The sequence below is a fragment of the Ovis aries genome, chromosome 1 (genome assembly GCF_016772045.2).
Source record: "Ovis aries strain OAR_USU_Benz2616 breed Rambouillet chromosome 1, ARS-UI_Ramb_v3.0, whole genome shotgun sequence".
Classification (NCBI taxonomy): domain Eukaryota; kingdom Metazoa; phylum Chordata; class Mammalia; order Artiodactyla; family Bovidae; genus Ovis; species Ovis aries.
In genome coordinates, this window is record NC_056054.1 from 234,446,716 (window position 1) to 234,518,804 (window position 72,089).

The 72,089-nt window shown below is 38.8% G+C and overlaps 1 pseudogene; it reads right to left on the bottom strand.

Moving 5' to 3' along the window:
- Window positions 1–6,882: 6,882 nt before the first annotated feature.
- LOC101121566 (gamma-secretase subunit APH-1B-like) lies at window positions 6,883–19,329 on the bottom strand (annotated as a pseudogene).
- Between the last annotated feature and the right edge of the window lie 52,760 nt (window positions 19,330–72,089).

The following is a 72,089-nucleotide window of genomic DNA, read 5'->3' on the forward strand; positions in this document are numbered from 1 at the left end:
GCCCATAAGCACTTGAAAAGATGCTCAACATCTCTAATTATTAGAGAAATGCAAATTAAAACTACAATGAGGTACCATCTCATACACCATTCTCACAATCAGAATGGCCATCATTAAAAAGTTTACAAATAAAAAAATGCTGGAGAGTGTGTAGAGAAAAGAGAACTCTCCTACATGTGGTGGGAATGTAAATTGGTGCAGTCACTATGGAAAACAGTATAGAGGCTCCTTAAAAAAAATCTAAAAACAGTTACCATATGATTCAACAATCCCACTCTTGGGCATATATCTGGATAATCATAATTTGAAAAGACATAGGCCTCCCAATGTTCACTGCAGCACTATTTACAATAGCTAGTACATGGAAGCAACCTAGATGTCCATCAACAGAGAAATGGATAAAGAAGTTGTGGTACACACACACACACACACACACACACACACAGTGGAATATTACTCAACCACAAAGAGGAATAAAATAATGCCATTTGCAGCAACATGGAAGGACCTAGAGCTGTTTTACTGAGTAAAGTAAGTCAGACAAAGAAAGACGAATATCATATGATATTGCTTATATCATAAATATGATCACAAGTGAACTTATCTGTGAAACAAAACCAGACTCTCAGACATAGAGAATACACCTGAGGTTGCCAAAGGGGAGGGGATGGTGCACAAGGGGTGGACTGAGCGTTTGGGACTGGTAGATGCAAACCATTACATAAAGGACAGATAAACAACTGGCCCTAATTGCACAGCACAGGGAACTGTCCTCAATATCCTATAATAAACCATAGTGGAAGGTGGCAGTCACTAAGTCAAAACTCAACAGACGAAAACCAAAGAAGCCGCCTCACACGACAGAAAACAAATATTGATGAGATATCAAAAAGAACTACAGCTGAGCAAGTCTTTACATTTATTGATCATTTGAATTTCTTCTTTTGTATGTCAGGCTTCTTCATTTTTCGGTTGTGGCGAGTGAAATCTTTAACTGTGGAATGTGAACTCTCGGTTGCGGCGTGCGGGATCTAGTTCCCTGACCAGGGACAGAGCCTAGGCCTCCTGCATTGAGAGGGCAGATTCTTAGCCACTAGACTACCAGAGCAGTGCTTGTACATTAGCTGTTTATACTCTTTGCTCATTTTTCTCCTGGGTATTAATTCTTTTTCATGGATCTGTATATTATGGATATATATCTTTTATCTCTACATAGGCTCCAAATATTTCCCCCATCCCCTACTTGTTTCCTAACTTGATGTTGTCATTTTTTTTAACCTAAAAGTTTTATTTTTTTCATGTGGTCCAGTTTGTTAGTCTTTCACTTTATGGAAAGACTTTAAAAACTATTAAAAACTAGTTTAAAAACTTTAAAAACTATTTTCTCAGTATACCTTTCTTCTACATAAAAAACTATTTTTCTTGTCTAAGTGGCCCTAAGAGGGCCTCTAGGCCCTCTAGAATGATGGAAAAGAATGGCAGTGATAACAAACATTATTGTCTTATTCCTATCTTTGACTAGAACGTTTCTAAAGTTTCACCAAAAATTAAATATTTACTGGAGGACAGATTTGTTTTGAGTATCAAATGACTTCATCAGCTCATAAGCTATGAAAAATAGCTATTATTTATTATTTGTCAAACCATTTAAATTCTTTACTCCGAATCTCCTTACTTATAAATAAAAAAATTGGACCTGGAAAATCTCTAAGCTTCTTTCCAGCACAGTCTTAAAATTCCATGATTAATTTTGAAAAGGTCATAAGTCATTTCATTAACCTAAATAAACAGCAATCCTACCTGTGGAATAAAACACATAAGCCCAAAGAACAGAGAAGCCCCTCCATCATCTGAGTAATTCATATTTAGCTTTGTAAAGTAGCCTGAGGCCAAAAAAAATGATCTTAACTTTGGTATGTTTCCAGTTACTTTATAAAGCTGTTTGGCAACTTTTACTAAAGGAAAAAATATGAAGTTGAGAGGAAATGAAAGTTGAACAATGATTGGAAAATCATTGGTGAATATGGCAATACCCCAGTTTCAAAAGCCAGTTGCAATCTGGTCAGTTTGGCATGAAAGCAAGTTTATTATTATTATAATTTCCCACTCCAGTGGGTGGAGACTCAGTATCTGGGACGTAGAAGTTAGGAGAAGAACCAAACTGGAAATAAAACCACAATTCCCCATGACCTATAGAGATATAAGAAGCAACGGGAGTAAGAATATATGCTCATGGGAAAGCGATTAAAATTCCCAAAGGCAGAATGGAGAAGCCGCCAGAAAAGATGCTGAGCGGAGGAGCAGACAAAGATCGAGAAATTGGCAGGGAGTCAGGAGAGAGACAAAGCCAGAAAGGAACACACAGGGACTGAAATGAGTCAGACTCTATAAAAGGAGTTCCAGTGAAGGAGCACGAAAGCGTGCGTGTGGGCGCCTGGGACAGAGGAGGTTGAGAAGAGTAAGGCAAGGGTCAAAACGCAGCAGCTTCAAAGATAAAAGCTCCTTGGAGAAGTTGCCTAGAGACGAAGATCTGCTTTGCAGACTTTTCTGAGAACAGACCGGGAATGCCCAATACACTGGAATACATATCATCTAAACTCTGCAAGGCAGAGGAAACGTAGTTGAGGTATAAAGGGGCTGAGAGCAGTGCCCCCTGCACTGAACCAGATTAGGCAAAGGCTATATATAGTGGTAAAGAACATAGCAGACAATGCAGGAGACGCAGGAGATGTGGGTTAAATCCCTGGAATCCCCCGAGGGCTAAGATCCCCTGGAGGAGGGCATGGCAACCCACTCTAGTATTTTTGCCTAGAGAATCCCATGGACAGAGGAGCCTGGCAGGCTACAGTCCATAGGGTTGCATAGAGCTGGACACAACTGAAGTGACTTAGTGCATACATATGATGGCAGGTGGGATTGGGTGAGCAGTCAGTGAAATCACTTTCCCCTTGTTTTATATGTGGGAACTGGGCTCTGAGATCAAATGGAAGCCCATGTACCAAATGCATAGGTATTTTAAAAGTTGCAAATCAAATTATTAAACTGTTAATGAAAGTGTTCTATCTGCCTACCTTGACAAAATACCTTCATAAAGATACAGAAAGGCCAGGTTCACATTTAGGATTCTTGGACTTCCTGGGGTTAGCCAGAAGATGGCAGTATTTGGAGAGCAGACCAAAGGCCCAGGGCCTTGATCTATATCTTTCTCACCCAGACATCCATCCTTCTCTCCCATCCTTTGTTTTGTCCTGTACCATAAGGGCCTTGGTTGCAACTCCAAACCCCAATCCCCATCATCATCTCAAAGCATCATGTAAAACAACTACATTTTGCTTGTTCCTGAGGCCTAGGTGTTTCTGAGGAAGAAACAATAGACTTGTGGAAAGGATAACATCATCCTTAGATGTGTATTTGGGCTGCTTGGCAAGGAATTCCAGGTACTGACCATCTAGAGCATGGCCTGAGGGCAGGTAGGCAGGCCTGGCTCTGTTGCCTCCCTCATCCATCAGAGCGGGGAGGGCCAGAGACAGGTTCCTGACATCCCCAGAATGTGAGGATCAGAAGAGGTGCCCTCTTGCCCAGGTCTAAGCTACTTCTCTTTCTGAACCTTGTAAAATTAAGCCAGGAGTTCTTATCCCTGAGATGGGGAAAACAGTTCCTATTAGAGCAAATCTCCTCTGTGAGCTAGCAGAATGCCTGGAAATGTGTTAGAGAGGCAAATTCTTGGTGCCCATCCAAGACCTAACTAATCAGAAACTTTGTGTTTGGTGCTCAGCAATAACAAGTCTTCCATGTGATTCTGATGCATGCTGAAGTTTGAGAAGTACAGATTTATGAAAACTTGTTCTCAGCTGAGGCTGCAAAACACTACTTTGAGGTTTGTTTTTTTTTTTTAGGGTTTTTAAAATTGTTAGGAAAACAATGGAAAACAAATTTAGGTACCAAGAATTTAACCTTGCTAGTATTCTCTCTGCAATTTAACCCATCTTATTCTCCGTTAGTTCATCTCTTATTTGATATTGCATTTGTTGATTCAAGTTTTCCGGCCATCTTTAGCTTACATTGGGTTCCAAAGGCTCTCTTGGTTTCCATCTGCTGACCATCAGTCAAATGTTTGTCATCTACAGTGATGAGATGGAACCAAGCATTGACAAGTCGACCAGTCTTTTGAAAGAGGAAATTGTCTGCATTTAGCTGCATATGGAGCTTAAGTTGCAGCACACATTAGTATAGTACAAAGATATACGTTATATAACTGAATATTTTGTTATTTTCACCAGGCAAATACTGATTAATTTCCATTAAGACTTTGTGGCTCCAATTCGTTCTCACCTCTCTTCCATCCCTGAGGATATCGTCTGAGTGCTTCTCAGCTCAGGCCTGGTTGATACTGGGGCTTCTGAACACTGCACAGCATGGGAATTATGTCAGTGTACTGACTGTGAATGCCAAGCTGACAAAACAGGGGGGTGGGGAGGGCAGACACACTCACATGCTTATTCTTCAGCAACCATATTGTGAAATGTCACATTCCACCTTATGTCTGAGAGTAAAGAGCATTATTTAAATTCTCTGACAAGCTATGGGCATGTGTGTCTTCCTGAGTCAAGAACTGGATGCAACTGAGTACACACTCATATTCCTCTTACTTATTCATTTTTTAACATAAAGAAATGAAAACTCAGAGAAGTTAAGTAACTTATCCAAGCTCACACAGATATTGTGCAATTGAGACTTGAACTTTCTAAAGTATTACCTCAGATTTTATACTCTTGATGTTATTTTTGACTCCGACTCCTCTGCGTATTCTTAATAGGCAGCGTTATTGTTATTATTTAGTCACTAATAGGCAGAGTTTGGAGAAGGCAGTGGCACCCCACTCCAGTACTCTTGCCTGGAAAATCCCATGGATGGAGGAGCCTGGTTGGCTGCAGTCCTTGGGGTGGCTAAGAGTCGGACACGACTGAGCAACTTCAATTTGACTTTTCACTTTTATGCATTGGAGAAGGAAATGGCAACCCATTCCAGTGTTCTTGCCTGGAGAATCCCAGGGATGGGGGAGCCTGGTGGGCTGCCGTCTATGGGGTTGCACAGAGTCGGACACGACTGAAGTGACTTAGCAGCAGCAGCAGGCAGAATTAGCTCTGGGACATTTTTTGAAAGAGCCAAAATTTTGTCTTGTTTCTGTGCTGCCTTTACCCTTTCTCCTTGTAATCTCCTTCCCAGAAACCCAAATATCCAGTGTTCTTGGTGTATCCAAGCATGAACATCTAGTTGTGCACGTGTTAACCATTCCGGGGCTGTTTCTGTTAACTGGAAAGATGGCTGATACTCCAGACCGTGTTACAGGGGCTCTACTTGGTGGTGATGCTGGGAGTGACAGAAAGTGCACGTATCAGCTCTGAAGACTTCTTTGTGAGTCCCAAAGACTGGAGGTTGGAGAGTCTTACCATTTGCCTGGCCGGGAAGATAAAATTATCTTGAATTTTCTAGAAACTTCCAGATGAGACCAAACAAAAGAAAGTAGCAAGGAGCCAAAACAGTGCTTCCTTGGTTCCTTTACATTTTTTCTTTTATTCCCCTCTTCAACCCTGTGCTGTCGTCAGAGACTAAGGGAGACCCAGCTGCCTGGTTTTCTTTGGCAGGTTCTTGAAGCAGCTTTTTAGTCTGTCTTGTTCTCTCTCTCCCCAGCTGACCCCAGAAATGTTTAATTTGACTATGTGAAAGTCATGCTAATTTTAGTCATTTATGCAATCATTTGCCATTTATGCCAAATTGCTGGGTAATACTACAGTGATTGTGCATATCATTAAATATGTGTCACATGAGCCTGGTGGTGGCTTTTATTTGATTATAACACTAAACCATGCCCAGGATTCTTAGACTTCATGGTCTGTTGCTTTTACAATACTGTCATGAAATCTTAAAAATTTGAAAGTTGCCACTAAGGGGAACTTTGATGGAACATATTTCTTCTCCTTCCAGACTCAATAATGTAATGTCCAAATTGACAGCATGTCCATCATTGCCATTTTGGGGGTTTCTAAATCTACCTTTTTGCCCTCACAATGTTAACTGACTCCACAAATTCATCCTTTTGAAATATTTCAAAAATAATCTCTAAAATTACACTTTAAAAAAACAAGGCTTATTTAGTTTTCCTATTGGATCTGATTTTTCTAAGTTCACCATAAGTATTTACCCAAATATGCATAATATTAATACATACAAAATAACAATTTTTCTCCTCGGAATATAAATAATTACTTTTATCATAGGAATTATACCTTAAAAGATTTATACTAAATATTAATAGTGCTTATCTTTAACTCTCATATTATGGCTATCTTTTACCTTCTTTAATATTTTTGGGTACTATAATTTTTAACAACAAGCATGTTGTACAATTTATCTTCAGAAAGTAAACATTCATTTAACATTGGAATGTTTCTTGGGTATATGTTAAGCTGTAATTTTCTAATTGATTTGTTTTAGTATTAATTATGTACTTGAAGATTATCTTTAGCAAACAAGTGATATTTTAACCCTTAGGTCATTTTACTTTGGGGGTACAACCATATGCTTAATATCTTATAACTTATGTATTAAAAAGCAACCAAATTCTCATCCTCTATGTCCAATAAATTTTAATTCAATTCAGCAAATTTTGTCTCTATTCCATGCCCAGACATATCATGGGCCCAGATTTAGTCCACCATTGGATTCTTCATCTTTTTTTAATACTTGATTTTACTTATCCTTTTAAATTTATTCTAACATACTTCACATTATTTTGGGAAGTGCAAATGTATGGGAAACAGCAAGATTTTGCCTCAATATACCAGTTCTTGCAAGAAAAAGGCCACTGTTGTTCTGAATGCTTTATGGCGAATTAGGAGCCAATAGCTGCTGCTCTTCATTTTTTCCACATGGTGTCCTGTTCATATTCTGCAGTGCTGTGGAAACAACTGTCAAAGGCAGGACACCCCAGCTGCCAGGGGGCAGTTCATCTGCCATAAGAAGAATGACAAGATTCTGACTTACAGTTCAATTCCAGATTTTTCTTAAAGGCAGGAGAGGGGAGAATGGGGGGAAACAAAGAACAGTGAAGCTAAAACCAGGCTACGGTGTATACTTATGTTTTGAAAAAAGTTATCTACCAAACACAATTTCACAAATAAAAATCCTTTCCTTTTAAGCTAAATTACTGAGCTGGATTTTGCACCTGTCTCTCTTAACTGCTGAAAAAGTCCCAAATGGAGATGACATGACTGATGGCTTTTATCTATTGCATCTCCTGAGTTGGGACAAAAGAGCCACCTCCTGTCAAAGTCGTTGGCCAAGTTTTAGACAGATTATTTAAAAAGGTCTGACTTGAATCCTGTTTTTGACTTTGACTGCAATGATCACATTGGCCACTAGACAGAGCTGTTTGTCTTAATTTTGAACATTACAGAGTTTAGAATTTTCAAGAGAAGTAGAAGCAATGAAAAGAGAAAACTATAAATAATAATATGTTTTATGAGACAGGTACTCAAGTACACACTTAGTGCCCTTTTCTCTGCTGGTAGTACATAATTTCCAGATTGTTCTTCATTATCATTCAGGAGGCCGCAACTCAGTTTTCAGACTTCCACTCATCACCAGGAAGATTTCAATAGCTAATAAAGAATAATCAGCATGTATTATGCAATGTGTTCCCTCTTCTATAGTACAGTGGCTAAAGTCACAGTGACATCCTAAATCCTGAACTTTTTCTGGAAACTTCTTGGTAATTTATTCTCTGCTCTTTTCTATGAAGACTGTTTATTATTTTATAAGCATACATTTTGGAATTTTAATGGTTCGTATTATTGTATATATTATAGATTTTACTCGCATAAAATACATTGAAGAATTGAAAATCACTGCCATTCACAAAGCACTGAGCCCAATTCACAAAGCACTGAATTCTGGGGTTTGGTTAGAATTACAGCATCAAAGGGTTCTGCTGAGGAAGGCCCTAAACAGAGAACCCAGAAGCAGGCCCTTAACCTGTATGTGTGTGTGTGTTAGTTGCTCGGTCTTGTCTGACTCTTTGCCACCCCATGGACTGTAGCCAGCCAGGCTTCTCTGTCCATGGAATTCTCCAGGCAAGAATACTGAAGTAGATTGCCATTCCCTACTCCACTTAATCTGTATACATGTCAGTACTTTTTACTTTGTGAAGTATACAACCCCATGTGACCCCAAACAAAAGTTCTCAAATGTGATCTCTGGCACAAGTAGCATTTGTTAGAAATGCAGATTCTCTAGCCCCATCTCAGCCCTACTGAATCAAACATTCTAGGGAAGAGACCTTGTAGTCTATGTTTTAATAAGACTTTCAGGTGATTCTGATGTAAGTTAATATTTGAGATCTGTTGATATAGAGAAATAGCTTTCAAATGAAAGAGAGAAATCCAATTATTAAAAAATTAGTTTGGTGAAAAAGAAATAATATATGAAGCAGCAAAAAACACCCAAGAAGCTGTAATAAATGATCTCAAGATATAAGAGGATGCTCCGAAAGGTAGCTTCTAGAAATTAAATACATGATAAATATTTAATACAAATAATTAAATTTATTAAAATAGATTATATACAAAATAAAATAAAGTTTAATTAAAATAAAAATTCAAAGAAGGCTCTGAAGATAAAGTTGCAAAAAGTATCTATAAAGCTTTAAAAAATAAGAGATGAAAAATTGGAAGGAGTAGATAAAGAATTGAAAGGATAATAAAAGACCCTCAGAATCTACATAATAGGAGTTCTGCAGACACATACAGAAAATTTCTCAGAGTTGAAATGTGTGAGTTCCTCAATTGAAATAGCCCACGTGGTGTGCAGCCCATGAGAAAAACCCACAATAAGGCACATTAATGTGAAAGTTTATAACACCTGGTGAAAAAGAAGACCCTAAGAGTTTGAGAGAAAAGTCAAAAGTCACACAGAAAGAAAAAGAAAATCAGAATAGCATCTGAATTTGCACAAGCAACACTGGAGCTAGAAAACTAAATAGAGCAAAATCTTAAAAAGTTGAAATGAAAATAAATTTTAGTCAAAATACTGTACCCATCTAGTTAAGAATGTACAAATTTGCAGGCTGTGACAGCTGACAAAATTAATCTCACCCTGTTTTCTTTCTTATGATGCAGCTGAACTAAATGCTCCAAAAAAAGTAAGCAAATAAATCAAGAAATAGGAAAATATGGGATTAGGAAATAGTGGATCCAACAGGAAAATGACTAAGGATATTCTAGGATAATAACTATGCAGCCAGCCTGGAAAAGGACCTATCAGATTAGAACAGGAAGTTGGAGTGGGGTTTCTAAGGAGAGAAAAAAATTGTATTATTTGATCATCTGGAAAATATCAAGAAGCATTGGAAAGATCTATCACATTAGTGATAGATCATAGAAAACTAAGCAGATTAAAAATGAGGCTATTACTAACTTTAGGAGAAAACAGGAAGTTAATATAAGAGAGAAAACATAATGCACGTGGTATTGTGGTTAGCTCAGGAATTAACAATATTTGTTTCATCATATACATGTAAATGCTTACTTCCATCTAAACCACAAATTACCAAAAAAAGAGAAGAAAAAAGAAACTGACAGACTATATGATGAAAAACGTTAGAATTAAATGAAATTAAATAAATAGAGGTTTAAAAAATAATTTGCATTAATTTTATATCATTCTGTGGTTCCATATTCAGATATTGAACTCAACCAACTTCAGTTGGGAGTCAGTAAAGAACCCAGCTGAAATGGGCAAAAAGGTCTCAAATAGGCCCAGGATTACAGTGACTCTCAAAGTGTGGTCCCTGCACCAGAAGCACTTACACCATCTGGAAGCTTGTTAGAGATGCAAATTTTGGGGCCCATTCAAGATCTACTGAATCAGAACTTCCAGGCTTGGGTGCCCAGGAATAAAAAGTCTTCTAGGGGATTCTGAAACATGCTAAAGTTTGAAAAATACAGACTTGTGAAAACTCATTCTCATCTGGGGCTGCAAAACACTGTTTAGAGTTGATCAGGGTTTCTAAATTGTTAAGGAAACAAAAGAAAACAAATTTAGGTACCAAGAACTTGACTGCACTTTACTAGCGTTTTCTCTGCAAGTTAGCTCATCTTATTCTCCATTAGTTTCTTATTTGATATCTGATTTATAATTTGGGGAGTAAATATTAACCTTTACTAGGTGAAAAATTGAGTACATTGCCTCGACATTATCTAATGATTATTTGTCAATCCTTTGTCTAGATATACAAGATATACAAGACCTCAAACAGAATCCCTAATGTAATTATTCTGAGTATCCACACCACTATATGACTTACACCTCTTGGAACAGTCCAGGGTTGCTGACCTCTTCTTGATGTATATTGATTGACCGTCTTATTGGCTGACTCGCAGGGAACCAGGGCACATGCCTCATCAGTGAGAACAGGTTTGGAATTCTGTAGGTTGTTCTCTTACAGAAGAGTTTGGCTCCTGTTTTTCTAAGAAAGTTGAAATTTTGCTAACAGTTTTGACTTATCTAATAATATCATGCTCTTAATATTATGGTTGTGGTACTGAGCAAATGATCCCAAACTGAATTCATAAGCTTTTCTGTGCAAACCTTCCCCATTTCTCATACTTTCAGATTAGTGATTAGAGCCACCATCTGACTGGTTGGTCAGGCTACAGACATGGGGACTGCCCACTAATTCATTCAATAAAAATTGAGTGCTTACTACATCCTGGGTATTCTAGGAACTGGGGATACAATAATGAACAAAACAAGACAAAAACTCCTTCCTTCACAGAGCTTACATTCTAAGTGATAACCAAAATATTATTTCTAATAACAAAAAATAAGTAAATTACTCTATACCATAAATCAAAAAGTGATGGGTAATAAGAAGAAAACTTAAGATACTGTCACAGAGGTTGGAATGTTTAGTAGGATGACGATGAGAAGCCTCACTGAAAAGGTGATATTTAAAAAAAGACTTGAAGAAGGCACGGGTATGAACCATACTGGTATCTGGGCAGAACAAAAACAAAAATTGTAAGGTAAGCTCATGCCTGGAATGTTTGAGAAGAGCAGGATATTGGAGTGGGTGAGGTAGAGTGAGCTGGCAGGAAGGCAGGAGAGGGGAATCCACTGAGGCAACAGGGCTAGGGTAGGGATGTGTTGTACAGACTTTTTCATCCTTGTGGCCCACTGTGAAGATTTTAGCTTTCATTCTGCGTGAGATGGAAGCCACTGCAGGGTTCTGAGCTGAGGAGTGACATGACCTGACTCATCTGATGAGAGGGATGAATTCCCATCTCTCTCACTGCCCCAGCCAATTGCCATTGACAATCAAGTCTATTTCCTCTCTATTTCTCAAATCTGTCCTATCTTTTTTCCCCCCATCATCACTGTCAGCACACTAGTCCAGGAAGCCTTAATTTCCTACTGGAGTCATCTCAATAGCTTCTTAGTAGATTTCCTGCCTCTGTTTTCTTCCCTCAAATTCATTCTCCACAATGTATCCAAAGTAACCTCTCTGAAAATTTCATTGATTTGCACCTGTTGTTAAAGCTATCAATAGCCTTGTTTCTCCTGTAAATAAATCCTAAACTCAACATGACTTTCCATGGTCTGTTTCCCAATCTCTAGCTTCATGTCTCCTTCATAGGATACACTCTGCCCATATAAACTCATATAAACTTTGTTCCATGAGAACATGATGTTTTCCTGTTTCTGAAACTTCACAGATCGTTATTACACAGAGACTTCCCTGATGTTAAAATTTGGATTGGTTTACCTTGGCTTTTTGCTCTTATATCACCCTCTACTTTCCTTCCACTGAATCTGCCGTTCCATATTCCCATTGTTTCATTATCTCTTTCCCCATTCTGCCCTTTGGCTTGGTGAAGACTGTCTGTCTTGCTCATTTTATCTCCAGTGCACTGTTTGTGACACATAGAAAATCAGGGGTGAATGGAGAATCGATGCCCAAACTTCCTGATGGATGAGAACATTTTAAGGCCATTAATAAACTCCTTTTTGTTATAGCCAGGAGACACTCAAATATTTGTTGTATTCATGAAAGAAGGAATCAATGAATGAAAGATTTTTCTCGATCCTTTGTGTTCTGCTTATTTTCCGCATTGTCCAAATGCGCCTCAGTAATACGTTGTGTGGGCTCCCACTGGTCATATACATATATGGAGCAGGTAATGGCTTACACAGTGTAACCTGGTGGTTTTGCAAACATTCCTCACCAGGAATCCATCCCTGGAGGCACTGATATGAGCAGCACTGATTCCAGCCACCCTTGGACACATGATCAACTTCAGAAGACTCAAACAGCAATGACCTAAGTGGTGGGCAGCAGAAACAGTGACTTTAGGGGAGGTCGATAGTTTCCACACACAAAGAAGAAGCTTGATAATGGGTTCCAACTGTAGTGCCATTTCATTTTTTTTTTTTTAAGTCTGAATTCAGCAGAAGCCTCAGCATTGAGTGGATACTGAGATTTGTTCATGAGTACATCTAGAAGACCCTTAGATCTTCTAGCAATAGGTGGGCAGTTTTGGGGAACTTGAGATTCCTCAGTTATTACTAGATGGGCATGCATGATTTCTGTCTTTGCCATTAACTTGTCGGAACTCGAACGTTTTATTCTCAGCCTGCTGTGACCTAGAGAAACATAAGTTACTATCTTATAGGTAGTACCATTGGACTCCCCAGCAAATCATCAACCTATGAAAAAAGGAAAGCTAAATGTATTAAAACTTGCTTTAGCAAGGGAGACCACCACCTTACCAATCCCAGCAGTGTCTCAGAATATGGAAGTCAGAAGTTGTCTAATTTTAGGGCTTTGGGGTCTGAGCTCAAAGTAGTTTTGAGGTAGGTCTTTCAAGACGAAGACCTGATCTGGACTGGGCAACATTTATAATGTACTAGTTTGGAGTTAGTAGACCCTATGACACAAGGGTCTTGAAACAAGCCTTCACGAGGAAACTTGGTATGATAAGCAAGCATTTGCCAAGGTGAGAAGACTCTTGTTTCCATTAAGTATCTGTGGGAAATTTCCTGAAGCAAACAGTGAATTTTTTAAAAATTGGTTTATAGCTTCATCTTTCCCAGGTAAAGTTTCCTGGAACAAATAACTAATTCATGTTGACAGAGCTGATCTATATTCTTCTTTTTTTTGGTGACAGTCTTTTTATTGTTTGCTGGAAAATACTATTGAATGCACTGATTTGTGCAAGCTATATATGACATAAGAGTATAACTTAAATGAAATGATGAATATTGCACATAAAGACAGTGCCCACTCCTCTGAACACTATATTTAATGGAATGAAGTCTCTTATTAAATGAGAATTTAAAAGCTACAATCATAAAGTAAAGCGTTCTAAGCAAAGAAGTTTAAAATTCTTTAATTGTGACATCTAGTTTGTCTCTCTTGCTAGGAGTGGTGGGGCCCAGAGAAAACTTAGCCAACAAAAAGCCAGCACTCTCAGGACCTCTTCCCAGGAAGCACGCTGCTGGTGCTCAGGACAGGCTGGCGCCCTGGCTTCCCTGGAGCCCTCAGGCCCACTCTGACCATTAGTCTCTGCGTATCTGTCACTCTCAGCAAACACTGAAAAGTGATTGACAGCAAAAATACAATATTGGGAACAAAAGCCATTTTCTATTTTCTATACAGTCTACAGACACCATTTATTCCTTTCAGCTATGTGTTCACAAAGATGCTCTAAAAGAGGCTGCTCCTATTATATTGCCAGACAGGCAGGCCAGGATCAAAGGTAACAAACCTCCAGCTTCAACTCCTAACTCAAATGAGTTAAAAAAATACAAATTTATTAGAGAGTCAAAATCAATCTCTATGATGTACATGGCAACATAGTCAAGTGCTGCAACAATATTCACTTTCCAAGGTCAACTTGGAACATAGCCACCTTTTCCTTCAAACTAAGAAAGCTCTGTATGGAGATGAACACAAGATTAACACCATCATCTCCTCTCCAAACACTGTCAGGGCTCAGAAAACTCGTCACAAGTAACAAATGCAAAAAAATAAAAATAAATAAAGCACATCTTAATATATACACAGCAACAAAGGAAGACTGCTCTCCTCCTGGGTTTCCTTGGCAGTCACTCAATCAAGGATTAGCCAACAATTTCCTAACCTAAGACATTAGTCTCACCATCAAAGAAACTTTTCTTGTCCAAGATGTTTTTTTAAATGATTTTCACAGTGGTCCAGACTGCTTACTTAAGATTAAACTACTAATGCACAGAGGACATCCTCTGAGCTCAAGTATGAGTAATACTAATATTCTCAGATTTTTCTAGACTTCGCAGATCCACAAATGTTTTATCAGACTATCCATTTAAGAGAATCGTAAGTCAACAGTAATAAACCAACTCTACATTTTTCTTACCCTGTTTATCAAAGAACACCATGCTCCAATAGGAATGAAGCCTAGTTCAATAGGTATCTTATTCCCTTCAATTCTGTACAATAAATGTCACTGTTTAGTCTCTATGCCTTTGACCCTTGTATGACTCACCTAAAGAAAATCTTGCATAAAAGTGGAAAACAGCAAACCCCAGCAGGAGCAGTGGTATTAGTGCTCAAGTAGACTTTAGGGGAATAACTGTAATTGCTTATGGAACTGTTTACAGCCTTGCTAGAAACCTTACTCCTCTTGAAACCCTAGATCAAATAATTTGAATTATTTAAACATAAGAGGGGATTTCATTGATAAAGGTCTAGTTTATGTGTAAGGTTCTGGTCCCTGGACAGATGTGCAGCTAGCCCAAATTAACTGGCCGTGTTTCCATTTTAAACATGTCCATTATTCTCCCCCCACCATAATTCTTCCATCCCTCATGTCACTGGTGAGCCCTCTCATTGCTGCTTCTATTTCTTTTGGCTGTTCTACTGCACATACAAGCTTCATCGAGTTCCCACTTGAATATGCAGGGAATTTCCATTTCTCACAGAATATCAGCTCCCTAGAAACCATCAACTTGGAACAATTTCTAATTAGTAAAGGCACAATTCTCCTTTATAAAGGAAACCAAAAGTGATGTTTGGAAGCTGAACAAACATCTTATGTACTAAGTCACTTCAGTTGGGTCCAACTATTTATGACCCTGTGGACTGTAGCCCTCAGGCTCCTCTGTCCATGGGATTCTCCACGCAAGGACACTGGAGAGGGTTGCCGTGCCCGCCCCAGGGATGGAATGTGCTTCTCTTACATATCCTGCATTGGCAGGCAGGTTCCTTATCATTAATGCCACCTGGGAAGCCCAAACAAACATCTTTGATATTCCTAAAAACTGAATGCTGTATGTGCTACCAAAACCTAAGGGCATTTACCATATCTAAAGAGTATACGGATTATGTAAAAGCATGAATATGGTATTTTAGGACATATTTCCAGTTTTCCACTATACTATTTGGATGGAAGTGTTAGTCAGTAATACAGGACAAGCTAAAAGTGTGAACACCACCCTCCTGGCTTCTTTTCCACCCAAATTTCCACTAGCTTCCAGTGAACCCTGTCCCAGGGTAATCACTTGGCAAACCTGCAGAGCTGCTCAGAGATAAAACAGTGGGCTTCACCTCAACGAATCCAGCAGCCAGCATTCAGCAGGTAAATGCTGTGTGGGGACGCACCCAGAAAAGACTAAACAGCAGTTCAGTTCAGTCGCTCAGTTGTGTCTGACTCTTTGCGACCCTATGGACTGCAGCACACCAGGCCTCCTTGTCTATCACCAACTCCTAGAGTTTAGCCAAACTCATGTCCATTGAGTCAGTGATGCTATCTAACCATCTCATCCTCTGTCATCCCCTTCTCCTCCCACCTTCAATCTATCCCGGCATCAGGGTCTTTTCAAATGAGTCAGTTCTTTGCATCAGGTGGCCAAAGTATTGGAGTTTCAGATTCAACATCAGTCCTTCCAGTGAATATTCCAGGACTGATTTCCTTTAGGATGGGCTGGTTGGATATTCTTGCAGTCCAAGGGACTTTCAAGAGTCTTCTCCAACACCACAGTTCAAAAGCATCAATTCTTCGGTGCTCAGCCTTCTTCACAGTCCAACTCTCACATCCATACATGACCACTGGAAAACCATAGCCTTGACCAGATGGACCTTTTTGGCAAGGTAATGTCTCTGCTTTTGAATATGCTGTCTATGCTGGTCATAACTTTTCTTCCAAGGAGTAAGCATCTTTTAATTTCATGGCTGCAATCACCATCTGCAGTGATTTTGGAGCCCCCAATATAAAGTCAGCTACTGTTTCCACTCTTTCCCCATCTATTTGCCATGAAGTGATGGGACCAGATGCCATGATCTTAGTTTTTTGAATGTTGAGTTTTAAGCCAACTTTTTCACTTTCCTCTTTCACTTTCATCAAGAGGATCTTTAGTTCTTCTTTGATTTGTGCCATAAGGGTGGTGTCATCTGCATATCTGAGGTTATTGATATTTCTTCCAGCAATCTTGATTCCAGCTTGTGCTTCATCCAGCCCAGTGTTTCTCATGATGTACTCTGCATATAAATTAAATAAACAGGGTGACAATATACAGCCTTGATGTACTTCTTTCCTGATTTGGAACTAGTCTGTTGTTCCATATCCAGTTCTAATTGTTGCTTCCTGACCTGCATACAGATTTCTCAGGAAGCAGGTCAGGTGGTCTGATATTTCCATCTCGTGAAGAATTTTCCAGTTTGTGGTGATCCACACAGTCAAAGGCTTTGGCATAGTCAGTAAAGCAGAAATAGATGTTTTTCTGGAACTTTCTTGCTTTTTTGATAATCAAACAGATGTTGGCAATTTGATCTCTGGTTCCTCTGCCTTTTCTAAGTCTGGCTTGAACATCTAGAAGTTCACTGTCCATGTACTGTTAAAGCCTGGCTTGGAGAATTTTGAGCATTACTTTGCTAGTGTGTCAGATGAGTGCAATTGTGCAGCAGTTTGAGCATTCTTTGGCATTGCCTTTCTTTGGGATTGGAATGAAAACTGACCTTTTCCAGTCCTGTGGCCACTGCTGAGTTTTCCAAATTTGCTGGCATATTGAGTGCAGCACTTTCACAGCATCATCTTTTAGGACTTGAAATAGCTCCACTGGAATTGCATCACCTCCACTAGCTTTGTTCATAGTGATGCTTCCTAAGGCCCACTTGATTTCACATTCCAGGATGTCTGGCTCTAGATGAGTGATCACACCATCGTGATTTATCTGGATCATGAAGATCTTTTTTATATAGTTCTTCTGTGTATTCTTGCCACCTCTTCTTAATATCTTCTGCTTCTGTTCGGTTCATACCATTTCTGTTCTTTATTGAGCCCATCTTAGCATGAAATGTTCCCTTGGTATCTCTAATTTTCTTGAAGAGATCTCCAGTCTTTCCCATTCTATTGTTTTCCTCTATTACTTTGCACTGATCACTAAGGAAGGCTTTCTTATCTCTCCTTGCTATTCTTTGGAACTCTGTATTCAAATGGGTATATCTTTCTTTTTCTCCTTTACCTTTAGCTTCTTTTCTTTTCACAGCTATTTGTAAGGCCTCCTCAGACAACCAATTTGCTTTTTTGCATTTCTTTTTCTTGGGGAAGGTCTTGATCCCCATCTCCTGTGCAATGTCATGAACCTCTGTCCATAGCTCATCAGGCACTCCATCAGATCTAATCCCCTGAATCTGTTTCTCACTTCCACTGTATAATATTAAGGGATTTGATTTAGGTCATACCTGAATGGTCTAGTGGTTTTCCCTACTTTTTTCATACACACATAAATTCCTGGTTTTATAATATCTTCCCAGGAAGTCAGGAATAATTGGTTTTTTAGTTAAAGAAAATGAATCTATGCTCAAAATAATCTAATGCCTCAAGAAAGCAAAATCTATAAGGGAAAAACTACAGAAAAATAGTTTCACAATCAATAGCTTACTTTGGTTAAATTGGCATAGTAAGTCAGTGCAATTTTGTATTTATAAGCACATCCTTTCACATTCTCAGAAATCAGAGTACTGTGAAGTGAAAAAGTTCACAGAGGTGATAGCCCTTTAGCCTTTTGTGACTTCAGAACTCAGAAAGATGAAGGTTAACCAGGATTTGATACTCAGATAGTTACTTGCTCAACACAGACTGGAGACAAACTCAGTCAGGGGACAGCTGAACATCTCATTTTTATTTACTTACAGAATTCTCAGATAGTTCCTACTTGGACATCAGTAGTTTTCCACCTGGATGCACATCAGCATTATCTGAGAAGCTTAAAAAAATTATCAAATACCAGATCAATTAAACCTGGAGGTGGAGCCCAGAAATCAGTACTCGACATTTTACCAGGTGATTTTTGACTTGCAGCCAGACTACATACCACTGATGTGTCCTTTTCAGAAAGTTGTAGCATGAAGGCTATATCATATCTAGCCAGCTTTGTTTTTTCCAAATTTCACCAGGAAAAGGGATTTATAGAAAAAGGCACAGTTGTGCTTCTTCTAAAGATGCAACTTACCATTTCAAAAGCTCTGGTCCTTGGAGGCTGTCTGGAGCACTGCTTGAAGAGGAGCACGTCCTAGTCTTCGCAGAGAAGGCAGCATTTCAGGCTTTGGCAGAAACGGAGAATGGCCAGGTGCCCGTGAGAACCGGCATGGTGCACATTGGCACCAGATTTAACCCACAGTGAGTATTCCTGAAGCTTGGGGCTGGCACCAGCAGATGGGAGAGAATGACAAGAAGGGTGTACCACTTTGTCTTCTCACAGGCACTTCCAAAAACAGGATGCTCTAGAACACGTGCAGCAATGTGTTCACCAGTGTCATGAAAGCTGAATTTCCGAAGCACCGGAGAGGGTCTCAAAGAATGCCTACTGTGCCTGGCCCCAGAGAGTCAGACAGAGTATTTACAGAGGAAAGTGCTCCACTCATGATTTCCAAGCCCAAGCCAGAAACATAAGCCAGCAGTCCCTAGAGGGTGCTCTCACCTGGGTTTATCCTCTTCAAGCCCTCACTGGCTTAAAAAAAAAAAAGTTTATAACATGCAAACCGGCACATTTCTTGCATAAGGACAGACTAACACTCCGAATACCGGCAGACATTTCCGCACTGGTCCATCTTTGATGTCAGCAATGACTGCTGCCATAAACCAAACAAGGGAGGAAAGCAGCAGAGACACCGACCAGAAGAACTCTGCGATGAGGAGAAAGTTGATGCGCAATGGCGCTGGCCATGGTGAAGAGGCAGAACTGGAGCACAGGTGCAAAGGCAAGTGCAGCTCAGAACAAGGCCGCCGTCATGGCAACCGTAGAAGCCTGCGGGCGGGGGTGGGAGGGGGCGGTGATGGGCGGCTCAGCTGATCCGTATTCTTAATTAAGCCATATTAACACAGATGGTCTCAGCACTCATACCTTTTAATTGCTCTCACTCTTAAATACTTTGGGACGTTTATGTGTCCAAGTAGTTTCCAAGGACAGGTTCCAAAAAGGAGAGAGGATGCAGTTATAAAGCCTGACAATTGAAAGACGGAAGTATGGGCAGCGTCGAGAAAACGAGGATAACAAAAATAAACTTACCTTTGTACAATTTTGCTTGAGGTAAAGTTCTTGCTTCAGCCAACAGAATACTTACTGAAACACAGGTTTGATCTTCCCTCCTCGAGAATCACCTGTAAAAATCAAGCACTGCTTTGTCTTTTTGATGTTTTAAATTGAGGTATAGTTGATGTACAATATTAGGTAAATTATAAATATACACCTGGAGAAGGCAATGGCACCCCACTCCAGAACTCTTGCCTGGAAAATCCCATGGATGGAGGAGCCTGGTAGCCTTCAGTCCATGGGGTCGCTGAGAGTTAGACAGGACTCAGCGACTTCACTTTCACTTTTCACTTTCCTGCATTGGAGAAGGAAATGGCAATCCACTCCAGTGTTCTTGCCTGGAGAATCCCAGGGGTGGAGGAGCCTGGTTGGCTGCCGTCTATGGGGTCACACAAAGTCGGACACGACTGAAGCGACTTAGCAGCAGCAGCAGCAGCAGCAGCATAGGTATACACCATAGTGATTCAAAATTTTGAAAGGTTATACTCCACTTATAGTTTTTATAAAATATTGGCTATGCTCCCTGTGTTGTACAATGTAGCATCAGAGCTTGTTTACATTATTTGATACATAATAGTCTGTACCTCTTAATCCTTATGCCTGTCTTGCCTCTCTTCCCTTCCCTCTCACCACTGGTAACCACTAGTTTGTTTTCTATATCTATGGGTCTATGAATAATTGAGATGGAAGTCTCCTGTCGTATTCCAGACAGTTACAGCCCATGGAAACAGACATTCCACGGATGATGGTGGACTGAATAGTGGTTTCCTCACCTACTCTTCTTTCATAATCCATGTGTTTGAACATGCTGGTGATGAGTGACGGAATTACAATGAGGAAATGATAATGTAAGTACTATGGCAAAACAGTATCCCATTCTGGTATTAAAGTAGTTGTGGATATTTGATTAATCTATGCTCAATGCCCTGAAACATTGCCTCTGGTCTGTAGCCTAGGTCGATATCCTCTTATCTACTCATTTAACATGGCTGAATGTATATGGTGATAGGACATTTGCATGGCTATAGACTGTATCAGGAGAAGGCAATGGCAACCCACTTCAGTACTCTTGCCTGGAAAATCCCATGGACGGAGGAGCCTGGTAGGCTGCAGTCTATGGGGTTGCGAAGAGTCAGACAAGACTCAGCGACTTCATTTTCACTTTCATGCATTGGAGAAGGAAATGGCAACCCACTCCAGTGTTCTTGCCTGGAGAATCCCAGGGACGGGGGAGTCTGGCTGCCATCTCTGGGGTTGCACAGAGTCGGACACGACTGAAGTGACTTAGCAGCGGCAGCAGACTATATCAATTAATTCAAGGTCTGGAATGAGATGGAATTGGATATAAATCCTTAGCCTAAAAACCTTTTAGTTTTATGATCTTAAGTTGCTACCTAGATGCGAAGAGCTAACTCACTGGAAAAGACCCTCATGCTGAGAAAGACTGAAGGCAGGAGGAGAAGGGGAGAACAGAGGATGAGATTGTTGGATGGGATCACTGACTCAATGAACATGAGTTTGAGCAAACTCTGGAAGCCGGTATGCTGCAGTCCATGGGACTGTAAAGAGTCTGACACAACTGAACAACTGAACAACTTAGTTGCAGCCTTAATTTCCCATATATAGATATTAGCTTCATTTTTTTCCCCACATAGACAATGGTGATCTTTTGTAGCCGCCTGAAATAATTATGGTAAACGATAGTAACAGTTATGTAAAACTGTCAGCCTAGTTCATAATGTGGACTCAGTAAATGTTAGATATAATTATTACTTTACTAAGTATAAAGTGTGCTTTGGTGTTCATTTGAAGATGAGAAGCATAGAAACCTAGATTCAAAGAATAGTAGAGTCCGGACAGACCATAGAGGTGTTCTGATCTGGCATCTTTATTTTACGGGAGAGGAAGCTGAAGACCAAAGTGAAGTGAAGTGAAGTGAAAGTCACTCAGGCGTGTCCCACTCTTTGCTCCAGGCAAGAATACTGGAGTGGGTACCCTTTCCCTTCTCCAGGGGATCTTCCCAACCCAGAGATCGAACCTAGGTCTCCCGTATTGCAGGCAGGTTTTTAAAGAGGGCAAGTAATACCCAAGGTGAAAACACCAGTTAGTGGAAAAGGCAGGCATCACGTTTCCTGGCTTGCCTTGCAGCCAACATGTGCCTGTGAAGGACAGCTGTGGGAGACAAGCCCCTGAGCCTCTGGTTGATAGCCACTTGTACAGTCTTTTGTTCACTGTACATAGTAAGAACCTGGTCTAATTTGTAGCATTTTCAGAGGAGAATTGAAAGCAGTCTGACATAATTTGACTCCTGGAGCTCAGATCTTTTAGTTTATTGGACACAGTCTCATTACTTGGCAATAACTGATGTCTTTAGAGTGTGAAGTAAATATTTAAGATTTAAATAAGCCCTATGTGAATGCTAAGCTCCTCATTTGTTGACAGATTCTTCCCATACTCAGCAACTATTCCAGCAGCTTCTCTTGCCAAGGAAATACCAGATATTGTTGAAAGAAAAAAACAGCTGCAAATATAAAAAAACCTGGCTTTTTAAGGGGCTTTCCAAAATAAATGGTTTAAGAACCTAGAAAGTGATTTTACAGGGATGTAAAACAATCCTTTAAGCAACTGTAACTTTTAGTCTTAAAATTTTTATTCAGCACGTCCTTTTGTATGAAGTTCTATAGGTAATTTAAAGACATGTTATTTTTTTGCCTTTGAGGTACTAACAATTTAGTAGGAAAAATAGCATGTAAGTAAATTAATCAAAAGTTACATAATAAAATGCAAATCAAATAACATTTGAAGATGAACACTGGAGGGCATTGGTAGGCAGAGCCTGACGAATTACCAAATGAATGGTGCAGGGGATGTTTGTTCATTTTGCTTTCCCCCTTCTTTCAGGATACTGCCTGATTTTGGTCTAGGATTCATCTTTCCCTTGCAGTCTTGGGGCTCTATAACTACAGGAGCTCTGCATTTCTCTCGCCCAGATGTGATCTTGTGAACCAGGTCATGCCCACCAGCCTGTCTTCTAGAGTGATTGTTATCCTCTTTGGCTGACAATTGCTGATCTCTGCTGAGCCATGAATCTCCAGCCTTCTAGTCAATTCTCATGGGTTAGCTGGGATTAAACTCCTTTTCTTCATGGGTTCACTAGACTTGGTGTATATGGTAACGGCAGCTTGAAGGGAAAGGAGTTGCCACTTTGCATATATGTGCCAGGGAAAAGAGAAGGTGATATTGGAGTGGGACCTAGAAAAGGGGTGAGGGTAGGTAACGAAGGATTTTCAGTTTGGGGACAGCCTATTATTTCTAATTCTAGACCACTATCAGAGTCATATCTGTAGTTTGTGAACTAATTAGAAAGCTGTTCACAAATCTTGAGAATTCAATGCTTTGCTAAGTGCAAACCCAGGGCAGTAGAGTTAGAAAATATTTCAGGACTGGTTAGGTTAAAAACTGGAAAGACAGGGTTATAGATGTAACTGTTGTAACACAGTTGAGATGAGGTTTATTTCTACTCTGAAAGTCACTGTAGTAGTCTCTTCCCACTGTGTTTAAGTCTCTGTTTCTTACCCTGCTTCTGTGATAATCCACATCTAAGAGAATAAATTCATTCTGTAGCTTATCAAGATTCAGTAAAATCTAATCTACACTTTCTTCACTGAACAGAGTATTTGAAAAATCATATTCTCTCTCATTCAACAATTGTTGTTAATATTTGAAAGCAGATATGGTGCTTGTAAAAAGCTCTCAGACACTACTGAACGTAATTCCGCAAATTCACTTTACATGCAAAACTGTTGTATAGTTTGATTAAATAATGTCTGTGAAATTCTGTCTGGAGATACAAATGCTTCCCAAGCCAGGAAGAGACAAATACCAATATTCTGGGCTAGAATTTGGTCCAATTTCACTCCCAAAAAACAATTTTGCTGTTGACAAAATGGAAATGTGCTGAAGAACTGGGAAAAGGAAAAAGGAGAGAATAGTAAGGTCCAGCTTCCCCCTTTCTCTTCTAAATGTATCATTTTATTTTTCTAAACCAAGCTCTCCCTAAATTCCAGAAGAGAAAAACATTTTTTCTTAAGCGTGATTTTTGAAGGGAAAATAGGTGCATTTTGTGCTTCTGCTTGTGGAATTAAAATACTTCCTACCTCGATTTTTATAACAAACTGGTAATGCCCACATTTGAATTTCTGGCAAACCCTAGAACATAACACTATACTTGTTTTGCATTTATTCCTCACTGGATGGACAAATTTTTAAAACATGAGGTAAATCAAGTGGGGAGATTAAAATCAGATGGTTCTGCATAGACTATCAGTAATGAGGGTAAAACTGGCATTTTTCCATCTGCTTATTTGATTATATATTTTGTACTTATTTTTAAAGGTCAAACTAGAGGAGTTGGAAAGTGTTATTGAAGTCCACAATGGAAAACCTTTTCTAGTCATTTTCATAGTGAATTCTGAATTTTTAAAATGCCATGGCCAGACTGTGTTGGGATATGTGATCAAGTAGGTTTTTCTTTCCTCAAGGACTTTATTTAAAAATGTATGTGGCAGAGGCTTCTCATTTAGCATATCTAAGGGAGCTCTTTGGGAATTTTACCATTGTTTTTTTGTGTTGCCATGGGAATGTCCATTTTTATATCTTCAGAGAGATACTGTTTTTCAGTGTGGTAGAGCAGAGAGAAAGTGAGCCTTATATTTAGGAAACAATGTGTTCTACCCTGGCCTTAACTCCTTACTAGCTGTACCACTGTAGGGAAATGATTCAAGCTCTCCAAGCCTCAGTGTTTTGCTTTTTAAAGGAAATTAATTTTTATTCTGAAGGGTTATTCTAAGCATTAAAAGTGATGAGTGCATCAAAAGACGTTTTCTACATAATAGTATTATTATACTGATGTGATTGTGAAAAGGCATCTTAACATGTATTTCCTGCCTGACTCCAGGCTTGTATCTCTCTTAGAGAGTTTCAGTCTTTGTCAGCTCAGTCTCTGGATATATTGGTGATGTAAAATCAAAAAATATACTAGAGAAGGAAGTGATCTGAGATGTAAGGATAAAGGGCTGAAATAGAGAGTTGCCGTTTTATTTCAAATTGCTGAGAATGTTGGAGGTGCAGATGGCAACTTGGGTGAGTGTCAGAAAGAATTTGGTGTTTGTTGAGGTGAGGCCCTAGTGCAGTGCCGTCCAGTAGAACTTTCTGCAGTTATGGAATTGTTTTCTACTGGAAATGTCAAACAACTTCACCAATAGCAACATGTGACTGTTGAGTACACGAATGTGGATCGTGTGACTGAGGAACTTCTATATCTCATTTAATTTAATTAATTTAAACTTAAATAGCCATATATTTGGCTCGTGGCTACATTATTGGACAGCACAATGCCAGAAACTCTAGGGGATATGAGAGGCTGAGGAAAGAAAGGTAAGGAGAGCAGGTTTTAACAAGTATTGTCATCAATTGCGAATCAGATCCTTAATATTTCTTGAGAGATGCAACCAAAAAATTGAAATTCATTTGAAAGTAATCTGAGAGCCAGATTACATATAAACATAGATATAGATATAGACATAGATATAGATATATAGCTATGGCTCACAGTGGAGGACAGGACACATGGGGCCCTGACTACATGGCTACATATGGGTAGTAATAAAAATTTCCTTTCATTAAAATGATAACTGAGGCTTTTTATAGATGTAAAGCTCATAAGGAAAGGGGTTATTTATATAAACTCTTTTTATTTTAAATACACAGCCATACCCATACTTCTCATCTAGAACTCAAACTGTTATATAAATAAGTCTAAATAGTTGATTTAGAAAATTGGAGCTAATTATCTATGGACTTCCTATTATGTAGCAGGATTTGTTTTCTCAAATGATGATAACTGCCAGCACTTCCAGGACCCATTTTATCTCTAGGAGCCCAACGGATGAGTCTTGAAAGCTCATGAGCCTTCATAAATGCATAAAATTGTGTGTGTGTGTGTTTTGGGGGTGAAGAATCTATATTCATTTGGTATTAGATATTTATCCTTTTAAATTTTCTTCATATTCCTGGGAAATGACAGCATTGTTCACTTCTCATTGCTGAACCTAAAAATACCAGACAGAGGCAGAGCTGGAGTTGTGAACACTGGTCCCTTAATCACTGGATTGGAGATAAAACCATGGGGGGAGGGGTACACGGGGAACACCCTAATGGTGGTGGCAGTCATAGCAAGAGTGAGTCCTGACGTCATGGAGGATGTCAGAGAGGCCCCAGGGCTGTCCTTACTGGCATGGATACTGCAGAAAGATTTTGGATGGAGTTTCTGTTTGTCTAATCCCAAAGCTAAACCCAGAAATTCTGTGAGCTACCCAATATCCATTTACTGAATCAATGTTTCACTTGAAAACACTTAAAGTTGGCAGAATAGACTTTTGTTACTTGTAACTAGACTCCAACTGATACAGATACTCAAAAAGGTCTGTAACCCTAGAATGATTAAGGATTATCTCATAAAACTGCATTTATTATTGACCATGAGTCCATCACAAGTGACACAATGAAGACAGAATCAAAAAAATCCAGAGCTGGAGAAAAGGTGTATTCTTTCAATGACAGCTACCATTTTTTCAAGAATATAAACTTTCAACATTAAAATGTCGACAGAAAAAAAGAACAGTGGTAAGGCTTGCCTATACACCTTTAATTTGTAAAGGAGAATATCAAGATTCCAAATGATCTCCTTTATGGTGAACACCTTAGTTATGAAAGAACCTATTCTATCTAAAGGCTTATAATGCCAGGAGTCTGATACATTCCTTCTGCCCAGATATGTGAATCCAATGACACTCAGCATTCTCCATCATCTACTGTCTCTCCCCGGAGTTGATCAGTAATGTTTCCAGTAAATACTATGACATCCTATCTAAAAATTCAAAGTATCCAAATATACTTTGAATTCAAAGATCAAAATCAAAGATTCATATTTTAATCTCAGCCTACAGACTTGTAGAAATCAATACAAATATATAGATTAACTCTTGGAAATTGATATGAAATAAGTGGATTATGAAAGTACAATTTTCCTCTGCATATTTTAATGGGAGTTCAGTTAAAAAGAAGATTGTGCTAGAATTTTAATGATGCTGGACAGTTTTATCTTGGGGCTAAAAGTCCAATATACAATTCCTTCTTTACAAACAGAATAATGGGGTTTTATTAAAGCAAATGTATTCTTCCATCACTTGCTGTATGTTTATACAATGTCACTGAATAGTCAACATATACATCAGGAAAGGAATAATGAGCATTCCATTCTTTTCACATAATGAAAGTTCCAAATTGCCACACACTTCTTATTTAATTATGGATAAATTCAGGGATGTGTGCTATGTTTATAATTAAATCCATTCTGTATTCAGGTTCTCACACATATTATAAAGTAAAGTCTCTTAATATTCTCATTATTTCCCAGAATAGTAAAGAAGAAGCTCATGAAACTTAGAAAATGATTTTTCTATCTTAAAAGTTGTTGTGAAAATTTCAAAATGTACAAATAAGTAGAGTGAACGGTCCTGTGTACCCTTGTATTGACTACACAGCTTTTGTGATTGCCAACAGTCAGCTGTATTTGTTTCATCTCTTTTCCCCAACCTGGCCACCTTACCCTGCCTTTTCTTCTTTTTGAATAGAGTAGTTTATAATAAATCTGAAATATGATGTCATTTGACTTCTCAATATTAATTTGCAAAAATTTTGGATATTTTCTAATATTGCCAAAATGGCAATTTTATGCTTAAAATTAACAAGTAATACCCTAATATTATTTAATACCCACTCCATATTCAACTTTCACTGCTTTTCTTCAAAATGTCTTTTTATAGTTTGTTTAAATTAGGATCTAAACAAGACAGTTCACATGTTGTTTATGGCTATTATTTATCTTAAGCCTCCTTCCCTGCATTCATCTTATTTTTTTCAGGCCATCGGCATACTGAAGAAATATGACCCACTTCCTGGATTTGACTGTTGCTTCTTTGTGGTGCAGTTTAACTTCTTTCTCTTATTCTGTAGACTTAAATTTAGATCTAAAGTCAGAATTCCAATTTTTTTTTTTTTGCCAAAACACTTAGGTGGTATGTGTACTTCATTTGCCCAGAATGTGCCACTTTTATGATACTAAAATTAATTCATGACTTTCAGGTGATGACACTCTGATCTTTTCAGCATATCCCTTAATAAGTTTGGCATCTATTGACGACCATTCTCTGAATCAAATTTTATAGTGGACTTATAAAATGTGATTCTATTCCTTTTGTAGTTGTTAGCTAGAATTTTTCCTTACAGAAAAATTTCCCTCATCCATTAATGCTTTGTTGTTATTCTGATAGTTCATTTCAAAAAGGCAGGATAAATGCCTGATTATTTTTAGTGATCACTCTTCAGAGGTAAAAGCTGGAGTCAGAAGTTGATTCTGTGATGCATCACCAATCTCCCTGCAGGACCGAGACACTCACTACCACAGCTGTGGGGGAGTTTGGATGCTGCCAGCTCACAGTTGAACCTGTCTTAGTAATGTCCTCAGCAGAGGACTTGTCTTACTCAAGGCCTTGCTGGGGACAGCCAGACCCAATGACTGGTCACTTGTTTGGGGAGTGGGCAATGTCTTGACCTATTCTCCCTAAATTATGACAAATCTAAGAGACCATCCCAGCTCCCACACAAAATACCTAAACATAAGGATAAACTAAACTTTTTATCATGTTAAAGAAGAGTTATGGTGATTCCAACAAATGGCTTATTTGAAATTTCCTATAGTACTAATCACACAATAGCATGTTTGCTTATAATGCATTATACTCTGTTGTACTGATTTGGTAATAACAAATGCATGAGCAAAATCATAATTAAACTGGAAGGAAAGTGATCTGTAGTACATAATTGATAAGATAAAGTAATAAGAAAATAATCTTACATATAAAAGAGTGTATAATGATGCATATACAAAAGAATCACTCCTTTCAACACTTTATTTGTATTTTTTAATCATAAATATGAATATTGTTTATTATGTTATATTTGGTTTAATGCAGCACTCCCTTGATAATAATATGGCATTCTACTAGGTGGAATTCTCTATTTACAAGCATATCTACATTTTTAATAATAAATGTAAAATTAATGTTAGGAAAGATGTGAATTTGAGTCTTCATAGACAAGTTAGCATTATTGGCAATGTGATTTTAATTCCAAGAGCCCCCTACTTTTTTGTCCTTCCATTATAATTGGCAATAATATAGGGCAATTGTTTCTAAAGTCCTTCATAGACCAGTTAATCCACCTCTCCAACTGTACCAATTTCTACCATGGTGAGAGGTATGACAAAACAAGAAACAGGCAAAAATAGGTGGAACTTCTGCTTCAATCAGAGCAGTTCCACTTTTTACTTGTCTTATATATGAGCATTTCACGCAAGCTTTCATTTTAAAAAATGTTCCTGTGCTAACATCATTGTGAAAACTATTAATAAAGGGTATAGGCACTATAAGACATATTTAAATAAACAAAACATACCATTGATTGAGTCAGAAAATATGAAGGTTGAAAAGATTTTTTATCTTTCTACTTTCTGTAATGCAAAAGTGCATGTACATCTCATGTTTGCTGGAACTCTTGAATTTCACCTTGAGCTTTATTAGAAAATTAATAGTCTATTTTTCTCTGGTCAAAATGGTTCTGTGAATATGGTGCAGTGCAATCACACTCAATTGTATATTAAAGGAAAATCAGTATTTTCATAAAAATATCCCAATAAACTATCATATTTTAGTACAATCAATTTTAAAGTATTTTAGTACAATTGATATTAAAGTACAATTAAAGTACTTTATATAGAATGAAATGACAGAATATACTGGATTAGAAAACATAGCAAACTCTGTGCCTATTATCATTAGCTCAGATTTTCTGATGGATGTAGAGGACCTGATCTGTTTCCTATTTAGCTTTAATTTGCCACTTTTACCTTTTCTTAAAAAAACTTCCTTTTCATGTAAATTTCTCATCCAAAACCCTAGGACTGAATCTTGATTTGTCTAAATGAGGGTGAGCACTCGGGACACACCTAATGACTTTTATTGGTACATGCAGTTCCGGTTTGCCCAATTCAACAGAATGAGTATCTTATGTTTTCCAACTGGGGGAGATGTTTTCTTTGCCTCCTGTAGAAGGTAATTAAGGAAGCCCCTTGCTCCAGTTCCTGCTCCCTGCCAGCCACGAACACAAAGTACATCAGTCTCCAAGGGAAGAGAAAACCAAGGCCAGCAGAACAGAAAAATGAAAAGAGCTTATACCCTTGTTAGCATCACCAGACTGCTGAATTGATCTCTAGACGTGCCTTATGCAACATAACAAATTTTCTTATTGTTTAATGTAGCCTTAATTGAGGTTCCTGTTATTTTCAGCAAAACCTCCCAAAGCATATCCCCTCAAAACCCCACCAGACAAACAAAATGGCAGTACGGGTATAAACATAGAAGGCAGTTCGTTATATTTTTTAAAATCCTAGATTTTACACTGGAATTCTTTTAATCCTATTTGGGTTTAAACTCCGCTCTGAGCAAACATGTTTTCTGGGAATTTTGAGGAGACCATTGTGCTGGAATTTAGTGTTGTCAGGAAGAAGTGGAGACTCATACGAGTGGGACCCGGGAGCCCTGCCATCTACCTATTCTGTCATCTTGCCTGGTTCCTTCTGTCTTTATTCCACTTGACTGTCCAGTCCCTGCATCTGGCTTGCACCTTTCATTGTTTGCTCTCATTAACATTGGTCCCATCAGTGAGCACACAACTCTATTGCATGCCAAAGTTTTTTGTTTTAATATATTTTGATGATGCAGGAGTTTTAAGATATGAATTGGCTCTCTGTTGTCAATAAGACTGGGAGCAATTTTAGATAATGCAGTAGGAAATAAAGCAATAGGTAGATACATTTGCTGTAGCTTAAGTAATATCAACAGTGGGGAAAACAATAAGGATCACTGAAGGGATGAATAAGATAATAAGGTGTACCAGTGGAGCTGAGAAATAGCTTCCTTTCCAGACAATTTATTCTTGTTCAGACTAGTATAGTTTAAAAGTATGTACAATTTTTCTTAAGAAAATCTACTAAGAAAATGTGTGGGCATGAAATTACAGCGCCTGCTTCCTAGTGCATTGTTTAGCCATATCCTCTGCCCCGGAAGGAAGTACTACCAGCCCCTTCCTCCACCTGTTTTGCTTCCTTTACACGTGCCCCCTGTGTACTCTTGGCCATTCTCATGACTTCAGAGCCTCTATTCAATGACATTCTCTATTGACTAGCATTTCTATATCATTATTAGTGAAACATTTAATTAATGTTAAGAAGCAGGAGCAAAATCACAATTGAGCTGGAATTCATGACTTCAAATCTTAGGTTTAGCCAAGATGTTTCCCCAGCTCAAGATGTATTTACTCAACTGTTCATAGGATACTGCTCCAGAATTCCTGCAAGCAATTCATTTTTGTCATGTCCCAAATAGAAATTACTATTTTATTCTCAGAAACCAGCTCATTCGTTTCTTCCCCAAGCAAGCATTTACTGAATATTTAATGTATTCTAGGTTTTGTCTTAAGAGAGCCAACCCTCCAGAGGTACAGAATGAGTGAGTGAGTGAGTGAAGTCGCTCAGTCGTGTCCGACTCTTTGCGACCCCATGGACTGTAGCCTACCAGGCTTCTCTGTCCATGGGATTTTCCAGGCAATAGTACTGGAGTGGATTGCCATTGCCTTCTCCAGGAGATCGTCCCGACCCAGGGATCGAACCCGGGTCTCCTGCATTGTAGACAGATGCTTTACCATCTGAGTGATAACTATAATGTTATTGGTAATGCAAAGCTAGTTACAGGATGGGGGTGTGTGATCTTGGACACTCTGCATGACCTCTCTGTGTCTCAATTTATCTGTAAAATGGAGCCAATAGAACCTTCTCAGAGACTGAATGTGAGAATTAATTCAATCACTCTATATGAAGGGCACAGACCACACTAAGCATTCAGTAAGTATTAGCTATTGTGATTATTATTATTAGTTGCATCATACAGAAACTGCAAACTAAGCCTTAAACATAATGCTTAATGGTAAAATATTAGTTATTCTACCATCATTATTATTTAATATTTTTCTGGGAGTACTTGCAAATGCAATTAAATAGGAAGAAGATGAAATATAAAAATGAGAAGGAAAGAAGCGAATGACAATTATTTGTAGATGATTTGACTGCTGTCTTTTTCAGCTCAGGCTGTCATAACAAACTACCACAGATGGGGTGCCTCAAGCAATAGAAATTACTTTTCTGATGGTTCTGGAGGTTGAAAGTAAGAGATCAGGGTTCTAGTGTGGTGGAGTTCTGGTGAGAACTTGGAGATGGCCTGGCTGTGTCCCCACAAGGCTGAGAGACTAAGGAAATCTCTGCAGTATCTCCTCCTATAAGGACACTAATCTCGTCATGAGATTAGTCATGACCTCATCTAAACCTAATTACCTCCCAAAGGGCCCACCTTCAGATATCATCACATTGGTAGTAAGGGTTTCAACATGTGAATCTGAGGGGAATACAATTCAGTCCATAACTATTATATATAGGGAAATTCCAAATAATCAGATGATCAAATAATGGAAGCAATAGGTAAGAACTTTCTAAAGTAGCTGATTACAATATTAAATGCAAAGATAATAGTTGTACAATATAAAAAACCCCCAAAACTTAGTGGAAGGATTACATTTATAATAATAACCAATAATATAAAATATCTATAAATAAACCTTACCAACATTAGTAAAATCTATGTAAAAATAAATTGCTTCTGAGAGCCCAAGACAATCTGACCACATGTAATGATATATACTTTGTTCTTAGAGAGAAAGATATTATTGTAAAAATACCAATACTGCATAAATTATAAGTTTAATATGGACCCAATAAAAATGTAACATATTGATCTTTGGTCTAACTTAAAGTTCACATGGAAAAAAAAAAGTAAAATAGCCAGGAAAGTTAGAAAATATAACATAATGCAGGACTAGTTATACCAGACATTAAAATGTGCTTATTTTATTTAATAGATATTTGTAGTGTTTACTGTGTGCCATATATGTATTAAGTGCCTTATATATATTAAATATTATCATGTAATAATCCTTCGAAGAGGGAGTTATTACTTTCCCCATTTTATAGATAACAAAACAGGCACAGAGAGGTCAGGTGATTTGCTCAAGATCTCACAGCTTGTAAATTGAAAGGACCAGACTTCACACCCAGGTAATCTGTCTCCAGACTCTATGCTCTTAACCCAGGCACTGTGCTACAATAAGTAAAAATTTTGGTATGAGCTCGAGAATAAACATAGAAATAGAGGAAATGAAACTGTGAAGAAACAGACATGTATACATATGAAAATTTAGTCTATAACGAAGTACACATTTTAAGCAAGGGGAAGTGATACACTATCCAATAAATTGTGTTAAGAAAATTAGAAAAAAATAAAGGTGGATCTTTGCTAATTTTTTCCACCAAATTCCATGTGGGTCAAAAGTTAACTGTAAAAATAAATTGAAACCATAAAGTAAATACCATAAGAAAATACATAAAATTGTTTTAAAAATCTTTCAGTGATGTGCCTTTCTAAACAGTGAACACAATTCAGAAATTGTAAAAGAAAAACTGGATAACTTTCATTCCATGAAACTAAACACTGATTTTCTAAGAGCATTTCTCTTATGTAGGAACTTCGGCATTGTCATGTGGTATAAGCATTTTCCAACTCTGCCTTCTCCGTTATTACAGTCAAGATAAAGTCAATAGGGAGCTTTAGTTTTTGTTTCTTATTTGTGATATGTTAAGTCAAGGTTATGGTTTTTCCAGTAGTCATGTATGGATGTGAGAGCTGGACTATAAAGAAAGCTGAGCACTGAAGAATTGATGCTTTTGACTGTGGTATTCAAGAAGACTCGAGAGTCCCTTGGACTGCAATGAAATCCAACCAGTACACCTAAAGGAGATCAATCCTGAGTGTTCATTGGAAGGACTGATGTTGAAGCTGAAACTCCAATACTTTGGCCACCTCATGCGAAGAGCTGACTCATTGGAAAAGACTCTGATGCTGGGAGGGATTGGGGGCAGGAGGAGAAGGGGACAACAGAGAATGAGATGGCTGGATGGCATCACCGACTCAATGGACAGGGGTTGGGTGGACTCTGGGAGTTGGTGATGGACAGGCAGGCCTGACGTGCTGTGGTTCATGGGGTCACAAAGAGTCGGACACGACTGAGCGACTGAACTGAACTGAAGTGACGTGTATCTAATACATATACAAACCATGCTTTATATATTTGTAGAGATGTGTTGTGTCTTATGAGTTAAGAAAAAATATTTAATGGTGTGTTGGGTTGAAGAGAGGATATCAAAGTTGTTTTGTATCTGAGGTGAACTAGGGCCATGAATACGGGATTAAATCTATGGTTCCAATTAGATATATCAATGAATATTTCAAGTTCAGAAAAGGTGCAAGTAAGTTTTCAAGAAAACTTCAAATTTATACCAACAAAACTCAGAAATGCTGAAAATTAAAATATAATACAAATAAAATTAAAATATTAAAATTAGTATAAATTATTGAGGGAAAAGTAGAAAATAATGAAAAATGTTTCTAAGAATTTCACCACTACAATACAATTACCACAATGATTTTTGCATATTCCTTTCAACTCACTTTTTTCTTATGAATCAGATCTCCTACAAAGTAAACATCAGAATTTTGAACTGCTTTATTGATTTAAGAGCCCAAGTAGATTACTTCATTGTTAGTATCACTGAATATATTCTCATTCACTAGTATCTTATCTTTTTCTGAGAATTTTTTACTCATGTGTTTTGTTCTTTTTGTCTGTAGGAATTCATGATTTTTTTCATCAGTTTTTATGAGCTCATTGAAAAAAGAAGACGTTAGGTTTTTGTATATTTAAATTGGATACTTTTAACCTATAGGACTTTAAAAAGCATATGTAGTCAAAAGTAACAAATTTTATCCTTTAAAATTTTGTTCATTTTGCATTTTAAAACTTTTAAATTCTGAGCTATAATATGGAAAATATACAAACACAGTTTACAGCCATTTCAGAATTAAATCTAGAGAGATTAACATGCATCCTTGTCAGTCATTTATTTTTACACACATACTTTATCTTTTGATCATTATTCCTTCTAGTAGCTTTCAATTTTCATCTAAGATCAATTGTTTACTGCTTAACTAACATTTTTTAGAATTTTACTTAATGTGGGTCTTTTGGTAAATTTTCTGTTTTTGTGTGTCTGGAAATATTTTTACTTCAAATTCATTCTTTAAAGATATTTTTATTGAGTAAAAGATCTTCATGACCAAGATAATCACGATGGTGTGATCACTAACCTGGAGCCAGACATCCTGGAATGTGAAGTCAAGTGGGGCTTAGAAAGCATCACTATGAACAAAGCTAGTGTAGGTGATAGAATTCCAGTTGAGCTATTTCAAATCCTGAAAGATGATGCTGTGAAAGTGCTGCACTCAATATGCCAGCAAATTTGGAAAACTCAGCAGGGGCCTTTATGCAGGCCAGGAAGCAACAGTTAGAACTGGACATGGAATAACAGACTGGTTCCAAATAGGAAAAGGAATATGTCAAGGCTGTATATTGTCAGTCTGCTTATTTAACTTATATGCAGAGTACATCATGAGAAATGCTGGGCTGGAAGAAGCACAAGCTGGAATCAAGATTGCCGGGAGAAATATCAATAACCTCAGATATGCAGATGACACCACCCTTATGGCAGAAAGTGAAGAGGAACTAAAAAGCCTCTTGATGAAAGTTAAAGAGGAGAGTGAAACAGTTGGCTTAACATTCAGGAAATGAAGATCATGGCATCCGGTCCCATCACTTCATGGGAAATAGATGGGGAAACAGTGGAAACAGTGTCAGACTTTATTATTCTGGGCTCCAAAATCACTGCAGATGGTGACTGCAGCCATGAAATTAAAAGACGCTTACTCCTTGGAAGGAAAGTTATGACCAACCTAGATAGCATATTAAAAAACAGAGACATTACTTTGCTTACAAAGGTCCATCTAGTCAAGGCTATGGTTTTTCCAGTGGTCATGTATAGATGTGAGAGTTGGACTGTGAGGAAAGCTGAGCACCAAATAATTGATGCTTTGAACTGTGGTGTTGGAGAAGACACTTGAGAGTCCCTTGGACTGCACAGAGTTCCAACCAGTCCATTCTAAAGGAGATCAGTCCTGGGTGTTCTTTGGAAGGAATGATGCTAAAGCTGAAACTCCAGTACTTTGGCTACCTCATGCGAAGAGTTGACTCATTGGAAAAGACTCTGATGCTGGGAGGGATTGGGGGCAGGAGGAGAAGGGGACGACAGAGGATGAGATGGCTGGATGGCATCATCAACTCAATGGACGTGAGTTTGAGTGAACTCCGGGAGTTGGTGATGGACAGGGAGGCCTAGCGTGCTGCAATTCATGGGGTTGCAAAGACTCAGACATGACTGAGCGACTGAACTGAACTGAACTGAACTGACAGAGTTCTAGTTTTGTAGTTTCTTTCTGTACATTTATTGTCTTCTGGCTCCTATCATGTCTCATTAGATGGCTATCAAATCTATTGTTCCTTTGAAAATAATCTATACAGCCATACCTTGTTTTATTGTATCAATATTTCACTTTATTTCACTTTGCAGATATTGCATTTTTAAAAAGTTAAAGGTTTGTGGCCACCCTCAGTTCAGTTGCTCAGTTGTGTCTGATTCTTTGCAACCCCATGAATTGCAGCACGCCAGGCCTCCCTGGCCATCCTGCATCAAGTCATTTTTGAAATAACATTTGCTCATTTAGTGTCTCTGTGTCACATTTTGGTAGTTCTTGCAATATTTTAAACTTTTTCACTATAATTAGACTTTTTTGGAGACCTTTGATCAGTGAATTTTGATGTTACTAGCATGACTTGCTGGAGAAGGCAATGGCACCCCAGTCTAGTACTCTTGCCTGGAAAATCCCATGGACGGAGGAGCCTGGAAGGCTGCAGTTCATGGGGTCACTGAGGGTCAGACACGATTGAGCGACTTCACTTTCACTTTTCACTTTCATGCACTGGAGAAGGAAATGGCAACCCACTCCAGTGTTCTTGCCTGGAGAATCCCAGGGATGCGGGAGCCTGGTGGGCTGCCATCTATGGGGTCACACAGAGTCGGACACAACTGAAGCAACTTAGCAGCAGCAGCAGCAGCAGCAGCAGCAGCAACATGACTTGCTGAAGCCTCAGATAATGGTTAGCACTTTTTAGTAATAAAGTATTTTTAAATTAGGGCTTCCCTGGTGGCTCAGACAGTAAAGAATCCACACACCTGTACATTTTAAAAGACATAATGCTATTGCACACTTAATAGAGTTTACTATAGTATAATCATAACTTTTAAATGCACTGGGAAACCAAAAAATTTGTGACTTCCTTTACTAAAATATTTGCTTCATTAAGATCACCTGCAACTGAACCTACAGTATCTTCCAAATACTCCTGTATCCGCTGCAATTGTTGTTGTCATTCAGTAGCTAAGTTGTGTTTGACTGTTTACCACTCCATGGACTGTAGCACACCAGGCTTCCCTGTCCTCTGTTATCTCCCAGAGTTTACTCAGATTCATGTCCATTGAGTCACTGATTCTATCTAACCATCTCATCCTCTGCTGCCCTCTTCTCTTTTTTATCTTCAACCTTTTCCCCAAGATCAGGATCTCTTCCAATGAGTAGGTTCTTTTCCAATGAGTAGGTTCTTTTCCAATGAGTTGGTTCTTTGTATCAGGTAGACAAAATATTGGAGCTTCAGCTTTAGCATCACTCTTTCCAATGATTATTCAGGGTTGATCTCCTTTAGGATTGACTCATTTGGTCTCCTTGAAGTCCAAGGAGATCAGTTAGTTTGCAATTGCTGTGTAATAAATTACTGAAAACTTACTACCTTAAAACAAGAAACATTTATTATGTCACAGTTCTTGTGGGTTAGGGTCAAACAAAGTTGAGCCAGATTTTTCTTCTCATTGGGACAGTTGTTAGAAGCCATCAGGTTCTAGTCATGTGGCCACCTCAAAACATGGCAGCAGCTTACTTACTGAAGGCAAGAAGAATCACTCTCCATGCTTTGCTACTAGTGAGTCATATAATATATCATAATCACTGGTATGGCTATCCCACCACCATTGGGATGTAATATAAGCTAATCAAGGGCGGACTATTCCATCATATTCACAGGTCTCTTTCAATGGGTGGGTGGGGGAGGTGGTGGACAGATTACATAGGAAGAGATGGGAATACCAGACCACCTGAGCTGCCTCCTGAGAAACCTATATGCAGGTCAGGAAGCAACAGTTAGAACTGGACATGGAACGACAGACTGGTTCAGTACGTCAAGACTGTATATTGTCAGCCTGCTTATTTAACTTCTATGCAGAGTACATCATGAGAAACGCTGGGCTGGAAGAAACACAAGCTGGAATCAGGACTGCCAGGAGAAATATCAATAACCTCAGATATGCAGATGACACCACCCTTATGGCAGAAAGTGAAGAGGAACTAAAAAGCCTCTTGATGAAAGTGAAAGTGGAGAGTGAAAAAGTTGGCTTAAATCTCAACATTCAGAAAACGAAGATCACGACATCTGGTCCCATCACTTCATGGGAAATAGATGGGGAAACAGTGGAAACAGTGTCAGACTTTATTTTTCTGGGCTCACAAATCACTGCATGGTGATTGCAGCCATGAAATTAAAAGACGCTTACTCCTTGGAAGAAAAGTTACAACCAACCTAGATAGCATATTGAAAAGCAGAGACATTACTTTGCCAACAAAGTCTGTCTAGTCAAGGCTATGGTTTCCCCAGTGGTTATGTATAGATGTCAGAGTTGGACTGTGAAGAAAGCTGAGCGCCAAATAATTGATGCTTTTGAACTGTGGTGTTGGAGAAGACTCTTGAGAGTCCCTTGGACTGTAGGGAGATTCAACCAGTCCATTCTGAAGGAGATCAGCCCTGGGATTTCTTTGGAAGGAATGATGCTAAAGAAGCTCCAGTACTTTGGCCACCTCATGAGAAGAGTTGACTCATTGGAAAAGACTCTGATGCTGGGAGGGATTGAGGGCAGGAGGAGAAGGGGACGACAGAGGAGGAGATGGCTGGATGGCATCACTGACTCAATGGACGCGAGTCTGAGTGAACTCCCGGAGTTGGTGATGGACATGGAGGCCTGGTGTGCTGCGATTCGTGGGGTCACAAAGAGTCGGACATGACTGAGTGACTGAACTGAACTGAACTGAACTGTATCTCAGTGGGTAGGAGTCTTGGGAGTCATCTCAGAATTCTGCCTACCACAGCAACTTTTAAGATTTATCTTTTATTTTCATTGGTCTCATTATGATATACCTAGATATGAATTTCTTTCTATTTATCCAACTTAGAGATCATTGGTCTTTAATCTATGAATTATACAGTTTCTCTAATTTTGAAAAACTCTTAGGCATTATCTTCAAATATAGTTCCTGATCCATTCACTTTTTTGCTTTCCTTTTGAAACTCCAAATTTTGTGTCTAACATGCTTTCACTATATCCCTTTTGTCTCTCAGCACTTTTCCGTGTTTGCTAATCTTTGTTTTCCTTCTGGATATTTTACTCTGAGCTATCTTCCAGTTCATGAACTGCTTCTTCAGTCATTTATTGAAACAAAACACTGAGTTCTTACTTTTTGTTATCAAAATTTTGGTTGCGGACTCCCATTTGGTTCTTTCTCATACTGGATGTGTAATTTTTTTTATGGTTTTAAATCTTTTGTCACAACTTTTCTTAGTTCTTGCATACAGTCACTTTAAAGTCTGCGCCTGATAATTCTACTTTCTGGAGCCCCTGTAGATCTATTTTTACCGGCTGCTGCTTTTACTGTTTGTCATTCACGATGTTTTCTCATCTCATGTGTCTCCTCATTCATGGTGTATCTTCGTTGATGGTCCACTTGATACGATATTTAAAACTTGTTTGTAGAAATCATTTGAATTCTAGGGTAATATTGTCTTCATGCAAGAGAAATGTTTCTTCTGATTCTTCTAGCCTCAGTTCAATAGCAATTTCAGATATTTTTCAGTTCAACATGATGCAAAGCTGGTCTGTAGTCTCTGCCAACTGTTGTTTACCTCTGGCTCTTCCTGATTATTAGGGTATAGCCCTTCAGGATTCTTACGTAAAGGGAAGTATTTTAATCTAGAGTTTCATACTCAGCTATTATATTTCAACTCTTGCTCCCTAACTTTATCAAGCTTTCAAAGGTACCACTTAGCCTTTCAGCTGCATCAGCAAAGGCCAAAGTGATCTGAAATGACAGGCTCATATCTCTCAATTTCACTATTTCCCTAGGTGCTGGGCCACCAATTCTTTACTATTTTTAGCTTTTCCATGCTTTCAAGTATATGTTTTTAATTGTAGTCACCTTTTCTAATTCTCAATAGGAGGCTGATTCAAATTACCTCCCACAATGTTTCTGAAAGTGAAAGTCCTCAATTTTTATTTTATGATATTTTTGCATTTTTATTTATTTTATGAGATTTTCAACTCAGGAAGTATTTTCCTTTGGAGATGACAAATATTCAGCTTTTTAAAAATTTTGCTTTTATGTGTTTTATTTAATTTATATATCTATATCAATCTCTCTATATATGTATTATTTCTTCATTCTATTTCCAGTCAATATTTGCGTATGTAATTCTCTGTTTATTACTAAAATATACACCTGAGGGAAACTAAATTTATCATTCCATTAAAATCCCAAATAATACTGATTTTTCTTTAGTTAAATCTGAAATTACTTAAATAAAATGAGAATATGTATGGTCAACCAAGGAATTACTACCAGAATATAATTAAAACATGCTCTCTAATAGATAAGTTAGTTGCTTAAGCTAATGACTAGAAATTAATACACATTTTTTGCCCACAGTTTTTCAGTTTTATATTAGAATGTGATGTATTGCAACACTTCTATAGACTATGGAGACTGCTTTCAAAATTGATGAACCAAGATTAAAAATAAGGATCACCCAGAGTTTAGCTCAGGATCCTGTTTAAATGATATTTATCAAATTGAATATATTTTTGATTCTCCTCTGTTGCTGCCTTAAGCAAAATTAATGAGAGAAAAAAGTTTTTGGAAATAAGAAAGTGGGCAATCCCACTGCTGGGCATACACACCGAGGAAACCAGAATTGAAAGAGACATGTGTACCCCAATGTTCATTGCAACACTGTTTACAATAGCCAGGACATGGAAGCAACCTAGATGTCCATCAGCAGATGAATGGATAAGAAAGGTGTGGTACATATACACAATGGTATTACTCAGCCATTAAAAAGAATACATTTGAATCAGCTCTAATGAGGTGGATGAAACTGGAGCTGATTATACACAGTGAAGTAAGTCAGAAAGAAAAACACCAATACAGTATACTAACGCATATATATGGAATTTAGAAAGATGGTAACAATAACCCTGTATGCGAGACAGCAAAAGAGACACAGATGTAAAGAACAGTGTTTTGGACTCTGAGGGAGAGGGAGAGGGTGGGATGATTTGGGAGAATGGCATTGAAACATGTATAATAAATATCATAAAAGAAATGAATCGCCAGTCTAGGTTCGAGGCAGGATACTGGATGCTTGGGGCTGGTGCACTGGGATGACCCAGAGGGATGGTACTGGGAGGGAGGTGGGAGGGGGGATTCAGGATGGGGAACACATGTACACCCATGGCAGATTCATGTTGATGTACGGCAAAACCAATACAGTATGGTAAAGTAATTAGCCCCCAATTAAAATAAATAAATTTAAACTAAAAAAAAAAAAAAGAAAGTGGGTCAAATAGTTTTAGGCATTAGCTTTGTATACTTGTGGCTATCTCTGTAGGTATTTTTTGGAAATGAAATGAAAAGTACCATTATTTCGATAAAACTCCAACTTCAAACACATTAATCTTATTATATAAGGGTCGAGTTACAAAAAATCATTGTGGTTTAATACAGATGTATGATAGGTAGATAGATATCCTTCATCTAGAACTCTGTGTGTATGTCCACACCCTCATGTGCACACATGAGCCTGTATGTTTATGTGGTGCCATCTGATGAGGGGAGACGCCAAGGGGCCATGTGTGGACAGAGTATAGCTTAGGGTCCATGGAGAACTGGAGGCATAAAATATTTTGTTTCTATGTGACTGAATAAATCATAGTAATCAAAATAATTCATAACCAGAGGTACCACTGACATTTTCTGAAGTGATCGAATTTAACATTTGGGTAAATTTATCTCCACTTTCTTGACTTCTGATTTAGACATTGTGCAGAATAGTTTAAGTCAGACCTAGATTTTCATCCCAGCTCCACTGGCTCCTGCTGAATGATTCTAGGAAAGTTTTATTACCCTTTTGTGTCTCCTTTTCTCATTTGTAAAATGTCAATAATAATAGCACATATCACATGGAATGGTTGGCAAAACTGAATGAAATAATATACGTTAGATGCTAAGCAGAATGTCATTCATCAACGTAAACAATTACTGTAATTTAGTCTTAAATACCAAAAATGGAAGGGACCTTTACAATGCACTGGTCTAACCCCTGAGTTCTAAAGAGTAAAAATCTTAGTTACTGAGGTACTAAGTTCTATTTCAAACGTATTACACCATTCAGAGTAGAATTCAAACTTGGGGCAATTGGCTCCTAGAAGTGACTATATCTTCTATATGCAAAAGTTATTATATAAATGAATAAATAAGAAAGTTAACATTTTAAGTAATTTTACAGATAATAAATACAAATTATACAGATAATACATATAATAGTTTGGCCCCAGTAAATAACAAGGAGGGAACACAGCAGCACCCATCAACAGAAAATTGGATTAAAGATTTACTGAGCATGGCCCTACCCATCAGAAGAAGACCCAGTTTCCCCTCAGTTAGTCTCTTCTATCAGGAAGCTTCCATAAGCCTTTCACCCTTCTCCATTAGAAGGCAACAGACTGAAAACCACAATCACAGAAAACTAAACAATCTGATCACATGGACCACAGCCTTGTTTAACTCAATGAAACTATGAGCCATGCCCTATGACCACCCAAGACAGACGGGTCATGGTGGAGAGTTCTGACAAAACATGGTCCACTGGAGAAGGGAATGGCAAATCACTTCAGCATTTCTGCCATGAGAACCCCATGAACAGTATGAAAGGCAAAAAGATAGGACACTGAAAGATGAACTCCCTAGGTTGGTAGGTGCCCAACATGCTACTGGAGATCAATAGAGAAATAACTCCAGAAAGAATGAAGAGGTGGAGCCAAAGCAACAATACCACCCAGTTGTAGATATGATGGGTGATGGAAGTAAAGTCTGATGCTATAAATAGCAAGATTGTATAGGAACCTGGAATGTTAGGTCCATGAATCAAGGCAAATTAGAAGTGGTCAAACAGGAGACGGCAAGAGTAAACACCAACATTTTAGGAATCAGCCAACTAAAATGGACTGGAATGAGTGAATTTAACTCAGAAGACCATTATATCTACTACTGTGGGCAAGAATCCTTTAGAAGAAATGGAGTAGCCATCACAGTCAACAAAAGAGTTCGAAATGCAGCACTTGGATGCAATCTCAAAAACGACAGAATGATCTCTGTTCATTTCTAAGGCAAACCATTCAATATCACAGTAATCTAAGTCTATGACCCGACTACTAATGCTGAAGAAGCTTAAGGTGAATGGTTCTATGAAGACCTACAAGACCTTTTAGAACTAACACCCCAAAAGATGTCCTTTTCATTATAGGGGACTGGAACACAAAAGCAGGAAATCAAGAAACACCTGGAGTAACAGACAAATTTGGCCTTGGAGTACAAAACAAAGCTGGTCAAAGGCTAATAGAGTTTTGCCAAGAGAACACACTGGTCATAGCATCACCCTCTTCCAACAACACAATAGAAGACTCTACACATGGACATCACCAGATGGTCAACACTGAAATTAGATTGATTATATTCTTCGCAGCCAAAGATGGAGAAGCTCTATATAGTTGGCAAAAACAAGACTGGGAGCTGACTGTGGCTCAGATCATGAACTCCTTATTGCCAAATTCACACTTAATTTGAAGAAAGTAGGGAAAACCACTAGACAATTCAGGTATGACCTAAATCAAATCCCTTATGATTATACGGTGGAAATGACAAATAGATTCAAGGGATTAAATCTGATAGACAGAGTGCCTAAAGAACTATGGATGGAGGGAGTTTTGTGACATTGTACAGAAGGCAGGGATCAAGACCATCCCCAAGAAAAAGAAATGCACAAAGGCAAAATGTTTGTCTGAGGAGGCCTTACATATACCTGAGAAAAGAAGAGAAACAAAAGTCAAAGGAGAAAAGGAAAGACATACCAGTTGGAATGCAGAGTTCCAAAGAATAGCAAGGAGAGATAAGAAGGCTTTCCTCGGTGATGAATGAAAAGAAAATAGAGGAAAACAATAGAATGTGAAAGACTAGAGATCTCAAGAAAATTAGAGATACCAAGGGAACATTTCATGCAAAGATGGACACAACAAAGGACAGAAATGGTTTGGCCCTAACAGAAGCAGAAGAGATTAAGAAGAGGTGGCAAGAATACACAGAAGAAATATACAAAAAAGATCTTCATGATTCAGATAATCACGATGGTGTGATCACTCACCTAGAGTCAGACAACCTGTAATTCAAAGTCATGTGGGCCTTAATAAGCATCAATATGAACAAAGCTAGTGGAGGTGATGGAATTCCAGTTGAGCTATTTCAAATCCTGAAAGATGATGCTGTGAAAGTGCTGCATTCAATATGCTAGCAAATTTGGAAAACTCAGCAGTGGCCACAGGACTGGAAAAGGTCAGTTTTCATTCCAATCCCAAAGAAAGGCAATGCCAAAGAATGCTCAAACTACTGCACAATTGCACTCATCTCACATGCTAGAAAAGTAATGCTCAAAATTCTCCAAGCCAGGCTTCAACAGTACATGAACTGTGAACTTCCAGATGTTCAAGCTGGATTTAGAAAAGGCAGAGGAATCAGAGATCAAATTACCAACATCTGTTGGACCATAGAAAAAGCAAGAGAGTTCCAGAAAAACATCTACTTCTCCTTTTTGACTATGCCAAAGCCTTTGACTTTGTGGATGACAACAAACTGAAAAATTCTTCAAGAGATGGGAATACCAGACCACTTGACCTGCCGCCTGAGAAATCTTGTATGCAGGTCAAGAAGCAACAGTTAGAAGTGGACATGCAACAACAGACTGGTTCCAAATTGGGAAAGGAGTATGTCAAAATATATTGTCACCCTGCTTTTTTAACTTCTATGCAGAGTACATCATGAGAAACACTGGGCTGGAAGAAGCACAAGCTGGAATCAAGATTGCTGGGTGAAATATCAATAACTTCAGATATGTGCTTGACACCATCCTTATGGCAGAAAGCAAAGAAGAAACGAAGAGCCTCTTGATGAAAGTGAAAGAGGAGAGTGAAAAAGTTGGCTTAAAACTCAACATTCAGAAAACGAAGATCATGGCATCTGGTCCCATCACTTCATGGCAAATCGATGGGGAAACAATGGAAACAGTGACAGACTTTATTTTTCTGGGCTCCAAAATCACTGCAGATGGTGATTGCAGCTATGAAATTAAAAGACACTTACTCCTTGGAAGGAAAGTTATGACCAACCTAGACAGCATATCAAAAAGCAGAGACATTACTTTGCCAACAAAGGTCCATCCAATCAAAGCTATGGTTTTTCCAGTAGTCATGTATGGATGTGAGAGTTGGACTATAAAGAAAGCTGAGCACCAAAGAACTGATACTTTTGAACTGTGGTGTTGGAGAAGACTCTTGAGAGTCCCTTGGACAGCAAGGAGATCCAACCAGTCCATTCTAAAGGAAATCAGTCCTGAATATTCATTGGAAGCACTGATATTGAAGCTGAAACTCCAATACTTTGGCCACCTGATGCAAAGAACTGACTCATTTGAAAAGACCCTGATGCTGGGACAGATTGAAGGAGGAGGAGAAGGGGATGACAGAGGATGAGATGGTTGGATGGCATCACCGACTCAATGGACATGAGTTTGAGTTAACTCCAGGAGTTGGTGATGGACAGGGAGGCATGGCGTGCCACAGTCCATGGGGTCACAAAGAGTTGGACACAATTGAGTGACTGAACTGAACTGATAACTCAGTTGGTAAAGAATCTGCCTGCAATGCAGGAGACCCCAGTTTGATTCCTGGGTGGGGAAGATCTGATAGAGAAGGGGTAGGCTACCCACTCCAGTATTCCTGAGCTTCCCATGTTACTCAGCTGGTAAAGAATCCGCCAGCAATGAGGGAGACCTGGGTTTGATCCCTGGGTTGGAAAGATCCCCTGGAGAAGGAAGGCTACCCACTCCAGTATTCTGGCCCGGAGAATTCCATGGACTGTATAGTGCATAGTGTTGCAAAGAGTCAGACACAACTGAATAACTTCAGTTTCACTTTCAGATAATATTCAAAATAATTCCAGGTCTAATGATAATTACAGAATGTAGGGAATTAATTAGAATTAATTAGGGTTTTCTCGAATGGGTGAGATTCTAAAAGCATTTTAGACTGTCACAATTATGAACAGTTTAGACAGGGCTTTGGAACACATATGACAGGTACAGTGTCTGTGTTGGGGGGGGAGGAGCAGAAGGGAAGCTAATATATAATAATTTAAATGAATACTACAAATTGTATGATCATTCATGAAAAATGGCTGCATATATCTGAAAATGTCAAAAGTCATAATAGTATGCCCTTTATTTTACAAAAAATTTTTAAAAGAGAGCAAAAAGAAATAAGGACTAGGTAGCTAATTTAAATGATCACTAAATCAGACCTCCATTACAAGTGATATACCAGCATTTGCCATTTCAAGAGCTAGAATGTTATCTAGACTTATCGTTCCTGCCTTATGGCCTCAGCCATGTTGGTTTTCACTGGTGTCACGAGGATTTCATGTTAGACTTTTCTCCTTAACTGTCACTGAAGTTGAATCTAGAATGCAGCCTCTTCTAGGCAGCTGTGTAGTGGGTGGAAAGCCCTCTGCTTCTAGGGAAAGGAGGGAAGTGAGCATGGAAAGAACTACATTTCACAGACTACTTTTAGCATCTAATTTTAAATCCTTGGAGATGTTTACCTTTTGCTTTAATTCATTATCATAGAGATACAGAATTACTTTTCTATAGTTTAGGTTATTTTTAAAGTGCACAGTAAAACTGGGCGAATGCAGGTTCAGGAAGAGTGTCTGTGATGTTTCACCAGGGTGTTCAGTGTACAGGGAACAGTGCAATTATTGTTTATGGCAGAGACACCAGGAGAAAATGTGAAAGACTTGTGTGTCTGCCTTAGCAGTTTCCCTTCTCTGAAGTTTCCCTCCCAGGGATCCTCCAATCTCAGCTGCAGAATAATTATTCCATATCACTCTACCATATCAGATATGGTTTAAATTTTTTAATATAACATGAGTTGTGTTTTAGTGCTGGACATTGTGTGAAATGTTTTGATGGGCAATCTCAGAAGTAATATACAGAGAAGATAATTCTGATGAATTTTTTATATAAGTTTTGAAAGTTAACCTAGAGTGGTCTGTTTTGGTTCTAATAATACAGTCAAGACTGTTGAGTCCTTTTCCCTTCCAGTAGGAGATACATTTACTCCAGTGCCTCCATTCTATCTGTCTTTCAACTGACTTGTGAATTTATCCCCACACTTAATCATTCATTAGCCAACATCTCTTGAAGACCTACTACCAAACTGGTCCTTGACTGAGCTCTAAGGATACTTTGGGAGACAGCCATTAACCTCATACTTATACAGATGCAAAACCAACTAAGACATGTGCTACATGGGGCTAGAAAGAGAGTGTATTACGGAGACATTCAAACCCATGGAGACCTATTCAGGGAAGGCTTCTTTGAGGAAATGATGTTTGAGTGAGATCTGAGAGTTGACTAGAAATTAATCAAAGTTGGGTGGTCAAAGGGAAGGGAGAGAAGAGATGCAGAGTGACAAGAATGTTTTCTTTGGGGAAACCTCACCCTCTGTGTTGCCGAATGGGAAAACCACAGTGCGTTCTACCCATTCTACCCACAGATGATGACTATGTGCCCTGACACAGGAAAATATCCTGACTTGGCATCATCAGCTCACTCACGAATATCATTTCCTATGTGCATTGCAGTCTTTTCCTCGGGTTTCTTTCAGAAATGTTAGGACTGTCTTGAAAATTTAATATATTCTTGCTGTGCAATAATCTTGTCTCCTGTATCTGACCTCAACTTAAAATTCTTCTTTCTAACTACTGTTAATAAGAGAGTGCAATGGAGGTTTAACTAAGCTACACAATCTAAGATTACTGGTGGTAGGTAGGATATCATACCATTCAATGTATCTGCATTTCACAGGAGCTAGAATCAAACTCTCTTTAAACACTGAGTCATTTGCAATGGCACTCCACTCCAGTACTCTTGCCTGGAAAATCCCATGGACAGAGGAGCCTGGAAGGCTGCAGTTCATGGGGTCACCGAGGGTCAGACATGACTGAGCGACTTCACTTTCACTTTTCACTTTCATGCATCGGAGAAGGAAATGGCAACCCACTCCAGTGTTCTTGCCTGGAGAATCCCAGGGACAGGGGAGCCTAGTGGGCTGCCGTCTATGGGGTCACACAGAGTTGGACATGACTGAAGTGACTTAGCAGCAGCAGCATTTGCACCAGAGATGAACATATTGTGCCCAACAAAACCAACTACATAGAAACCTGAACACTGAAATTGTTCTCATTCTCTGAAAGAAACTTTTTCTTGGTCAAGCAGCTTTAAAAAGCATGACCTAGAATTTCTTTCCCTGCTGGGTTTTTTTTTCTTCCATTTATTTTGTACATTTCAACAATTTCTAAGCTGGCTATAGATCCTGAATTAACAATTGGGAACACTTTCATAAGTTTCAGTTAAGAGCTTATGAACCATTATGGAGCTCAGCAAGAAAGTGCATGACAGAGATGTACAATTACTTTTCCACTGGAGTTTCATTTTTCTCTTCCCTCTTTCTAGCTAAAGGTAAAAAGGCTCTTAAGGTCATCAAATGAAAGAATGTTCTGTCTCTCAAAAGAAGAGGTTCTCAGTAAACCAAAATGTTCCAGTGAAAGCACTTTCTGGTAAAAATGGTATGAAATTGTTGAAACCATGTTTCATATTTGGTTCAGGTCCCTCCCAGATAGTGTTCTTTTTTCATAAAGCTGGGGAGGCAAGCATGTTAACGCTAGAAAAGCGAGATTCTCTGCTGGAATTGCACTGAAAAACCTGCCAGGTAATGATGCTGTTTCCCTTTTATTTCTGTTTGAGCTGCAGTAAAGCTGGCACTTTCAAAACACAAAAGCCAAGTTCCTGCTGTGACTTCCCAAAGTGCTTCTCAAAATACCCGTGCAGCAGCTGACACATTAAAAAAATGTACATGAATGTCTGGCTGGCTTCCCAGAACCTTTCTGAAAGCACACAGCCCTATTTTCAGGTAGGTTTGGTTTATGATGCTCTGCAGTCTGGTTCCCAAGAATCCTGATATTCCCATGTAGCTTAAAGCTGTGCTGTAGCCTGACTCATGGTCCTGGATTCAGGAATGTCCATAGGAAAATCCTTCATCTATGTGGTCAGGATTGCTTCCCCATCCTCGAGTTAGTCAGGGAAGGTGGGTTGAGTCCTTGCGAGCCATCAAGAGTCCAGGATTCTATCATGGTTCTGCTAAGTTGGTGTTTAATGATGGTCTTTTATTAAATGCCAGTTTCCTCATCGTAAAGTGAACAGATGGACATACAGACGACAAAGGCAGAAGTGTAACACAGTGTCAAGCATGTGTGCTCAGCTGCTCAGCCACGTCCAGCTCTTTGTGACCCCCAGGGACTGTAGGCGGCCAGGTTCCTCTGTCCATGGGATATTCCCAGCAAGAATACTCGAGTGGGTCTCCCTTAAAGACCTGCCTGGTTGATGCCATGGCCATCTGGGCACCAGGAAGACTTTATTCAGGCCAAGTTTCTATCAGTTCCAATCACTTGAAGGAATCTTTCAATCAAAGGTTTAAGAATACATCACAACGCTTAGTTGAGAATGAATGAGAACTACGTGTATTACAATTCTATGCATTAACATATACACACGGGGTTTCTGACAACATGGTGTCTGGATTTCAGTTTCTCCTCTGTAAAGAGCTTGATGTAAAAGAAACTGCTGCTGCTGCTGCTAAGTCGCTTCAGTCGTGTCCGACTCCGTGCGACCCCATAGACGGCAGCCCACCAGGCTTCCCTGTCCCTGGGATTCTCCAGGCAAGAACACTGGAATGGGTTGCCATTTCCTTCTCCAGTAAAAGAAACTAGACTCTACCTTTTCCTGTTTTTCTCAAACTTAGGCCACTTTTGAGTTCCTAATGTGTTATTCAAAGCTATTCTGAAATGAGGTAGCACATTTGGAAATTTGCTTTCACTTTCTATAATTCTGACTATTAATTTTGAAAAAAATTGTCAGGCCAATATTATTAGTCAAAATTTTCCCCATATATGAAATTCTGACATGGGAATTTCTAAATAATAAATTCTGTAAAATACCACCTACCTACGTTGTTGATTAGTCTTCCAAAAACTTCATTTTCTGCTCAGTGCAGCTACTCTCTCTGCTAACAGCTAATATTTGCTGAACTGCTGGTCAGTTCAAACCTGGAGCACTTCACTTAATGATCACAACTCCATGAAGTAGGGATAATAATTATTCCACTTTACAGATATATAAACTGAGGCTCAGAGATGTTGACTAACTTGTCCAGGGTCTCACAGCTAGGATATGACTAACAAGTCTTATTCTAGGACCAAAAAGCTGAACTATTTTCTCGAATTAACCTGTGGCCTTTTAAGCTTTCTGTGTTTCTTCCTGGGTTCTACTCTTTTTACTTTTTGAGTGATGTTTTGATAAGCAACGAGTTAAAACTACTTTTTTTCTTATGTGTGTGAGAAGTATAATTTTCTGAACTGGAGAAGGAAATGGCAACCCACTCCAGTATTCTTGCCTGAAGAATCCCATGGACGGAGGAGCCTGTCAGGCTACAGTCCATTGGGTCGCAAAGAGTTGGATATGACTTACTGACTAAACAACAACAATAACTTTCTGATTAGAGGAACAACTGAAAATAAATTCCCCCATTGGTGATCCTGTGCAATGTCATAACTGTCTTCCCTTCCTGAAGCAACAGCTACTATTAACCTTTCAATACCAATTAACATGCAAGCATAAAAGTACTATATATGTATATTGCAGTAATTTTCAAATTGGAAGTACATCCCACCAGGGGCTTTCCATATATATGCCTCTTTTTGATTTACTAACCTTCAAACATCCTGTAGTTTCTGAAAAGCCCCTGAGTTAGAAATACCTTCTAGGTTGAGCCCTGTAACTAATGGGAGTGTGCATCCTGTGTGTTGGGGCAGAAGAAGGTGGAGCTCCCTAATATGTAGCAAATCTTCCCATCACCATCAGCATGAAATACAAACCTTCACACAGTCTAGAAGGAGAGTATGCTTATTCACCAGGGTCAAGGAACACAGTGCCACAGTTCTCAGCAATTTTTAAGAGCCTACAAAAATGCTTGGAACTAGAAAAACAACTAATGGCCCCAAAATATGAAAAGGAAACTGCAACATGAAAAAGAATACATTTAAGTGAGTGTCTAAACACAGTGAAGGTCTTAGCCTCTGTATTTCATATTTTCGCTACACATGAAAACAATTTATGAGTTAGATTTATTTCTTAGTATGTAAAATGACTGTCTAGAAATCACAGCTCACTGTAAATTAAATGACTTAATTACTGTCTGTGAAGGACTTCCTTGTAGCATATATGGTAAAATATTTGCCAGCAATGCAAGAGATCCGGGTTCAATCCCTGGGTTGGGAAGATCCTCTGGAGAAGGGAATGGCAACCCACTCCAGTATTCTTGCCCGGAGAACTCCATGGATAGGAGAGCATGGTGGCTACACTCCATGAGGTCACAAAGAGTCGGACACGACTGAGCAACTAACACGACGATGACTGTCTCTGAAACTATCTTGTTTATTTTTTCCCTTGTTTATTATCTATCATCTTCTACTAGAATACCAGCTCTACAGGAACAGGGACCTAGGCTTTCTTTTTAATTTTTGTATCTCCATTGTCTGGGCCAGGTCTAGGGTATTTATGATATACTCAGTAACAAATATTTATGATATTTGTTGATGAATGAAACACACACACACACAAAGACATATACACAAGATTAGTTACTATATGATACCCATTACCTGCTACTGCTGCTGCTAAGTCGCTTCAGTCGTGCCCGACTCTGCGCAACCCCGTAGACGGCAGCCCACCAGGCTCCTCTGTCCCTGGGATTCTCCAGGCAAGAACACTGGAGTGGGTTGCCATTTCCTCTTCCAATGCAGGAAAGGGAAAAGTGAAAGTGAAGTCGCTCAGTCGTGTCTGACTCTTAGCGACCCCATGGCCTGCAGCCCACCAGACTCTTCCATGCATAGGATTTTGCAGGCAAGAGTACTGGAGTGGGGTGCCATTGCCTTCTCCAACCCTATACCTAGGAGGTAGTATATTTCTACTTGGAGCAGGTATAAGTGAATTGGCTTGTCTGAGGGCAGGATAACCCTGGAAAGAATAGGAATACAATGGAAAAGAAAATAAAGTTGTCCCTGGAACCCGCAGCTGGGATGTTGTGTTAATCCCAGTTTCCCACGTGCACACAGTTAATCGTGTACTGCACCATCTAGAGTAATTCTGAAAATTTGGTGATGCCATGTGGATTAGTATGTAAATGGGTCCACTCCTGGCAGTGCATAAGCAGCAAGATTTCATCGCATAACAGGCAGAGTGAACTGTGAAGCACGTGCTACTTGGAACACTGGGTTGTTTTTGTTTGTTTGTTTGTTTTTTAACTGGGCAGTCTCTTTTACAGCAACAAGGCAGATCCTGGGAGGGTGGCTGAACTTCAGGGTACTGTCACAATGCACAGAAGTGCCTCGTCGTTTGGCTACCTAACCCTTTGCCCAGACAGCAACCTCTTGGCTTTCTCATGTCTCATGTTTTTTTCCTCAGCTGCTCTTTCTTCAGAGCTAACATCTCCTTCAAGCCCTTGTTCAGAACCAAATCTTTTATTCAAGTATGTCCACTGATTCAAGCCTCCAGATGGTCCAGCCTGTCCTTGCTTCACCCCTGCCTTCCTCATCCAGTCACAGTCCCAGAAGATTCACCTCTAGAATTATCTTCTGGAAACGGTATTACTAAGCAGAGACAGCCTTCACAGAAGACGGGAAGAAAACTATAATGAGTGTTGGTTTTTTTAGGAACTATTTCACATTTGCTTCTAAAAATACAGTATAAAAATTGATTTTGAGTATCCATAGGGCAAGTCAATTTACAATTGACTGAAGTTTTTAACAAAACTTAAGTCATTTGAGAATTTGACAGTATTTGGACGTAAGGTAAAATCTGAAATTGAGGTTTGGGGAAATTTAGTTTGAGTAATTATTAATTTAAATCTTTGGGGGGGCGGCAAGAATAGCAGAATTTAAGTAAAATATGGAAAGATGCTCATTAGTTCTAAGTTTATCTGAGCTTTTGATCCTAAGAAATTGTTTTGTTATTCACTATGTCAGACTTTGACAAGCTATCATCAGTTTTTTAATCAGAAAATAATATTTATCCTTATTCAAGAACTAAATTTCTTCCTAAAAAAGAAACTTAGACATGATTGAGATTGTTTCATATGAATATGTGCATATATATATATATATATAAGTTTAACAGAAAACAGTAATAGCAAGATTACTTCTGGGAAAAAATGCTTAAATGGTGTTTACAGCTTGGAGGAATATTTTATGTAAATTAAATCTACTTGCCTATGGCCAAAGAATAAAATTGGGCAGTAGAAAATTTCCCAGAGGATAGGGGTAGAAGATATTTTCTAATTATATTTTGAAACCTAATAAGTATATAGATGGATAACAACAAAACATGTCTTGGTAACCTCTTTAAAAATGACTCTAACTTTTGGTAGGTGTGATTTAGGGCTTGTTGGGATTTGGGAATTTTAGCTTGTTAAATGGTTTGAATAATGATTTGGCTATAATGCTTCATTCCCCATCGCTCTGTACTAAAATGTGCATTTTTATTGTTCAAACTGTGTTTTAGTCTATCAGCTCTTAAAGTGACAAATATCAATTCTAACTTGAGGGACAACCAAAATCTGATGCTCTTTAGGGGAATATCATATATGAAAAGAAAGCAAAAATAAAGTTTTAAAACTTTCCGGACTTTTTGCAAAGATATTTGAATGAGCTGAGACAAAAGAGCTGATTTTAACCTTGGGCCGGTCTGCAGTGTATGGAAACCTTGGGAAGGCTCTTAACCTCTCTGGACTTCATCTGCAAAATGGGATGCTCCTATTTTAACCCACCTCATAGTAAAAATAAAAACTAAGCACTATACATGGTGAAGGAAACCAGAATACGTTACCCAAATTATGCTGCTTTGGTGTACTGATTATCTTGATATAAAGGCACTTAAAAACCAGCAGGGGTAAGAAAGATACTCTGACTTTCCTTTTTCTTCCTGAAAGCAGGAGAAAAAACTATCATATGAAATGTACCCTTCCTGTACCGGGAGGAAAGAAGACATTCTTATCACCAGAGATGGGAATTTGGGACTGAAAAATCCATATAAGCAAATCTTGTTAAATTCACCCTTTTCTCCCTAGTTACTTCTTATCACTTGCTGTTGTTGTTTCGTTACTAAGTCATGTGCGACTCTTGTGACCCCATGGACTGTAGCCTACCAGGTTCCTCTGTCTGTGGGATTTCCTAGGTAAGGGTACTGGAGTGAGTTGCCATTTCCTTTTCCAGGGGATCTTCCCGACCCAGGGACTGAACCCATGTCTCCTGCATTGGAGGTGAATTCTTTACTGCTGAGCCACCTGGGAAGCCCTCATCATTGCTACTCCTATCCCAAATCCCTCTATTTTGCAAATTCTTCACAAATTTATCATTTCTTTGTCTAAGGTATAGACAAGCTTCCTGCTCTGGTTACTTCTTTTTGCTTTATTCTCTTGTGAAGTTTCCCATGTATACGTAAAAATTTAATAAAATGTGTATGCTTTTCTCCTGTTAATCTGTTTTCTGTCAGTTTATTCCTTAGGCTCAGCTGGAGACTCTAAGAGATGGTGGAGAATTTTTTCCTGCTAAGAACATGCCTTGAAAAATATACATGCTATAAAGCCAAATTAAATTATGAAGTTGAACCACATGGAACTGCCATTTTTCCAGGTGACAATTCTAAAATAAAGCTTATTATATTTTTGCTAAACCATATATCTGTTAATACCTAACAGTATGGGACAGTGGTATTGGGCAAAATATCAAATTTAGGAACCTGGTAAAATGCCTTTAGTAACTTTCAACAATTCTATCAACAAAACATGATCAAGCACCTTTTTTGTGCTCTGTTCTCTGCTGGGTACTAAAGATATAAAATGATAAGAGAGAAAGTTTCTGCCCTGAAGGAATCTGAACAAGTGCTAGTAATAAAATATATATAAATTTCTTCTTTTAGTCAAGTTGAATGTACCTTTCTGAAAAATCTGAAATTTAATATGAAGCAGTGAATTTGGGCAGTTAAAGGGGCATCTTCGCAACACAGAGCCTTAACAGCTGAGACTAGGATAACAAAACCCGGACTCTGCTCTCTATATTGTTGGCCTTGGAGACTCCCAGCACTCTTTCTGGTTCTTTCTGCAGTCCCTGGAAATAAACCCTATGTTCAAGTGTAGAACTAACCCAGGAGAAGGCAATGGCACCCCACTCCAGTGCTCTTGCCTGGAAAATCCCATGGACAGAGGAGCCTGGTAGGCTGCAGTCCACGAGGTCACGCAGAGTTGGACACGACTGAAGTAACTTAGCAGCAGGAATGACCTTAAGTTGCTTCCAGCAGTTTATGTAACTGCCAACTCAAAAACAGTCAATTTAATTACTCCCCTGGGTTTTTCCTGTCTTCACCTTCCATGACATGGATTAGAAAAGGCAAATATTGGGTTGGTCAAGAGGTTCGTTTGCATTTTTCCAGACAATGTTACAGAAAAACTTAAATGAATCTTTTGAATCTGATACTTTTCATAAGTTTTCAGTGGTGGGGGAAATTTGATATGGAATTTGGTATCACTAAAATGACTAACTGGAGAAATTTTGCGGTAAGTTGTATCAAAAAATCAAACAGCTGAATGTTCCTTTTCATATCCATCGGTGCTCATCAGTGAAGACTGATTAGGGTCCTAGGTGTCATCCAATGATGCAATTCTTATGTAGTTTTAAAAAGCTCTTAAGCATTTGCAAAAAGACTCATATGTAATCACTTTATTTTATATCCAGAAATATATGTTAAGTGTCAGAAACAAGTTGCTCTGATAAAGGGGGAGGTGTCTCTTTTTATTTGCTATTTGTAGGAAGAGGCAGAGGTTATTATAGCATTTTTTTCTGAATTCACCACAACGTGGCACTCTAGTAATTTCTGTATCTCAGGATGTTTCTAGTTGATGGAGATGACTTTAAAATATTGGACTTTTAGCAAGAAATCTTTGCCTGAAAATGTGAGTCATTCTCAAAGATCTCCACTTACAAAGTCATGGAAGGTCCAACTGTCTAAGTATCCAGGCTCCATTTCCAAGGGTGTTTCCCTGTTTTTGCTCTTGTGTTTACTTAGAACACAAGAGCGAAAACAGAACATAGCTGCTTGATTCCTTAGCAATATATTTTCTGTTTCTCTCCTAAAAGCAGTCAAGAATAAGAAAAATAAAAATCTTCCTGCAATGACCATAAAAACAAATCTCAACATAAGTATGTGAAACAGAGGTGTGTTATGGAGCAACTCTTTTGTTCATGGAAGATACTAAAGTACACAGAGAGAATGGAATTTATTTCAAAGACAAGAAAATACATCAGTTTTACTCCAGCAATTTTAATGAATTATCACTAGACAGCATGTTTTCCTGATGTCTGTAGGCTCAAATAGTGGCCTCTTCATGACTTGTAGGACTGAGATCATTCATCACACTTTTCAGGGAGAGAGAATAATTCCAAGAGGCTGGGAAGCACCCAAGGCAGTATACGAAAGCTCAGCTTATTGGCACTTTGACTAACCTAACATGAAAGCAAGTTACGAACATATTAAACACTGATTCTGAGGACAGACTTAAACCTAAAATGAAGACTCACCAACAGTAGTAAGTACATGCCTCTTTCCTGACCATGTTACCTTCATTGCAAAGGAATTTCTAATTCTCCCTTCTTCCTTTCTACCTCATATTTACATTTATATAAAAATGCAAGGAGATCCAACCAGTCCATTCTGAAGGAGATCAGCCCTGGGATTTCTTCGGAAGGAATGATGCTAAAGCTGAAACTCCAGTACTTTGGCCACCTCATGCAAAGAGTTGACTCATTGGAAAAGACTTTGATGCTGGGAGGGATTGGGGGCAGGAGGAGAAGGGGACGACAGAGGATGAGATGGCCGGATGGCATCACTGATTCGATGGACGTGAGTCTGAGTGAACTCTGGGAGTTGATGATGGACAGGGAGGCCTGGTATGCTGCGATTCATGGGGTCTCAAAGAGTCGGACACGACTGAGCGACTGAACTGAACTGAAAAATGAAGTAGTAAGGAGTGAGAAACCTGAGGAAGAAATTGAGAGAGCAAAGTTCAGAAATAAGGTTTATTTAAAAAAAAAAAAAAAACAAGTTTTTAATCAGCTTCTAGAATTTCAGCTTCATGTTCAATTCACTTCAGTTCAGTTCAGTCGCTCAGTCGTGTCTGACTCTTTGGGACCCCATGAATCACAGCATGCCAGGCCTCCCTGTCCATCACCAACTCCTGAAGTCACTGTTTCCATTGTTTCCCCATCTATTTGCAATGAAGTGATGGGACTGGATGCCATGACCTTAATTTTTTGAATGTTGAGTTTTAAACCAACTTTTTAACTCTCCTCTTTCACTTTCATCAAGAGGCGCTTTAGTTCTTCTTTACTTTCTGCCATAAACGTGGTGTTATGTGCATACCTGAGGTTACTGATATTTCTCCCAGCAATCTTGATTCCAGCTTGTGCTTCCTCCAGTCCAGCATTTCTCATGATGTACTCTGCATAGAAGTTAAATAAACAAGGTGACAGTACAGCATTGATGTACTCCTTTCCCGATTTGGAACCAGTCTCTTGTTGCATGTCCAGTTCTAACTGTTGCTTCTTGACCTGCATACAGATTTCTCAGGAGGCAGGTCAGGTGGTCTGGTATTCCCATCTCTTGAAGAATTTCACACAGTTTGTTGTGATCCACACAGTCAAAGGCTTTGGTGTAGTCAAAAAGCAGAGAAAGATTGTTTTTTGAACTCTTGCTTTTTTGATAATCCAATGGATATTGATAATTTGATCTCTGGTTCCTCTGCCCTTTCTAAATCTAGCTTGAACATCTTGAAGTTCACTGTTCACGTACTGTTGAAGCCTGGCTTGGAGAATTTTGATTATTACTTTATTAGCATGTGAGATGAGTGCAATTGTGCAGTAGTTTGAGCATTCTTTGGCATTGCCTTTCTTTTGGATTGGAATGAAAACCGACCTTTTCTAGTCCTGTGGCCACTGCTGAGTTTTCCAAATTTGTTGGCATACTGAGTCCAGCACTTTCACAGCATCATCGTTTAGGATTTGAAATAGCTCAACTGGAATTCCATTACCTCCACTAGCTTTGTAGTGATGCTTTCTAAGGCCCACTTGACTTCACATTTCAGGATGTCTGGCTCTAGGTGAGTGATCACACCATCGTGATTATCTGGGTCATGAAGATCTTTTTGTACAGTTCTTCTGTGTATTCTTGCCACCTCTTCTTAATATCTTCTGCTTCTGTTAGGTCCATACCATTTCTGTCCTTTATTGAGCCCATCTTTACATAAAATGTTCCCTTGTTATCTCTAATTTTCGTGAAGAGATCTCTAGTCTTTCCCATTCTGTTGTTTTCCTCTATTTCTTTGCATTCACCACTGAGGAAGGCTTTCTTATCTCTCAGTGCTATTCTTTGGAACTCTGCATTCCAATGGGAATATCTTTCCTCTTCTCCTTTGCCTTTAGCTTTTCTTTTTTCCTTAGCTATTTGTAAGGCCTCCTCAGACAACCATTTTGCCTTTGTGCATTTCTTTTTCTTGGGTATGGTCTTGATCATTGCCTCCTGTACAATGACACGAACCTCTGTCCATAGCTCTTCAGGTACTCTGTCTATCATATCTAATCCCTTGAATCTATTTGTCACTTCCACTGTATAATTGTAAGGGATTTGATTTAGGTCATACCTGAATGGTCTAGTGGTTGTCTCTACTTTCTTCAATTTAAGTCTGAATTTGGCAATAAGGAGTTCATGATCTGAGCCACAGTCAGCTCCCGGTCTTTTTTTTTTTTTTTTTTTGCTGACCGCATAGAGCTTCTCCATCGTTGGCCACAAAAAATACACTCAATCTGATTTCAGTGTTGACCATCTGGTGATGTACAAGTGTAGAGTCTTCTCTTGTGTTGTTGGAAGAGGGTGATGCTATGACCAGTGTGCTCTCTTGGCAAATCTCTATTAGCCTTTGACTAGCTTTGTTTGTTTTGTACTCCAAGGCCAAATTTGCCTGTTACTCCAGGTGTTTCTTGACTTCCTACTTTTGCATTCCAGTCCACTATAATGAAAAGGACATCTTTTGGGGTGTTAGTTCTAGAAGGTCTTGTAGGTCTTCATAGGACCATTCAGCTTCAGCTCCTTCAGCATTACTGGTTGGGGCAGAGACCTGGATTACTGTGATATTGAATGGTTTGCCTTGGAAATGAACAGAGATCATTCTGTCGTTTTGAGATTGCATCCAAGTACTGCATTTTGAACTCTTTTGTTGACTATGATGGCTACTCCATTTCTTCTAAGGGATTCTTGCCCACAATAGTAGGTATAATGGTTTTCTGAGTTAAATTCACCCATTCCAGTCCATTTTAGTTGGCTGATTCCTAGAATGTTGATGGTCACTCTTGCCGTCTCCTGTTTGACTACTTCCAATTTGTCTTGATTTGTGGACCTAACATTCCTTGTTCCTATGAAATTTGCTCTTTACAGCATCAACTTTACTTCCATGACCAGTCACATCCACAACTGAATGTTGTTTTTGCTTTGGCTCCATCTGTTCATTCTTTCTGGAGTTATTTCTCCACTGGTCTTCAGCAGTATATAAGGCACCTACCGACCTGGGGAGTTCATCTTTCAGTGTCCTATTTTTTGCCTTTTCATACTGTTCAGCACACTTTGTCAGCTGTTATTAGTCAAAACTATGGGCCAGCCCTTTTGTGTCCTTTGTAATAAAATAAATGTGAGGGACACAGATTGTGGTAGACTTTTAAAAACCACAATTCTTTATGGTGTGGTGGCTGAAACAGCTTACATTTTTATACACTAAAACTTGTTGGCTGAGAGTCTATAGTAGCTCTCAGAGCTGCAAAGATTGCTTACCATTCTTTTGTAATAAACTGCTTATGTGTGTGTTACAATGTGTATAATATTAATATAAATAGCATATTAATATATGTAGCTTTAAGATATATTAATATATACAGCAATTATATACACATTCACACACATAAATATATGTGGACATATATATATGTACACATTCACACACATATAACTTTTACGTAAATTATTTCAGAGACAAATAGCATTATAACATTAGTAGAACAGCATAAGCAGGTGTCATCTTCCATCTTTCCCACTCTGATGACTACTTACCCTTTGCCTTCCAAAATGTTCAGATTCTCTTTATACATAAATAAATTTTCATCTACCTTGATTCTTACAATTTTCTCCTTTTAAAATTCAAATATCTCAATAGGATTTGTTTTCAGTTTCTATACCTCTTGCTCCTCAACTCTTTTTCACCTCATCACTGATGAACTTTAACCATCTTCACTGAAGAACCAACAGCTCCTAATCCCAAAATCCTTTGCCAGATCATGTGCTGATCTTCTTTACCTTCCAGGAGGATTTGCCCCTTTATCCTTCCCCTCCTGCATGAAATCTCTCTTCTCTCACTTTCGGTTACATTTTTTATCCTAGTTTCCCTCTTTCCCCACATCTTTAAGTGATGTTTTCTCTCTTATATTTTCTCTGAAATGTAAGTGTTCCTCCGAATCCTCTCTCTCATCTTTTATATCCACTGCTCCCTGTCCCCCTCCCTATCTTTTGTATGGTTAGCGCATTTGACTCTGTTGTCTTCAATGATCACCTCTGTGCATACATCAGTGTCAGTTCTGATCGCTCCTAGTATCTCCATTTCCAGCTGCCTGGTGTATTTCTCCACTCAAAATGCCATGCAAGTATCCCTGTCCTATGTCTGAAACAAATCTTTTGACCCTGCAAATAAGTTTTTTATTTTGACTTCCTTATTTGGGAGCATGCTATTTTCAGAAATTCTAACTTATTCTATCTCCTCTCTCTTTGTTTTCCCATGTTTAACCAATTATCAAAGTCCTATGGATTTCTCTTCTTCAGTATCACTTATAGTCATTTCCTTCTTTGTATCCACTTTGCATCCAGTTCATTTCCACTGAATTGTCACGTTCACCCTCACTGATTTTACTTCACTAAATGGATAGATTTCTTAATGGATCTTGCCTCTTCTGACAGTTCAGCCAATGTAACTGCATTAAAACACAGATGTTTTAATACCTTTACCTTGCTTAAAATTCCTATGTTTCAGTTAATCTACTCTTACTTAAATAATAGAAACCTAACATAATTGCTTAAAATAATAATGTTTATCTTAAATAATCAAAAATCAGAGGAGATATAGTTCCAAGGCTGATCAGTTGATTGTTTTGTGATGGATCTGGGAACCTACTTATTTTTCATCTTTCACTTCACTGTCCTCAAGTTGGATCCTCCAATGGTCGCAAAACAGATGGCTGTCTCAGTCCAGCTATGTTTTCTAGATATAACAACATCTGAACATTTCATTGTGCTTCTTTATGTTTTTTAAAGTGGGATGAAACCTTTCCAAGCTTTATCCCTGGTATAATGTTTCTCACATTTTGCTGTCAGAATGTCATAAAATGTGATTTCCTAAATATTTAATTGGCTTCCCAGGTGGCTCAGTGGTAAAGAATCCACCTGTAATGCAGGAGATATCGGTTCAATGCCTGGGTTGGGAAGATCTCCTGGGGAAGGAAATAGCAACTCACTCCAGTATCCTTGCCTGGGAAATCTGTCAGAGGAGCCTGGTGGGCTATAGTCCATGGAGTCTCAAGAGTTGGGCATGACTTAGCAACTAAAATAACAAAAAATACTTAACTGGCAAAGGCAATGAGATTACAATGATGGGTTTTAAATAATCAGGAATTATCCCCAGATTTTTGTGAGCTTCATCCTTGTACAAACTTAGAGTCTTTATTAACAAGGAAGAAGAGTGTACTGGTTCTTGGATAGGAAACGAAGAAGGTTGGACTGCCACCTTCGTATGATTCCTTTTCTTTCTCTCCTCCTTACCCTTCTCTTTTCCTCATCATCTCTATTGTTTTTCTCTTTCTTTCTCATTTTAATTTTCTTTTTCTTTAATCTGTTCTTAATAATGCATCACTGGTGACATTCAGTGAGGAAGTTTCTGATTTACGAAAAGAGTGTCAGAGAGGGCGATTTCTTTGCCTATGGTTCTATAATGTTTGTCATATCCAATAGATTAGCCAATACAATATTATCATTGTCATCCTTAAACTGCAAAACTTTATACACTGTAAGGGAAAGAAAGAGGAGTGCGACAAGGCTCTTTCAAAGAGTTTAAGACTGAAGTGGGCTTATGCTATATGAAAAGTGTGAACTGAGAGTACATTTAAGTATCTATCAATAGTGGGAAAATACTGAAACACAGGAAATTCAAATGGACTACAGCATCGCCTCCCATTTGTAAATGTACTTTCCTCCCCTTTCACTTTAACAACTGAGGGAAATATACTGAATTTAGAAACAAACAAACAAAAGGCACTGGCTTTGGCTGAACTACGTTCGAGTCTTGGCTCTGTTACTCAATGTGTGGCCTTTGGTACATTTACTAACCATTCAGGTCTTTATTTTCCTCACACGTAAACTGATCATAATGATACTGGCAGTGAATGTGACGGCAAATTTTCATCAGTGGGACAATAAATGGCGCATGCATGCTAAGTTGCTTCAGTCATGTCCGACTCTTTGTGACCCTATGGACTGTAGCCCACCAGGTTCCTCTGTGCATGAGATTCTCCAGGCCAGAATACTGGAGTGGGCCACCATACCTTCATCCAGAGGATCTTCCCAATCCAGAGCTCAAATCCACGTCTGTTATGTCTCTTGCATTGGTAGGCAGGTTCTTTACCACTAGTGCTACCTGGGAAACCTCTTAGGAATTAAAAAAAGAAACAGAAAATTTAAAGAGTATTCCACAGAAAAGGGGATATTAAGAGTTTTGAGGGGAAGAAGGGAGTTCAGCCATATGGCAAGATCATGGACCTTGGGGAGAAAATGGGAAAGTGAGTGATTTCTCACTTCCCTCACAGGGAAGGGAGTCTGCTTTGAGATGAAGGAAATTGAATATTCATTGTTGAGTGGTCTGTGCTTCTATAATTTAAATACCATTTACTGCTCCAAATCTGAAGTACAGTCTTCTTTTGTACTTGTTTAGGAGGACTCCAAGGAGCCCCACGTGTGAGCGACTATGAAACAGAACCTACAGGTGAGGATAGAAAGAGAAGAATGAGACTGAAGTTTTAGAAGGAACCAGAAGTTGAAACCAAGGAATGGCACTGAAGCTCCAGGCTAGAACTTTCCAGAAGAGAAAACAGTCCTGGAGCAAGACTAGCCTTTTGGTAAAGTATAAAATACACAGCTTTATGAAATTTTATTTCTCAAAGGATAGAACAACTGCAGCTGCCATCAGGACTTTACGCAGGAGTACACAATTAATTGGAAAAAATGAGACCAGTTTAGGGCTTGCTTACAATAAAACATTCTAAAAATATATTTTCCTCCTCTTTTACTTTAACAACTGAGGGGAATATCCTAAAATTGAAAACAAGCAAACAAAAGACATCAGCTTTGATGTTAGGTTGAACTGCCTTCAAGTCTTAGCTCGGTGTCTCAGTGTATGGCCTTAGGTATGTTTCCTAACCATCCAGGTCTTTATTTTTCTCACGAGTAAACTGATCATAATATCTGCTTCACAAGGTTATGCAGGGCGTAGCATCTGGCAGATAGTAAGTGCTTAATTAATCGTGACTGTTGTCACTGCTTTTTCTGCTAATGAAAGAGAACAGTTATCATGCACTAGGTATGCTGGGCATGACTCCTGGCACTTCACTTGATTTATCTTATTAGTACTTACAATGACCTCATAAGGTAAGTGAAAACATCTCTATTTTACAGACGAGGAAATAGAGACAGATTGGTTGGCAACCTTCCCAAGGTCATATAGAGTCCAAGACAGGATCTGAAACCACGTGGAGCCCATTCTCCCTAATCAGGAAGCTGTGGAAGAGAAAGAGGTGTAGGGATCCTCAGTAGACTTCCGTGATGAGGTGGGCTTTACCTTGATGTGGAAAGATCTGGAAGCTTTTCTGAGTCATGCTTCATTTTCAAACAAACATGGGGATGCAGAAATACCCATGGCATGTCCAGATGAGAGGGAAGCAGTAGGAATGCAGGAAGCTGAGGTGGGAGGGAAGGAGGAAAATCTGTGGAACTTCAGGCAAGAGATTTTAAGTTCAGTGCGGGCAAGGGTAAAGAGAGATATATTGTCTTGAACTTCTAGAGTATCGCTGGTGGCTCAGATTGTAGAGTCTGCCTGCAGTGTAGGGGACCTGGGTTTAATCCCTGGGTTGGGAAGATTCCCTGGAGAAGGAAATGGCAACCCACTCCAGTATTCTTGCCTGGAGAATCCCATGGACAGAGGAGCCTAGCGGGCTACAGTTGCAAAAAATCAGACACAACTGAATGACAAAGCATACCCACAAATACTGTCTTGAACTTCTAGAGTATCAACAGGTTGTGAGCTGTGTGAACCAACTGATTGATTAAAGTTAAAATTAGTTAAAATTAAAGTTAAAAAGTTAAAATTAGTACATCTCAGATTCCACGAGGCCAAACCTTAGTGGCTGGATGATTCACTCATATGTTGTGCAAACTCAGCTTCTTTTCCTGAGAACTTATATCAGACAGGTTACACAACTGGCTGAAAGCAATCTAAACACAGGTCAGCTGATGCAAATTTATCCTACCTATGCCTTAACAGGAAATGGCAGCCCACTCCAGTATTCTTGCCTGGAAAATCCCATGGACTGCGGAGCCTGGTAGGTTACTGTCCATGGGGTCGCAAAGAGTAGGACAAGACTGAGCGACTTCACTTTCACTTTCATGCCTGAACAAGATCAGGTGAGTTTCTGGAGTGAAGGGCAGGAAACAGAGAAAGGAAGGGGTAGGAAGGAGAAAGGAGTTGGTTCAGCATATCAAAAGGTCCCACAAACAAGCCATACACATTTCAGTGCTCCTAGTTTTGTCCATGTGCCCCTGAGCATGATTCTCTCTGCTGTGGCTCCTCTGCTCTTCTGGACTGCACTGGTGCATCAGATCAAGTTGATAACACCTTTCTCTATTTATTTTTTAGCTATATTATAGATAGCATTAAGCTATACATTACCTCCTACTATTGTGCTTGAAGACTTATGAGTTATGCATTTGAGCTGAATTATAGGGACCATGTTTGAGGCATTATCCCCATTTCCAGAGGAGATTATGAGACATACCAAGGCTAGTTCTTTGACTTCATGCCCTATCAACGATCAGAGCTGAATGGTATTGAAGTGGAACACTGCGCTTCTACATTGTTTTGTAGTTATATCTTGATCTGACTGTATCCCATTTGTGCAGCCATAAGGAAGGGGCCTAATAAACCCTTACTGAATGAGAGAATATAATTATATTAAGATGTAGCTACATGAAAAATGACTGTAAAGTGTAACAAAATGAAATGTTTGGTAATACAAATGGCTTGACCCATCAGCTGTCTAGGTAAATTGGTATCATTCCCCTGTTAGGATTATTTTCTTTGAGTTCTCTTCATCTCTTGATTTCTATTACATGCTTGACATTTCTTTCCACCAAATCTACGCCTTAGCTTCTGCTGCATCATTGCACCAGCAAATGTTTGTAAACTTGGTATTGTCAACATTATAAAATGCAGCAGTAATATATCATGGGGATGAAAGCTGACTTTTCAGAATATGTTCTATTTGTAAATCAGATTAATTATTTAGAAAACCATAAAAATAGCTACCAGAACCATTAAAGCATGGCTTTCCTTCCACTTCAGTCAGTTCAGTTCAGTCGCTCAGTTGTGTCTGACTCTTTGCGACCCTGTGAACTGCAGCACACCAGGCCTTCCTGTCCATCACCAACTCCCAGAGTCCACCCAAACCCATGTCCATTGAGTTGGTGATGCCATCCAACCATCTCATCCTCCATCATCCCCTTCTCCTCCTTTCCTCAATCTTTCCCAGCATCAGGATCTTTTCAAATGAGTCAGCTCTTCGCATCAGGTGGCCAAAGTATTGGAGTTTCAGCCTCAACATCAGTCCTTCCAATGAACACCCAGGACTGATCTCCTTTAGAATGGACTGGTTGGTTCTCCTTGCAGTCCAAGGGACTCTCAAGAGTCTTCTCCAACACCACAGTTCAAAAGCATTAATTCTTCTGCACTCAGCTTTCTTCATAGTCCAACTCTCACATCCATACATGACCACTGGAAAAAACCATAGCCTTGACTGCTGCTGCTGCTGCTGCTGCTGCTAAGTCGCTTCAGTCGTGTTTGATTCTGTGCGACCCCATAGATGGCAGCCCACTAGGCTGCCCCGTCCCTGGGATTCTCCAGGCAAGAACACTGGAGTGAGTTGCCATTTCCTTCTACAATGCATGAAAGTGAAAAGTGAAAGTCAAGTCGATCAGTCGTGTCCGACTCTTCGCGGCCTCATGGACAGCAGCCTACCAAGCTCCTCCACCCATGGGATTTTCCAGGCAAGAGTACTGGAGTGGGGTGCCATTGCCTTCTCCAATAGCCTTGACTAGATGGACCTTTTTGGCAAAGTAATGTCTCTGCTTTTTAATATGCTGTCTAGGTTGGTCATAACTTTCCTTCCAAGGAGTAAGTGTCTTAAAATTTCATGGCAGAAATCACCATCTACAGTGATTTTGGAGTCCAGAAAAATAAAGTCAGCCACTGTTTCCCCATCTATTTCCCATGAAGTGATGGGACTGAATGCCATGATCTTCGTTTTCTGAATGTTGAGCTTTAAGCCAACTTTTTCACTCTCCTCTTTCACTTTCATCAAGAGGCTTTTTAGTTCCTCTTCACTTTCTGCCATAAGGGTGGTGTCATCTGCATATCTGAGGTTATTGATATTTCTCCTGGCAATCTTGATTCCAGCTTGTGCTTCTTCCAGTCCAGCGTTTCTCATGATGTACTCTGCACAGAAGTTAAATAAGCAGGGTGACAATATGCAGCCTTGATGTACTCCTTTTCCTATTTGGAACCAGTCTATTATTCCATGTCCAGTTCTAACTGTTGCTTCCTTACCTTCATATAGGTTTCTCAAGAGGCAGGTCAGGTTGTCTGGTATTCCCATCTCTTGAAGAATTTTCCACAGTTTATTGTGATCCACACAGTCAAGGGCTTTGGCATAGTCAATAAAACAGAAATAGATGTTTTTCTGGAACTCTCTTGCTTTTTCGATGATCCAGTGGATGTTGGCAATTTGATCTCTGGTTCCTTTGCCTTTTCTAAAACCAGCTTGAATATCTGGAAGTTCATGTTTCACATATTGCTGATGCCTGGCTTGAGAATTTTAAGCATCACTTCACTAGTGAGTGAGATGAAGAATAACTTTCTTAAAAAATAACTTCAGGCACTCAGATTTGTCCTACAGGTGTATCTGGAGGGGACATTGTGGATAATTCAGTTCTATGAGGATAAGGCTTATTTTTTCTCCTTTAAGTTTACTCTGAATTATAATTATGAAGATAAAGGTGGTGGTGATCTAGTCACTGATTTGTGTCTGACTCTTGCGACCCCAGGGACAGTAGCCACCAGGCTCCTCTGTCCATGGGAGTTCATAATACTAAGCCATTATTTTGTGAAAAAATAAGATTTTAGCTTACAAGGTTACAGAATGCACTGGTAAAATGTTACAGGATTAAGAACTCTATAAAGATTTTCCTTTCCCAAGCACTGCTTCTCTCTCTCCAACTAGTAGAAATGGTATCTATCCTTAAGTAAAAATTATTTTTTCACCCAAATGTGTCTAACGTATTACTTAAACACCGAATTCTTTTCTAAAGTGATGATAGATGACATAATAGATTAGCAAATTTTCATTTTATTTTCATTCTTTCTGACAAGTCATATATGTCTTACAATTATTTCAGAGCCTGTAAAATCCAAAGAGAGAGTCAGAGACGCCAGTGGATGTTTGGTGACCTGGAATGGGGGCTGACGTAGGTGATGCACACCACAGCTGTTGGAAGGCTTCATTCATTGGCTACTGCTTGCCGAGCCCTCAGACAACTTCTTAGTCACCTTATGGCATCTCTGCTCTTTCCAATGACCTGCAAATCTCAGGGGTTAAATTTCAGCTCAATTATTTTTTAAGTCTGCCTTGGGGCTTTTCTTCCATCCTAATATGCTTGTTAGGAAGTCTGAATCCTTAAATTTCTTACTTTCTTTTCTGTTTCCTTTTTTGCCACTCTATACAATGCAGAGGATTACCTTCATTTGAAGGATCTCAATTTTAAAAGGAAAGAGATAGGGGGCAACAACAACAAAAAATCACACAACACACACACGCACACTTTTCTCAGAGTCACTGAGATAAAATACGAGAAAGTTAACTGGCAGAGCACCTGGGCAAAGACATGCCTAGACAAAATTCCAAAGGAAGGTTGCTTATATTGTGCAATTTTGAATACAAAAACCTTAGATCTAATAATCAATCTGATAACATCAATCTGGTTAAGGAAATTATGCTTAGTAGTAATTGAAAGGGTCCTTTAATTCTAGACTTGCAAAAGAAAATTTTTTGAAAAATTTTTTGAGAAAACTAAAATTACACTTTGTAACAAGAACTGTGTGTATGCTCGGTTGAGTCCCACTCTTTGCGACTCCGTGGACTATCACCTGTCAGGCTCCTCTGTCCATAGGATTTCTCAGGCAAGAATACTAGAATGGGTTGCCATTTTCTTCTCCAGGGGATCTTCCTGACCCAGGGATTAAACCCATATCTCCTCCTTGGCAGGCAGATTCTTTACCACCACTACGCCACCTGGGAAGCCCGTAGCAAGAATTAGATGCTTTTTAAGAACTATGGTCTGATTATGAATGGTCAGGAGTATATATGATAGTAATAGCTATCATCTAATGAGTCATTATTATTACAAGAATTATATTAAGTGATAATGATCTTGTCCCCAAACACCTAACGGTATACCTATACCCTTACTCTTAGTAGATGACCTTGTCACCTTCCCCACAGAGAAGACAGAAGTCCTCAAGTGCTAGTCATATACCTGTTCTTGCTATTCATTTATTTCACATGACAACAGTCCCTGAATCTTACATGGATAAACATTCTTACTAACTCTTTAAACCCGTAAAATGGCTTTAACAAAATGGTTTTTAATAAAATGGAAGGAGCTACTCTTAAAAAAAAAAAAAAAACTGTTCTTTTCATTCAGACTAAGCTCTAATCAAACAAATATTTCCTATTAGATTTCTGTGCCTGATACAATTCATGTTGTCTCCTCCTTGGAATGCTCTCCTTTCCTGTGCTCCCCCATGCACCTCCAACTTGCACATATCTTGGATTTTCAAGTCCTATCCAGCTTCACTTTCTCCTTAGAAAATTTTTTCTCATCTATGACCTAAGCTTCCTCCTATTCCAGTAATCCCTCTTATTTCAGAACTCACATTCTCTGTATCTCTCTTATATTCATCTCTGTGTTTTAGTCTTATGTATATAAGCCTTGTCTTTATTACATGTGAGATATGTTTTATATTTTCTAAATTCCTCATTGTACTTGGCACAGTACCTTACTCAGCAAAGCAAGTCAATCAATATGTATTGAATAAATAATTCAATTTAATGAACAAAGGATTCTGGTGATCAGGGCTTCCTTGATGGTCCAGTGGTTAAGACTTTTCCTTTTGATGCAGAGGATGTCTGCTCCACTGCTGGATCTGGAAGATCCCAAATGGCCCAGGGCAACTAAGCCTGTAAGCCACAACTACTGAAGCCTGCGTGCCCAGAGATGTGCTCCACAACAAAAGAAACAACCATAATGAGACAACCTCACACTGCAACTAGAGAGTGGCCCCCACTTGCTGCAACGAAAGAAGGCCCAGGTGCAGCAACAAAGACCCAGCACAGCCAAAAATAATTAACTAAACAAAATTATAAAGAGACACACACACACACACACACACACATAAAACTAAGTGCATTGTAACTTCAAATAAAGCTTAAAAAAAAAAAAAGATTTTGATCAGTGAGGAAACAAGGACCACACAGGAGCCAGGGATTAAAGAAATAAATGATTAAAGAAATAAAGTAAGGGACAAAAACCCAAAGGTGTCAAGAGAAAGGAAGAAGGAAAGGAGGATATTGAGAATAAAGTTCAACATTAGATGACTCAGTTGAAGTAGTTGAAACTATAGAAATTCCAAAGTCAGGGGCAAGTTAGGTGACTCATATGTTGTTATGAAACCTCCCTGTTTGAAAGAAGGGTGCTGGTTGGTTTAAATAATTATATTATTTTAAGTGGTTTTCCTTTTTTAATCTAGAGTTGGAGGAAGAAAATGGTGTGTCCTATGACTGGAAAGATATGAGGAGATATTTCAGAAGTGAAACCAATCTTGGGAAGTATTAAGAAAGCCTAAACACAAGCAGACCAAGAATTCTGTCAGCTTTCTCAAGGAATACAAAGGGAATGTGATCTCTCACTCCAAAACTTTGAAGTTCCAAAGAAAGAGAGGGTACAAAGTTAAAAAGATTCAGTGGAGTGCTATTAAATGAGAGCCTAGGGAGGTAGACAGGGTAGCAACAAAAAATAAAACATAGAAGTTTTCTGTTGAAGCTTTAGGATTTAATTTTGCTACCCTCCATCTGTATTTTTGGTAATGTAATCAAAACTTTCTGGTTGACTGAATTCAATTTTCATCCTGATGTTCTGATATTATGTAGGTACAGTTCAAAAAAATCCACTGAAAACAATACAAAATACATCTTTAAAAAGCACTCACTGATTCTTCTATGTTTTCTTTTGATTACAGTAGTCACTTTGAACAAAAGGTATTGAAAGTTGAAAAATTTAGATTTCATATGACTGTAACCACATCATTCAATCCTGTAGTCCTTATATTCAGAGTCAAGGGAGATAAAGATCGTTATTTGACATCAAGGCATACCAATTTTCAATACCTCAGTTCACACTAATACATTTTATGCATGAGCTCATCTCTTCTTTCATATTATATGCATTCCTTGGTGCTTGTAAAAGTTTCTCAACACAAGACTCATTGTCTTTGTATTCTATCACTCTAACATTCTAGAATGCAGGCACCCAAACAGTAATGATCTCATAGTTGATGAATCAAGTCTTAGATGCAATATGAAAAGGCCAGATTATTGCTAGAACAATTGGAGAACATGAAACACACTGGTAGCTTGAATTATACATGCACAAACAAAAGAGAAGCTTGATTTTGCGCAATATCCATGCTCAGACATAGGAATGTCTTCCCTTTTCCTTGAAGGCAGTCTTAATAGCGTACATATTATTAACTTATCAAAGTAAAAACTGAAAGTACTAAGTATAAGCAAAATAGCTGCAGTAATTACAGGAAAAAGTATTCTAACTTACAAACTATTTTTTCAGAAAAACAAGAACGCTTTGGTTATAGCTTGGCATTCAGTCTAGTTGTGCAGAATACTGTATGAACCTGTTAAATGTCAGAAGAGAATAAGAATAGCTGCAGCAAGTACTTTCTTGGTCTATAATGTATGTATCATTTTTATACAGTATTTTAAAAT